A 72,089-nucleotide genomic window follows, 5' to 3' on the forward strand; every position below is an offset into this window, starting at 1 on the left:
CAAATTGGGGATTCCTGTTGGCATTGATTTGGTGCCTAAGACTGTTGGTTGACCCTTATCAAAACAAATAAACTTTAGAATCAAATTGTTTCACATGTTTTCCAAAATTTCAAATCCATCTCTCAGTTACCTATTGAGTAGGTATGGCATCCATTTTTTTTTTTTTTTTTGTAGTTCATACACCAAACATAAAGGAAGTGAGTAAAAATAAGACCAAGATTGCTGCCTTAATAAATAGATCTTTATCATTATTGAACAGACTGGAATTACTGGTATGTGTTAACTGAATTTTAAACTTTAATGGATTTCATGTTTATGTATTAAATGACTTTTTTTCCTGCTAGGTGGAGCATTTCAGGAAAGCAGGAACACATGTGTATACTCCAACTCAGTCCCAGGCACATAGTTCTTATCTATATTTAAAAAAATACTCTTAATTGAAGAATACAATTCTTATAATGGTATAAAATTTCACCTTTTTCTTGCATATTTTTGTTCCTATTTCAGAATTTTTTCTTTAGAATCTACATTTTATTTCTTTCATAAGTAAAATAAATCCTCAGTGTTAAGGAAGATTTAGAAAATATAGACAAGATAAAAGAAAAAATATCATCCACCATGTCACAGTTTAATGTTTTGCTTTATAAAGAAGAGTTGAAAATCAATTTTAGTTGGATGTAAGAAACTGCAGATGTTTCCCTGGGGATTTCTGAGTCTAACCACAGGGCTCTTCCCATTATAAGATATAAAACATAATAACAACACCATTTCTTTTTAAGACTCAGACAGATGTTCCAGGGAAAGATGGCAAAAACTTCACATTTTTTCAGTTTTGTTCTCATTTTCATAAAATTTATTTAAGAAGCCACTCCCCCATGACTCTTATAATTAATTGTTTTCATTTTGCCTATTGATTTTTCCACAGTGAAGAATATTTCTTATTAGTACATCTTTTAATATCTCTATTGTGTTTAGATTAATTTTGAATCATCTTTCAACTATCTGAAAACTTCAATTTCTTTTAAGGATGCTACATACATAAGTAGCTAATATTTTATCCCTAAACAGTGTAAAATTTGACTGAAAATATATTTTATTTACTTTTATACATGGAACAGAAATTTTTAAAAATATTAAATTATGGAATCATAGTTTTTTGTTTAAAGTTCCATCATGCCTTTCTTTCTCCTTCCTTCTTTCCTTCTTCTTCTTCTCTTTTCTTCTCTTCTCTTCTCTTCTCTTTCTCTTCTCTCTTTTCCTCTTTTCTTTCCCTATATTTATTTAGACCTAGGGACTTAAAATTGTTTAAAAAAATGTATGGCTCTGACTAGTATGGTTCATTTGGTTGGGAATCATCTCACAAAGTAAAAGTCTTCCAGTTCAATTCCTGCTCAGGGAACATGCCTGGGTTGCAGGCCTGGTTCCTGGACAGGGCACATGCAAAAGGCAACTGATTGATGTTTCTCTTACATATCTGTGTTTTTCTCCTTCTCTTTCTCCCTCACTTCCCCTCTCTCTAAGAATAAGTAAACAATTTTTTAAAAATAAAAATTATGATGCATTGAGTGCACTTATTATAAATAATTTTGTTTTGTATATTTTTTCAGCATAGAACTTTTTAGTTATATTTTTGATTACATCTTTTGACACACTTCAATGATTTTTACTTCTTTCTTATAACATATAAATATCTTTTAATGTTATTTTTTAAATAAAGTTGTACAAGTACATAATTAAAAAATCAAATAGAGCTAAAGATTTACATTAAAAATTAGTTTCTTGTTGCTCACTTTTCTTCATTCCTTTCTACACTCAATTCTACTCTTATTTAACTCTTTGAACTACAAATTCTGTTATGTACCTCTATGTGTTAAAGTAGTATTTTTATACTGCTCTTTATGGATGTTTTCATTTTAAATATGAACCATTTACTAATTGACTTTTAAGCTACTACCATTATTGCTGTCCTCTCTCTGTCTCCCAAAGTGCTCTTGTCTTAACTAGTGCTTTAGTTAAATCCAGAGTCAGTGTTTATATTATTTGTGATTACATAAGCATTAGTCATTACTGAACACCCAAGAAGTTCCCTTTTCCATGTCATGGTGACATGATGCAGAGAAAAGATCCTTACATCCAATTTCTGTGCAAGAGAGGAAAGGGGATACCAGGACTGTGCAGTAAGTAGACTTCACCTCACCTTATCTGCAAATTTCACACATCCTCCTGCTTTCCCACTGTGCCCTTTTACAAAGCCTAGAAGCTTTCAGAGAACAGATAACTGTTCTATCAGTTCAGGGATTGTAAGAATGATCCTCTTCCTACAGGCATGGGTTTAAAGAAAAAATATTGTATTTCTTCACTGCCATTTATCCCCCTTAAACCTCCCTACCCCCTACAATACACCACACTGTTGTTCATGTCCAGGCGTCCTTTATCTGTTTTTCCTCAATTTCTCCACTCCCTAACCAGACCTCTCCCAGCTGTCATCCTGCTCTCCATCTATGTGTCTGTCTCTATTTTTCTTGTTAGTTCAGTTTGTTCATTAATTACACATGTGAGTGAAATCATATGGCATTTGTCTTTCTCTGACTGGGTTATTTCACTTAACATAATGTTCTCCAGGTCCATCCATACTGTTGCAAATGTAAAATGTTCTTCTTTTTTGAGGCCAGGTGTGGGGGAGCTCCACCTACAGGGCCTCCCCAGCTACCACAGATGAGAGAATAAGTCTACCAAGATGTGATCTGCTTGGGGAGGAAAGATGGCTGATCTTTTAAAGGAGAAGGATCAGGAGCCTCTTCCTCAATGGGCTTTTATTGGGTTTAATTTGCATAGGAATACAGGCATATATATAAAGGCCATCAGTCATTGTTAGGCAGTAATGATCAAACAATAGATAACACTGAAAGAACTATGAGGGTTTTTTTTTTTTGAGCCACAGTCAGATAGCTAAAGGGCCATAAAATTTGGGAGAAACAAACTCATTTCATGCTTGGACCCTTATCATTTAAATTGAGGGTATTAGCAAAGTAGATTTCACAGAATTTTATGCATTCTTCTTAGGCCTGATTACCTGGGGAACCCACCCTTTCCAGAACAGGGCCACAACCCAACCCCAGCATTGTTTCAGGCTTAGGCATTGTTTCAGGCTTAGGTGGGAGCAGGGGAAGTCAGGCAGCCAAGACATTAGGAGACTTCTTGCAGATAGAATGAGGACTCAGGGTATGTCAAAGCCCAGGGGTGAGGGTCCATCACCCCCTTTTTCTATAGCCCCACCCCCAAGTCCTTCCCTGAGGGCCCCTTTATGACTGTGCCTGTCTTAGGTCTTCCCTCCTTTGAGGAATCTTACCCATCATTGGCTTAGAGGTCATTCACTCAGGGCCAAGCAGTATGAAATAAATGGGAGCAGAGGCAGCACCCCTGTCAGGGAGATAAGTTTTGTCTCCTTAGTGGCTTATGGTCCCAAGGTCTTTTTATTCAGCCTTAGCCATGAGGGGTTACAGTGTTCTGAAAACTGGCAGGGCAGTTCCCACCAGCAAGTAGTATTCCATTGTGTAAATGACCCATAGTTGTTTTATCCACTTATCTATTGTTGAACACTTGGGCTGCTTCCATGTATTGGTGATGTAAATAATGCGGCAATGAACAAATGGGTGCTTATGTTCTTTCAAATTAGGTTTTGGGGTTCTTTGGATAAATTCCCAGAGGTGGAATTGGTGGTTCATAATGGTAGTTCCATTTTTAATTAATGAAATCCATACTGCTTTCTACAGTGTCTGCACCAACCTGTATTTCCTCCCTAACTACAGAGCAGTTCACTACAAAGCAGAAGAATATACATACTTGTTCAAGTGTATCTGTAATGTTTTTTTAGGATAGACCATATGTTAGGATACAAAACAAGTCTCGATAAATTTAAGAAGTTTGAAAGCATATCAAGCATCTTCTCTGACCACAATGTTGTGAACTAGAAGCAATCATAAGAAGAACACTGAAAAAATACACAAAGACATGGAAGCTAAGTCACATGTTATTAAAATGAATGGGTCAACAATGAGACCAAAAAGGAAGTCAAAAGATACCTTTAGATAAATGGAAATGGGAACACAACAATCCAAGATCTCTGGGACACAGGGAAAGCAGCCCTAAGAGGGAACTTCACAGCATTATAAGCCTACCTCAAGAAACAAGAAAAAGCTGAAATAAATAATCTAACTTTACACTTACAGGAACTTAAAAAACAAGGAACAGGCCAAAGTGAGTAGAAGGAAGGAAATAATATAGATCAGAACAGAAATAAATGAAACAGAGTCTAAAAAAATGATACAAAACACCAATGAATCCAAGTGCTAGTTCTATGAAAAGATAAACAAGACTGATAAATCTTTAACCAAACCCATCAAGAAAAAAAAGAGCGAGGACCTAAAATAAATAAAATCAGAAATGAAAGAGGAGAAATAACAACTGATACCAAAGAAATACAAAGGATCATAAGAACATATTATCAACAACTATATGACAACAATTGGACACCTGGACATAACAAATAAATTTCTAGAAGCATACAATCTTCCAAAACTAAATCATGAAGAAAAGAGAATGTGAAAGACAAATTACAGCTAGTGAAATTGAGTAGTGATAAAAAATCCTCCCAACAAAAGCCCAAATCTGTGGCTTCACAGGTGAATTTACCAAACATTCTGAGAAGGATTAACACCTCTTCTTAAACTATTTAAAAAAATTCAAGGCACAGGATATTCCAACTGTTCTGTGTACAGTTTTCCAACTATCTGCCTTTTAAGAGCCCTTGTCTACCCAACTTCTTTGGTGCTTCCAAAGTTAATCTTTCAAAAACTTTGGGGACAGAGTGCCTCCTCACTTTACAGTTCACCTGAAGACACCTGGGTTGTTATTTTACCCAAGAAAACCAGTTATACCATCCTCTTTCTGCCCTCTACATATTTATTGAAATCTTTTGTTATAGTATATCCTCTTTTGTGTTATTGCACTTGTGGGTTAATAAAAAAAATTATTTTCTAGAATGTTATTTGTGAATTTTACTGCCAACACCTAACTCAGAGTGTGACAGGTGTTACCCATCCCCTCTTCTATTGTGTTTTCTTTTCAAAATATGTTTTATTTTCATAGAAATTGTGTTTACCATACATTCTAATCACATTTACAAAGCATTTAAAATGTCTTTGGCTCCTGATTTTCACAGGTGATCTCTAATTTTGGCTCATTAGTGTTAGGCTAAATATAATCACTTTCTCTTGTACAGAAGAATTGTTGAGAACCTTGTGTTGGTTCTTCTGTCTAATCTTAGTGCATTCTGTTTGGCTGGTGTTTGAAATCTCCCCTAAACTTTATAATATCAGGATTATTTTGCACAGTTCTCAAAAGCCTTGTCTGCTCAGCCCTTGTTGCTGAGCTGTGGTGAGATCTTCAGATACTTCTCACTATGAAGTGTTTGAACTCTATATAGAGGAAGTCCCTAAAGATATATTTCCAATGTTTTTCCCTGTGTTTTCCTCTTTTCTTCTCTCTATCTCTCTCTGTCCTCTCTCTGTCTCTCTCTTTTTCTTGGTTTTCTCCTGGGATCATCTACAGCATTGCCGGCTTTCTTACTACTTGGCCAATAGTTTTCTGGGATTTGCTGTTTCTTCGTGACCAGAATTGAAGCATTCCTTGGTGTGTTTGGATGTATTAGACTAATCCTGGAGGACAGTCAGCACTCACACAAAATCACAGATTTCTCATTTTTTCCAATTTTCAGCTTCGTACATCTCTTGCCTTTCTATGCACTCAGAGAGAAAAGAGAAAAGAAGAAGCTAGTTTCCACTTCCCCAGTGTTGAGCACAGCACTAGTGGACCAATGACTGCAGTTAAATGTATATAAACTTTATAGTTAGGGGAATTTCTAGTGACTGTTGGCAATTTTCTGCTTAATTTTTGATGTTATTTCAAATTTTGGCCATTGTTATGTCGTCCTAAATATTTTTAGGGGGAAATCAGGAGATCTTTTAAAGTCTTTTTCAAGACAGCATTTTAAATGGTAACTTTGTATATTTATTTAAATTTAAAACAGTAATGTTATATACAACATTTTATTTGATTCACCAAATATGGTAAGCTCTGCTTAATAAGAGTGAAATTAGATTTTTGAGATGGTTCTTAATACAAAAATAATTGGGTAGTTATTCCTTATTATGTTTCAAGAAGGACAAAAGTAATACTTCTTGATACTTCCGAATTGTTTTTTGTGTGTTTGTTTTTTATTGTATTTATTTGTTTATTTATTTATTTTTATTGTTGTTCTATTACAGTTGTCCCAACCTTCCCTCATTCGTCTTCCTGCCCCACCCTCCCATTTAATCTTGTCTTCCAAATTCTTAATGTCATGCATAACATGCAAATTTGGGACTCGATGCACACACAAGTTAACTTGGATTGGCACATACATTTCTTTATAAAACTGGAGAAATATACATTATACATGATTCTTGTTCCCTTAAAGAAGTAAGCATTTTTTTTAAACCTCAAGCAACACCAAAATAACACTACTCACTCACTTTGATTAACCTCATATGATTTTTTTTTGCATCGACCTTTTTAAGTTGCTTGAATGGCCTGGTATCCATGGCTGCTGATGATTACATTCTTAACTGAAGAATTGCTAGGCTTGGAGCTGAAATCTACACAGGGCAGGCTAATTTTTTTTAGGAGGAATAGAGGGGAGCATGGGGGTTCGTTTATGATAGCTTCAACATTCCAACAAATTTTAGTCCAATTTTTTCCCATCAAAAGTTATTGAATATAATCACCATTTACTTACTCAATAAGTATGTTTTAAGTACTACTATGTACAGTAGTAGCATGTAGCATGTATTTCATTTAAGTTTAATTTTCCTCTATCCCCATTTATAGCTTTTTTAAAAAAACTTATGAAAATTAGATAATTCTCCAATAGTTCTTAGGTTTAATTTCTAACCAAATGAACTTTTATTATCAATTAGTGCCAATATTAAAAAGCTAAATTGTGGAGAAATCACACAGAACAAACAACTTAATAATAGCCAGAGAGAAGCCATATAACTTTGGACAGACAGAAGAATCAGCTTCAACAATAATTGTCTGGTAAAGAGTGTGGTGGAGACTTGAGAAGGTTGTCTGGGTGCCCACAGGCAGCAATGCTAGAAAAATAATTAAGCAGCCAGTTGAATCCCCCTGAGAAGAATGGGGACTAAACTCTAAGCTGGGATCTCCAGCCTAGAACAACAGAGCCCAAAAAGTACACAGATAACAACTGGCGGTGAAAAGCATCAGGGTTGCTCTCCATCAGAGATGGACAGCTGAAGATGAAAAGAGCCATTTAAAGGGACAACGTACAAATTTTCATTTGCAGCCACATGCCCAGGGCTCCAGGAAAGGCAGGAGCAGAGTGGACTAGAGACACCTGAGGAAAGACTGGGCACAGAAGCTTTGGGGAAAGAACTGAGAGAATACATGCCAGCATCCCAGTGCTGAGTCATCACCCAAATGGCATCAGCCAACACTCTCAGGCAGACTACTCCCCTCCAAGCAGTAGCAGCCTGAGGGGAAACAACTTCCCTGACCCCAGGAGAGACACCTTCCTGGCTCTATGGTGCTTAGCCTGACTGCTGAGTGCAGAGTGACTAGATTAACAACTGAAGGAAACAGCACAGACAGTGGATCCCTGGCAAAGGGGTGGCAAAGTAGACTAGAGATGCTTGAGGAAAGACTGAGGACAGAGGCTTTAGGGAGAGAACTGAGAGAGGAGCCACTGGGATCCCAGTGCTAATTCATCACCCATATAGCAGCAGCCATCCTGCTCAGGCAGGCCACTCTCCTCTGAGTGGCAGCTGCCTGAGGAAAAACAATAGCCCCTACCCCAGGAGGGATTCTTCCCTACCCTAAGGGGCTTATGCCTGGTTCCATGCAGGGTGACTAGATTAACAACTGAAGGAGACAGAGACAGCCACAGAGTAGATCTGGGGCAGTGTCAGAGCAGGCTGCCTAATGTCAGATGGGGACTACATTTGACATCACCTGAGGCAGATCCAGAGAGAAAAAAAAGTGATAAATACTAGAGCCTACAGAGACAAAATCCACTGTGGTTTTCTCTATGATTAGCGGTATTTATTTTTTTCCTGCAGAGATTTTTAAAATTTCATTTCTTGTCCAGTATGTTTGTGCATATTAAGTCACTAGATTTTATACTATAGTTTATATCTCTCCTTTCTTATAATAGTCTTAATCTCTTTACATTCTTATTAACACTGGTTCATTTGCTGTTGTTACTGGAATTGTAGGGGGGGGATGCTTTTGAGGGTATGGGTTTGTTTCCTAGGCTTTGTGGTTTTGTTCTAGCAGCACCTATGCAACAACATATAAGATGTGGTGGGCAGAGTGACCCTCAGTCAACCAGCTGGAGAAAGGACCCACCAAAGAAAAACTCAACAACAATCAAAACCCAGTTACATCCAGAGAGCCAACATAAATGGCATAAAGGGCATCCCAAGAGCATCAAGTTCAGAAGATCAAGGAGACTGCACCTTTGAATCTCAGAGGTCTCTTACCACAGAAGTTCACACCAGAAACTCAGGGAGTTAAAACATAAATTTAAGAAGCAGAAGCCAATAAGAAGAGTATCACAAATACTGGGAAGGCAAAAAAAACAACCTCTGATCCAAAGGAAAGGAGGAATCCTCAGAAAGAATGCTACATAAAACAGAGGTAAGTCAACTATCAGATACTGAGTTCAAAACAATGGTTATAGGGAAGCTCAATGAGCTCAGTGGGAATTATCAAAACTACAGGGAAGCTACAAGGAACACACGGGAAATTATGCCAGCATGAAAAAGGACATAGAAACTATCAACAAAAGCCAAGAGGAAATGAAAAAATACAATTTCTAAATTGAAGAACACAGTAGAAGTAATAAAAAACAGGCTAGATGAAGAAGAGGATAGAACCAGTGAGTTGAAAGACAAGGTAGGAAAAAACTCCCAGAAAGAGTAAGAAAAGGAAGAAAGACTCAAAAAGAATGAAGAGGGATTAAGGGAACTGCAGGACAACATGGAACATAATAATATCCGTATAATAGGGATACCAGAAGGAGAAGAAGAGCAAGGGATAGAAAACCCATTTGAAAAAGTAATGATGGAAAACTTCTCTAATTTGATGAGAGAAAAGTTACACAGTCCAGGAAGCAGGGAGGATCCCTATCAAGAGGAACCACAAGAGGCCCATTGCAAGACACATCATAATTAAAATGGCGAACTCCAAAGACAAAGAGAGAATTTAAAATCAGCAAGGGAGAAACAGCAAGTAATACGCAAGGGAGCCCTGATAAGGCTAGAAGCTGACTTCTCAATGGAAAGACTATAAGCCAGAGGGGAGTGGCAAGAAATACACCAAATATTGAAAAGCAAGGGCCTGCAATCAAGACTACTCTATGCAGAAAGTCTCTCAATTAAAATGGAAGGTGATTCCCCGTCCAACTCATCACAAAAAAAAAATGTAGATAAAAGTGGTGAACACCAGGATACCTACTGGAAGAGGAAACCCAACAACAAAGGAACCACTAACAGATAACAACAGAAGAAGATGAAGTAGAGAGTGGAAGCCACACAAACCTCAATCCAGGACCTATCTGGAAATACAACTAAATAGTGAAGACACTACCCAGTACAAACAACTGAACAAAAGCAAGAGAATGCTCAAAACCTTGTACACACAGAAGAACCAGCTTCAACACAACCTGCCCTCACCAGCACAACAAAATACAAGAGGTGGTGGACAGAGTAACCCAGAATTAACCAGCTTGTGGGAAGGACCCTTGTTTGTTTTTGTTTGTTTGTTTTTTGAGGTTCTGGCTTGTTTTATTGTCATTTAAAAACAGCTTTTAAAACACAATTATCTCTAAAAAACCAAACAAACGAGGAAATGGGACTGATTGACAGTTCTGTGGAAAGTGTCTCTGCCGCTCCCTGAGGCTGTGGCTGAGTCTGAGGCACCAACCTCAGGCTAACACAAACCTCCTGGGCACACCGGGTGGGGTTGCGGCCTCCCTGTCAGGTTCCTTCCTTAACACTTGTGGCATTTACTCCATGGAAAGAAACAGGCAGCAAGAAATTGTCACTGATTAAGTGCACCTTTCATTCCGGTGTATGGAGAGCAACTATAAAATGCCTGTTCAGGGCAAATCAAGGTCTGAAGTGGTGACATGAGGGGGCATCAGAAGGGACGCTTGCACACTTGAGCCCTTCCTGTCCTCCTTCTCTCTCTGGCCAGCTACCCCTTTGCCATTTCTTCTCTTGGTTTAAATACCTCTTTGGGAGTCTGAGGGAGGGGCAGAGTCCTGAGGACTTACTCCACCATCCAGGTTTTACATAACATCTGGCTTTAGTGGGAACCCAAGTATTGGTGGGAGCAGCAGTGTGATGGGCTGGAGGCCCCATGGAGCGGAGAGAGGGCTAGGGCTGCATGGCAGCTCATCAAGATTCCCACCAGGTGAGTGTTGGGATGGGGGAGAAAGAAAAACACAACAATAATCAAAACCCAAAGACAAACACAGAGCCAACTTCAATGATAGCCCAAGACCAGTGAGGTTGGGAGATCAAGGAAACTGCAGTACTGAATCTCACAGGTATTCTACCACAGAAATTCACACCATAAACCCAGGGAACCAGAAGAGATCAATTTAAGAAGCTGAGGCTAACAAGAATAGTCTCACAAACAATGGAAAGACAAAGAAACAATCACCAAGTGAAAGGAAAGGAGGAAGCCTCAGAAAGAATGCTAAATGAAATAGAGGCAACTCAACTATCAGATATTGAGTTCAAAGCAATGATTATCAGGAAGCTCAATGAGCTCACAATGACCTACCAGAAAATACAGGGAAACTACAATGAACTCACTGCAAACTATATCAACATGAAAAGGGAAATAGAAACTATCAAAAAGAGCCAAGAAAGAATGAAGAATACAGTTTCTGAACTGAAGAACACAGTAGAAGGAATCAAAACCAGGATTGATGAAGTAGATCAGATCAGTAAGCTAGAAGAAAAAGTAGGAAAAAAAAAAAAACAAACAAACCCCAGAAAGAGCAAAAGGAAAAGAGGCTCAGAAAGAATGAAGAGGGATTAAGAGAAATGGAAGACAATATGAAACATAATAATATCTGTATAATAGGGATACCAGAAGGAGAAGAAGAAGAGCAAAGGATAGAAAACCTATTTGAAAAAGTAATGATGGAAAATTCCCTAATTTTTGAGAGAAAAAGTCACACAAATCCAGGAAACACAGAGTCCCAATCAAGAGGAACCTGAAGAGGCCCATTAAACACATATCATAATTAAAATGGCAAAATACCAAGACAAAGAGAGAATGTTAAAGGCAGCAAGGGAGAAACAGGAATCAACATACAAGGGAACCCCAATAAGGCTAGCAGCTGACTTCTCAATGGAAACATTCCAAGCTAGAAGAGAATGGCAAGGAATATTCCAAGTAATGAGAACCAGAGGCCTGCCACCAAGGCTACTTTACACAGCAAGGCTCTCAATCAAGATAGAAGGCAAAATCAGGGGCTTCCCAAAGAAAAGAAGTCTAAAAGAATACATCTCCACCTGCAAGAGATGCTAAAGGGACTGCTTTAAGGAAAGGAAGGAAAAGAGAGAAAGAGAGGAACACAGACACGAAAATGGCAATGAAAAAGTACCTCTCAGTAATAACCTTAAATGTAAATGGATTAAATGCTGCAATCAAAAGATGTAGAATAGCTGAAAGGATAAGAGAGCATGATCCACACATATGCTGCCTGCAAGAGACCCACCTCAGGATAAAAGACCTGCACAGACTGAAATTGAAGGGCTGAAACAAATTTTCCAATTAGATGGACAGGAAAAAAAAGCTGGGGTAGCAATACTCATATCAGACAAAATAGACTTCAAAAAAGGGGCTATAAAGAAAGACCCAGAAGGTCACTACATAATACTCAAGGGAAGAATACACCAAGAAGACGTAAACATTTTAAATATATATGTACCCAACATAGGAGCGCTCAAATACATAAAGAAAATCTTAGAGGACTTCAAGAAAGATATCGACAGCAACACAATTATACTAGAGAATTTAATCACCCCACTGTCAAAAATGGACAGATCTTCCAAAAATAATAACAACAAAGATATTGTGGCATTGAACAATGCTCTAGATGAAATGGACTTAACTGATATGTATAGGGTCCTCCATCCCAAAGAAGCTAAACACACATTCTTTACAAATGCACATGGAATATTTTCAAAGGTAGACCACATGATAGGACACAAAACAAGCCTCAAGAAATTCAAGAAAATTGAAATCATACCAAGAACTTTCTCAAACCACAAGGGACTGAAACTAGAAACCAACTCCAAGGGAAAACCCAAAACACTCAAGATCATGGAGATGAATAGCATGCTATTACAATGAAAGAGTCAAGAATGAAATTAGGGAAGAAATAAAAAAGTTCCTGGAAACAAATGAAAATGAACTCACAACAACCCAAAATTTATGGGACACAGCCAAGACAGTCCTGACAGGGAAGTTCATAGTGATGCAGACTTAATTTAAAAAGATAGAAACACTTCAAACAAACAACCTAAACTTACACCTACAAGAACTTGAGGAACAACAACAAAGACAGCCCAGAGCAAGTAGAAGGAAAGAAATAACCAATCAGAGCAGAATTAAATGACATAGAGACTAAAAGCACAATTCTAAAAATCAATGAATTTAGGAGCTGGTTCTTTGAAAAGATAAACATAATAGACAAGCCTTTAAGCAGGCTCATCAAGAGAAAAAGAGAGAAGACCCAAATAAACACAATCAGAAGTGAAAGTGGAGAGGTTACAACTGTTGCCACAGAAATGCAAAGGATTGTAAGAAATTACTATGAAGAACTATATGCCAAGAAATTTGAAAATCTAAGTGAAATGGACAAATTTCTAGAAAAATACAATCTTCTAAAACTCAGTGAAGAAGAAGCAGAAAGCCTGAACAGATCAATAACAGCACCTGAAGTTGAAGCAGTAATCAAAAACCTCATGATACACAAAAGCCCTGGACCAGATGGTTTCACAGGAGAATTCTACAAAGCATTTAAGGAAGAGCTAACCCCTATCCTTCAGACTATTCCAAAAAATCCCAAAAGATGGGAGACTCCCAAACTCTTTTTATGAGGCCAACATCATCCTAATTCCAAAACCAGAGAAAGACACAACAAAGAAAGAAAACTTCAAGCCAATATTGTGAATGAACATAGACGCTAAAATTCTCAACACAATATTGGCAAATTGCATCCAGCAATAAATTAAAGTGATCAGACACTGTGATCATGTGGTATTCATCCCAGGGATGCAAGAATGGTACAATATTCACAATGAAATAAACACAATTCATCACATAAACAAAAGGGAACACAAAATTCATAGATCATACCAATAGATGTAAAAAAGCATTTGATATGGTACAGCATGCATTTATGATAAAAACACTCAGTAAAGTATGAGTAGACCAAGCATACCTCAACATAATAAAGGCCGTGTATGACAAAACTACAGCCAACATTATACGTATTGGGCAAAACTAAAGTTTTTCCACTAAGATCATGAACAATACAAGATGTCTGCTTTCACCGCTTCTATTCAACTTAGTATTGGAAGTCCTGGCCATGACAATCAGACAAGAAAAAGAAAAAAAAAAGGCATTCTATTTGGAAAGGATGAAATAAAACTGTCATTGTTTGCAGATGACATGATAGTGTACATAGAAAACCCCATAGACTCCACCAAAAAACTACTCAATCTAATAAATGAATCTGGCAAAACAGCAGGATACAAAGTCAATATTCAGAAATAGAAGGCATTTTTTTGTATACTGACAATGAAACATCAGAAACAGAAATCAGGAAAAAATCCTGTTTTATATAGCAAGTAGAAAAAAATGGGATAACTGTAAAAGCATAATCAATAAAATATATAAAAAATAATGGGACTTCATCAAAATAAAAAGAATCTGTATGGCTAAAGAAAACATCAGCTAAATGAAAAGGGAACTGATTGTGTGGGAAAATATATTTGACAATGATATCTTGGACAAGAGTTTGATCTCCAAAATATATAAAGAACTCACACAACGCCACTCCAGGAAGGCAAACAAAACAGTTAAAAAGTAGGCAAAGGGCCTGAACAGGCACTTCTCCAAGGAAGACATACAGTGGGCCTAGAGACATATGAAAGGATGCTCAGCATCACTAGCCATCAGAGAGATGCAAATTAAAACCACAATGAGACACCACTTCACACTGGTCAGAATGGCCATCATAAACAAAGCAACAATCAACAAGTGCTGGCGAGATTGTGGAGAAAAGGGATCCCTAGTGCGCTGTTGGTGGGAATGCAGACTAGTGAAGCCACTGTGGAAAACAGTATGGAATTTCCTCAGAAAACTAAAAATGGATCTACCTTTTGACCCAGCAATTACAATGCTGGTGTTATACCCTAAGAACTCTGAAACACCAATTCAAAAGAACTTATGCAACCTTATATTCATAGCAGCACAATTTACAATAGCTACAGCATGGATGGATCTGGAGAGTATTATGCTAAGTGCAGTAAGCCAGGCAGTGAAAGACAAATACCATATGATCTCACCTATAAGTGGAACCTTATCAATAAAACAAATAAGTAAGCAAAATATAATCAGAGACATTGAAATTAAGAACAAACTGACAGTGACCAGAGGGAGGTGGGAGGGGACAATGTGGAGAAAAGGGGGAAGAGTTTTCAAGGAATGTGTATGAAGGACACATGGTATGTGTCAACTCTTCAAGGTCGGGCATGTCCATGGTATCTGCACAGACAGACTAATATTCATGGAGCAGTTGGGATGTCTGGTATGCCTTTATTCACAGGTAGGTGAGCCATGCACACTGCAAGCTGTGTGTCTATCTGCATATCTCTGCATAGCATATGTCATGGCTCTCGTCTTCAGTGTGGCACCCATCATGGCACCCATCATGGCACCTGTCCCCTTGTGTGTTTCTCTTCATCACACCCGGCAGGGAGTCCCTACCTGTTTAAGTACTAGAGGGGAACAAAGCTGGAAAACTGCCAGAACATTACATAACATAACATAATTCTATGCATGAGAGCCCACTTCATATTATGGGAACAGTTTATTGGACCCTTTCTCAAGGTTATGAGAACACTGGTTATCAGGCCCTTCTAAGTATACTGTTTCCCTTAGTTACCCAGACACCTGGGTGGGGAAGCCAGACTGCCTCCACTTAACCTGCAAATGGACTGATTTGTCAAAATGGACCCCTTTTTATTTAAAGAGGGTAGGATTGAGGGTGGGAGGTGGGGATGGCTGGGTTGGGGGGAATGGTGAGGGGAAAATGGAAACAACTGTATTTGAACAACAATAAAAAATGAGAGAGAAATGTGAAAAAAATTTTTAAAAGTACATCATGGTATGCTCCTTAATATTTGACCTTTGATAAATATCAAGCATCTGCTCTTCTGATCTCTAAATGGACTGAGGGGAATCCACTACTTAAAAGAAAATAGAGCTCTCTTTTTTCTTTTGAATGTTTATTAGACTGTGCTATGTAGAAAGACAGCTATTCCTTTGATATTTTGATACAAGACAAAAGGAAATTGTATATCTTACCCTGCAGATAGTAAAGAAACATTTTATAGGTTTTTAGGGGAGGTTGTGGTGGGGAGGGTGTTCAGATAGTGGATGGGGAACTGAACCTTCCTTGTCCTATTTGGCTTTATTGCCTCTTTTGTGTTTAGCAGTTTATAGATAATAATGACAGATAAGGTTTTGAGACTCTCTCCTAAATTTGACCCTACTGTCAAGATGTTCATAAAATCCACAGCACAGTGTCTCCCAGGCATGGCATTGAGGTTGGAATTTGAATCTCTTTTTTCTGGAATATTTCAGCTGGAGGGTAAAGAACAATTCTGTTCTCCTCTGTGACAGCTTTATGTGTTCTTTAGATGACATGGAGGAGTAGAATTGATTCTCCTTTCTTCATTTGTTCATATGCCAACTTTTAAAACTTTATGATTGAAATATGTGATTTGTCACATCCTAACATCTTCCTGTTGAACATGGGACATATCTAGTGGTTCCTTCTTAAATGGATTCTGACCTGAGAGATAAAACAGTCACTTTAAGTTCATCTTTTTTAAAGTTCATGTAAACTAGTTAGAATTCAGTCTTGCTGAGAATGTTTCAAATACATCAGTTGTAAACACCTATTTTCATTTATGGGGCAAATTTTGAAAACCACATGTTATGTTATAATATCTGTATATCTATCTATATCTATATCTATATCATCTATATCTATATCTATCTATACTATCTAGCTAGCTAGCTAGCTAGCTATCCATCCTTTCAAGCAATTTGTCAGTCGCAGATTAGCACTTTATAAGATCAAGGGCTAAAATTTGGGAAATGGCTAAAAAAAAAAAAAAAAAGAAAAATTACTCTGAGCCAGAATAGTAAGGAAGATTCGTAGAAAAGAGAGATTAAGAGCAAGTCCTTCAATAATAGAAATATTTATTCTAAAAAAGAGGGCACAAACCAAGTGTGGATGTAAGACTAATCAGACTATATTTCAGAAACCCTGAGAAGATTGGCCTAATTCTCAATTGCCTAGAAGCAGTGATTGAAAACGGGGCCTGTATCAAGTTCACCATTTTACTTCCCACACCTCTTGTAAAATGGGTTCTCAAGAGATATTCACTGAATGAATGAAAAGCCAGAGGTAAGGCTGGGTGAGTCAAGATTATTTTCTTACCTCCTTGGATAAATATTTGACTTTGTAAGGGATGTTTGTTAAGTTATTTCATCAAACTGACCACTTGCTCTTTCCTGCTTGACAGCCAGATGCACTAGTGACTTGATGTTCAATCTTCTTTTCATCTACAATCATACAGCCTTAAGCAGATAATGTCATTTTGCCATGATAAGAATTATGTACAAATGAGTGTTTTCTTTGATGGAACTTTTGAGTATGAGAGGTTAGTGATATCCAGAGCTTAGAGCAAAATCCAAAAAGCAGCTGAAAGAACATGAAAAAAAAAGTTCCCACAAAACAAGACATTTTCTATTGGTTTGTGCTTCACACATCTCAGAGCAAAGACGTGCTTAGAAGCCCAATTGTCACTTCATCAGGAGAGTTTCATTAGCTGGGAGAGCACTCAGGAAGGTCAATTGAAATATACTGTGAGCTGACTGATACTCTGACCCGTGCCTAGGTTTCATACTCAGGGCAAGTGTGAAAGCAGTTTTGAGATTCTCTGATTGAGCTAAAATGGTGAGAGCATGCTATACCTGCCTTAATCTTTGTCAAAGTTTAGCAACCCATCAGAGGAAGATTACCAGAATAGATTCTTAGCTGTCCCCTTCCTATATGCTTGATCTATTCCAGTTCTTTCCCCAGAGTGCTGTCAGATGAATGGTTGGAAAAGAGAAATCTGACCACATCGGCCCCCCTTGAAATCCTCCAATGCATCCCTGTAGCCTTTAACATAACATTCAAAGTTGTTAGAACAGAGTATAAAAATAATCAGGGCCCCCACATTTCTCTTCCCTGCTTCTCTATAATGAGTACTTATTGAGTACTTACTATGTGCCTGGAACTGGGCTCACTGCCAAGGATTGAATGATGAGTAAGGAATATAAACCTGCAGTGGCATCCCCACCCCCCTCTTCCTAGCCCTAAACTCAAGGAAATTTAAATGGGCCTTTTTATCTTTCCGCATAATAATCTTTGTGCCTTTCTCATCTCTGCATTTTTTGCTTGATTCTTACTCATTTTTAAAATCCACACAGGCCCTCCACTGCCCCTCTGCGGGACCTGAAGGCCAGATGCATATCCTCTGCATTTCCACAGCACATTGTTTTTCTTTCTAATAGCTCTTGTGTAACATACTTTTCTCTGAGAAGGAGCTAGTTTTTTATTTTCAGCAATTGGCGCAATGCCTATCATGAGGGAGGTACTTAATAAACATAAGCTTCCTTTTCTATTATTTTAGAGACCATCTCTTTTTTGACCAAATCTCATTTTTCAGATGACTGCTTTGATGATGTGGATTTTAGTTGTTCCCTCGGCAACCATTTCCTGAGAATCTGCTGTGTGTCAGTCATTACATAGGCACATTTCACTCTCGATTTCTTCAGCAATGATGGTGTTGAAGAAATGGAAGCTCATATGTGATATTGTCAGTCCTATAGTTCCTGTGTGGCGGATTGCTTCTCAAACTCAGATTTATGTGGCTCTAAAACCCATGCTCTCATTTTATGCCATGCTTTTTCCTCTGGGATAAAGCATTGTTTCCTGTACATTTTATATAGCCAGTAAGAACATATTTCCCTTTAAATTCTGTCCCTTTAAATTCTCTTTAAGAAAATTCACCTGTCACTCGATAATAATGAACATATGGTTAGAAATTCCTTTTACAGTCAGGATCTGAACATACGAAAACAGACACTGAGGGCTTTTTAGTTTTGTTTTTCTATGTGTTAATAAATTATCAGAAGGAAAAACAAAATGATTTTTTTTGTACTCAATGCAGGAAGGAAAAAGGTTCAATGCAAGCTGTACTCTTACTCAGTCTCTAAGCTTGTGGATTGAATGTACCAGTGCTGGAATGTTTAGAGAAGCTGTTTCAAGTTCCTCCCTTCAATCACTTCACTAATGGGGTCTATGGGGAAAGCATTTTTCCTGTTTCATCTTTCTGTCATAAATTTTATCTAAATGCAGGAGCTTGCTCAATCTGTTTATGTTGTGGAAACAAGGATGGATGAGTGGGGGCTGAGACAAAGAGAAAAAAATTAAGCTACAGCCGATTCTTACCAGTGTTTGTGCAGCAGATTAAAGATGGCTGTACATTCTTAGACCTTCTTATCATAGAGAAATGAGTTTTTTTTCCTCCTTCTTTTGAATTTCAGCAGACTCTGTGATAGCTTTGACTGATATAATATAGTGGAAGTGGTACAATGGTAATTTCCAGGCCCATTGATAGTTGCTATTGTTTCTTGCAACTCTCATTCTTAGAGACCTGGTCTATCATACCAGAATCCCAACCTGGTGACCATGTGAAGAGTGTGACTACCTAATGGTGGAAAGGGGACCATTGACCCACTGAGCCTAGTCTTCTAGATCTTTCTGCAAGGAGCCAGCCTTTGACTCCCATCCCCCACCACCAGACCAGCCACCAGCTGCATACCACTGAGTGATTGCAATTGATGCTACATTCTTCTGGGAGTGGAAGAATCTTCCAGATGATTCCTTTCTGAATTCTGAAACTATACTAATCCAGTAATGTGTGAGGTAATTTGTTGGCAATAATAGGTGATTGGAACAATTTGCCCCTAGTCATCGATTAACAATTACTTTAAGTGATTCTGTATCTGCTGCAGGGCTCATCGAGCCTACTTGGATCTATTGTGGTTTCCTTTTTCTTTGGTGGTCACCAGAATATTTGTGCTAGTTAAAGAAGAAGATGTGGGTTACTTATGTGTTTAAAAAATCTCTCTAATTACGATAATCATCCATGTATATTTACCCCATGAAATTTTCCAAGCCACACTTACATCTATTTCCTCTAAGTATTCTTACCATGTATCTAGTAAGGTCATTTTTCACCTTGGGCTTATGGAATTTTGTGCATAAGGTCTGTGAAGCTAAAGCACAGAGGTCTGTTTCCTTTCTACAGGCACATAACCAACATCCTCAGAACATATTGTATTTCTGTTTTTATAATTTTCAAACTGAATTGATTTTAAGATAATTACTTGTTTAATATCTGTTGCACCAACTAAACTTAAAGTTCAATGAACTTCTCTGTCTTATTCACCATTCTAGACTTAGAACTTAATTAACCCAGTGCCGATCAGGGAAAATACTCAGTTAGTTGAATGAATGAATTAATGAAGAATGGCAGAGTTCTGACTGATACCTACATTTCCCGATTCAGAAGTGCAGTCTTTTTCCATCCATGAGTGATGAGAGAGCATGAATCATTTAGGAATTTTAATCAGGGGGCAATAGCCAACAACCACACTTTCCCCTTCTCCGTCTCCCTTGGTCATCAAGGCATATCTTTGTGAAGGAAATATGTTTATTGAAAAATTTTCATAGTAACTAGGATACACCTCCTGCTGAGAACTAAGAAATGACACTATCATTTTTTTTAGCCGCATGTAGTTACATACAAAGGAAATGTTCTGAGAAAATACAATGATTTACACTAGAAAAGAAAACATCCAAATATGAAGGTTCTGTCTTCATACATAAGTAAATGGAAGTTGACAAAAATTAAGGCAGGTGTAACATTCTCTCATCATTCTACCTAAATCAGAGAATCTCAAAGCTGCTTCCACACTTGCCTTGAGTTAGCCAATCATCAATTACATGAGAAGACATTTAACTTTTAGGAATTTCAGTATTTCTAGCTAGTAGATACAGTAGCTCTCTTAAAGGTAATATGTAACTTGCTTCCACCAGTAAAAAGTTATTTTATAAACTGTAATGGATGTATAAAAGAGTGTGCTATGAACTTTTAGTTCCTCACCACCAAGGAACAGGTAGAAATACCTCCTGAGCTATGGCTAAGAAAGTAGTCATTGTTATAATCCACCCTGGATCCCTATTCTTCAAATTTTACTAACTGTCCTTGTTATTCTTCACATCATTTGTGAATCATGATGGTTTATGCTGCAATGTGTACTTTTATTTGAAAAATATATATTTTAAGATATATTTAGTCTTCAAATATTTTATAACAAAAGTTATTGATATCAATCTTTATTCAGTTATTAGTGTGTTTTCTTGTCTATATTTTGTAGGATACTGTCTATTGCTTTACATACCCTAGCAACACCTGCTCTATCCATTTAATGCTGCAGCTCCCCCACATTCCTCAGTGTTCTCTGATTGTTACCACTATATTTTCTTCTCAGTCAGCATTCCATCTGTACACCAAGGACAAAGTAGATGTTTCAGATATTTCGTGATAGGAGTCGTAATTTCCTCTTTATAATTTGAGATTCCAGATGATGGATGATGCTACTTGTGTAGACTAACGTTCTACTCCACTGTACCCTGTCCAGTCTGTAGCAGCTCAGTAAAGTGATACTATATGATTTTGTATGCAGTACCATTTCTTAAGGATTACTTTTTATTTTGAGTTTAATACTAATTACGGTCACATAACATTTTATTTATCCTCTTTCCACTTAATATTTGATTACTATACCCTAAACGTTTTTATATTTCCCATAAAGTTAGAATACACCAAAGGTATATTATACTAGCTTTTTTCATTCCTTATGAAATCAATAGAAGTCTATTAAAGCAAACTATAAAATAGAGGAAAGAAACAAAATGTTGCCACTCTTTCCTCTTTATGATACATACCATATACATACATCTTTGTAGTTTGCCATTTAATTTGCACCAGAAATTTTAGGTCTGTGAGTAAGTACCAGTAACATTTTTCTTATTACTGAAATATTTTTAAAGACAATTTTTTCTTGCAGAAAAGTTAATATCAGTGTATCATGGGTTTTAAAACATTGCAAAAGTAAAATGTATGGCAACTATTGCACCAATGCAAGGAAATGTGTCATTAAAAACCTGAAGTATAAGTCACAGAATTTTTTTTTGCTGTTAAAATTTCTGTAACAAATTTAAAACCATTAAATGTAAAAACCACTATAATTAAGTCTTTTTAAATTAAATAATTATTTTAATGATAAACTTATTTGCTTGGTGAACATCTTTTTAATAATCAAAATATTACATATGGTATTTGCCCACTGGTAGAGAGGAATATTGCTCAATTTTATGTCTTGTTTATTCAATAATTATTAAATTACAAAGCTTCATCTACTTCAAATGCATTTTTGGATGAGGTAAGGCATATAAATAAAGTATAGCTTATCCATATATGTATCAGATTACTGAAAGCAATAAGACAGGTTAATAGAAAAGATCATGATCACAAAGAATAGCAATTTCCTCAATGGCTTACAGTGAATTTTATAGCAATAAGTGTTACTTAAATTAGAAATGATTCTACTTACACATCAGTTAGTTTTATTAAAATAGAGATAAATGATAGAACATGCTAGCACCACATAGTCCTAAGGAACAATATGAAAAAGACATTTGTGTTTCAGATGAATTTCTTGATCTTGAATAGATGAGATGAATGTTTATTTTAACACTCAACCTAGTGTCCATGATATAGTGGTCAAACAATTAATTCAAAGTAAATGAGTGGATGTATGAACACCTGACAGAGTGAGGAAACATTTAAGTGAGTCATTGGTAGCAGTGCTTGACATGAGGGAGTACTGCTACGCTTTTTCTTTGATGGTTGTAAACCTACTATATCTCTCAATTTCTGAATAGTTACAAATAATGTAAAGGTCCTCAACCACATTTATTGCTGCCTTCATTCATATTTTATGTAGTAGCTGATATATATTTAGAAAATGGGGAATGAAAAGAAATACCCTTGTACCCATCATTTGACCTAAGAACCTGAGGGCAAAAACTTGACTTCTAATGTTGAAGCTACTTTTGTTTGTTGTTTATTAATTTTGTCCCTGTGCTACTCCTGTATGGGTAACCATTATATCTTTTTACCACATATTTTCCTATATATTTATGGTTTTATCACATACTTATATTTTTGTAAATGTTTTATTTTGATTTTTTGAGCTTTATGAAAATTCTATCATACTACAAGTAATATTGTTGACTTAAATTGTACCTGCACCTGATCATATTTACTTGTACTACAGTATAATATTTAAAAAGTGATTATCTATTTTTTTGGTTGTTTTCTTTCTTTCTTTCTTTCTTTCTTTCTTTCTTTCTTTCTTTCTTTCTTTCATTCTTTCTTTCTTTCATTCTTTCTCTTTCTCTTTCTCTTTCTCTTTCTCTTTCTCTTTCTCTTTCTCTTTCTCTCTTTCTTTCTTTCTCTCTTTCTCTTTCTTTCTTTCTTTCTTTTGTTTTTTCTTCTTTCTTTCTTCTTTTTTTTTCTTCTTTCTTTCCTTATTTGCTACTACAGTGCTGCTATACAAATGCTCATAAAGTGTAAACTCCATCCAGGCAGGGATATTTGTCTGCTGATTTTTTTTAACCTGGTTTTTAATGAGTGTCAACAAATGCTTGTCATTGTTGAGAAGGAAGAAAAAAGAACAAAACATACTGTATGTGATTCCTAAATGTACCCATATATACAGTAGTACCTTGGTACTTGTCGTTAGTTCATTCCAGAACTTGTGACAAGTGCCAGAACTCATGAGTAGCAAGGAATGATTGTATAAGCGATGTTTGAAATTTTGCTCACATATCCTACAATAGCATTTTGAACACTTGTGTGACTTTTCACACAGTTTTAAGGTGATATCTGATTTATTTTTTACCAGCTATTTAAGTGATTGCAAATGATGTTATTCCTGGTACATTTTGATATTGATACTGTAATGTCTGAAATAAGCCAGGCAGGGAAAGAAAAATGTCATATCATCTCACCTATAAGTGGAAACTAATCAACAAAAGAAACAAATGAGCAAAAAACCCCAAGAGACATGGAAATAAAGAACAAACTGACAGTGACCAGAGGGGGGAGTAATGGGGGGAAGAAGGGGAAAGGAACATGTGCAAATGACCCATGGTCAAGGACAATGGAGTGGGGATTGTTTTTGGGAGTGGGGGGTTGGATGGGTCGGGGGTGAACAATGTGGTGCGGGGAATGGGGACAACTGTAACTGAACAACAATTAAAAAAGTGGCCTGGAAAAAAAATAGATCCAATGGAATCCCCATTATGATTTTTTACCTACCATCATTTACTTATAAAATGCACATAAAAGGGTCTTACTGAAGCCAGAAATTTTACATTTGTTTTCTCCTGGGCTCATATCTATTTTACTACTCTTGCAGAATTTTATCCTAATGCAATATATATTTGCACTTAGATTCTTTTTACTTGTCACCTTATTACAATTGGCAGCAAAAAATTCCTGTCCCTTTAAGACTTTTGTGTTAAATATTTCTAGATTCAGTTATTATAACACTTATTATTAGTACACAGTTGGTTAAAGATATTTCAAAAATAATTATTAAATACAAATTAAAACTTTATTTGGATATTCATTTCTTTAGATGGATGAGACTATTTTTTTTTCTGGTGCTTGCATGACTACTACTGACTGCTGGAATGAGATAGGATTCAAGGAAATTCACAATAAAGGAAATTATTAAGCCACCAGTAAGTGCAAGGTTTACATGAAGTGTTGCAATGATCATTGCTAAGTATGCATTGTGTATAGTATAATCAACTAGTCTACTTTCTGTTACTGTAGGAAGTAATCAACAAGTAGAGTAGTTGCCAACTGCCAGAAATAGTATCTATTACAAGTAAGAAACAAACACTATTTTTAAGTGCCCATTGATTTTTTTGTAAAATGCAGAGAAATGTTTATGAATACAAAATGCCCAAGGAAATGCAAAAACACTTTTTACTTCCAATATATGTTCCGTTTTCTCAAACATGTAATGTTGTGATGTCAAAAATAGCAAACATTCTTTGAAATCATGTAAAATATCCAAGTGAGACATAATCTGAGACAGAGTTAGAACATGAGATTTGGAATGTATTGTTTTATCTCTAGGGTGCTTTTTAAAATATTCTGAATATTTTAATTATATGGCAGAGTGATAAGATATTAGTCTCATCTCATGCTTATTGCTGTTTTACCCTCAGTCTTTTTAGCTTTCCTCTTGTGAACAGGATGTCTCCCTCAGGTACAATGCTGTTTCCCACAATTACAAGGCATGGAAAATGTGGCTTTTAAAGGAAACTTGTTATTACTCACATAATCCCACTCTACAGTATATATGTATTCACTGCATGGTATTTGTTGGGTTATATCTATTGCCCACTTTGTCCTTAATAGAAACACATTCATAAATAAGACTGGGAAAGATATGAAGTCATATGATCAGCAAAATTATCATTTGTGTTACTGAATCATAAAGGAGAATTCGCCCTGGCTGGTATGGCTCAGTGGATTGAGTGCTGGCCTGTAAACCAAAGGATTGTTGTTTTGATTCCCAGTCAGGGCACATGCCTGGGTTGCAGGTCAGGTCCCCAGTAGGGAGCACTCAAGAGGCAACCACACATTGATGTTTCTCTCTCTTTCTTTTTCCCTTCCTTCCCCACTCTCTAAAAATAAATAAATAAAATATTTTAAAAAATAAAGGAGAATTCTCTTGTCACCAATATTTTGAGTGGTTTCTGTTATTTGACTTACTTAAGTTTTTACTGTTTTGGATAATGCATCACTATGAAACTGAAGATTGGTGAGAGACACTTGTTTTTTAAAGGAAAAAGATGATTTTGTAAGGGGAGAGAAGGGAAATAATGATCATGTTATATCTATCCTCAACACATTCTCAGACATGTACAGAATATGTACATAATTCAGAATATGTACATCATGTATAGGAGCTGGAATTTTAGCAATTTATTCCCTTAAATTTATCTGTGCCTGTAAGAAACTTCTCAGATACAGTAGGGTTACACATGTTTAATTTGAAGACTTCTGGTATATGCCTGGAAGTAGATTACTCAGTCATAAGATATGCCTCTTTCTGCTTTACAAGATAACTGCCAAATTGTTTATCAAAATAGGTGTTCAGATTAACACTCCAACCGGTGGGCACGAGACTTCTCATTTTCTCTACGTTTTGCCAATACTTATCGCCAGATTTATTAATTTTAGGTAATGTAGTAAAGTGATATTATATTTGCTGTTAAATAACATTTTGTGGTTAGTAATTTATTAAGGTGATTAAACATCTTACTTTATGTTTATTTGCCATTCATCATTACTTTTCTGTGTAATAACAATGCATACATTTTTGCCCATTTCTACCAGATTTTTTGTTTTTTTGGTGATTGTTTTATAGAGTTTATATAGTTTGGATTTTAATAATCTACTTGTTAAATATGTTGCAAATATATTCTAGATTTTGTTTAATTTTCTCACTTTTTTATGGAAACTTTTGATGAACAGTTTTCAATTAAATGTGGTTTAACTGATCATTTTTTTCTTTTATTATTAGAACTTTCTGTATCCAGTTGAAAAATTATTTTCTACCCCATTTATAAAGAAATTTTTCACCTATACTTTTTCTAAAAGTTTTAAAGTTTCTTGTTTTATCAAGTCTTTAATCCATCTGAAATTATTTTTTGAGTGATTTTAAGTAGAGATCTAATTTCAGTTTTCGCACCATTATTCAGGACTGTTTACTGTTTATAGTGTATTCCTTGCCTGGTGATTGGCAATGTCATCTCTACTCTATATTCAAGATTCATGTATGTACAGGTTTGTTTCTGGGTTGTTTTCCTCTCCTTTATTCACTTTCTCTATGCTTGTGTTAACACACATTTTCTTTACTAGTATAGTTTAATTTTATTTTAATATATTTAATTTTATTTTTAATAGTTCCTTTTTTAATAGTATTTTTCAATTACCATTTATCTCCTTATACCTTTTTCCACCTCTGCTGCTCATCCCCACAATGAGCACACTGTTGTTCATGTCTGTAAGTTATTTTTTTCTTTTTTGCTCTATTCCTCCATCCACCTCCACAAACCTCCCCAAGAGCTGTCAGGCTGCACTCTACCTATGAATTTTTCTCTGTTTTGCTTGTTATTCAGTTTGTTCATTAGATTCCACATAAGAGTAAAATCATACAGTACTTATCTTTCCCTGACTGACTTATTTCATTAAGCATAATGTTCTCCAGGTCCAACCAGGCTGTCACAAAGGGTACAATTTTCTTCTTTTTTATGGCTGAGCAGTATTTCTTTGTGTAAATGTACCATAGCTGTTTTATCTTCTCATCTACTGATGGACACTTGGGCTGCTTCCAAATCTTGGCTATTGTAAATAACACTTCAATGAACATAGGGGTGCATATATCCTTTGAATTAGTGTTTCAGTTTTCTTTTTTAAAAATTGTTTTAAAAAATTTTTAAAGAGATTTTATTTATTTATTTATTTATTTTTAGAGAGGGAAGGGAGGGAAAAAGAGAGAAAGAGAGAAACATCAATGTGTGGTTGCTGGGGGCCGTGGCCTGAAACCCAAACATGTGCCCTGACTGGGAATTGAACCTGCCATGCTTCGGTTCGCAGCCCGCACTCAATCCACTGAGCTACACTAGCCAGGGCTGTTTCAGGTTTCTTTAGATAAATTCTCAGGAGTGAAATCACTGGGTTGTAAAATAGTTTTATTTTTAATTTTTTGAGTTAACTCTATACTGTTTTCCACTCTGACTACACCAGTCTGCATTCCCACCTACATTGACTGCATGAAGGTTTCTCTTTCTTCATATCCTCACCCACACTTGTTGTTTCTTGAATTATTGATGATGGCCATTCTAACAGATGTGAGATGATATCTCACTGTGGTTTTAATTTGCATTTCTCTGATGATTAGTGAAGTTGAGCATCTTTTCATATGCCTATTTATTGTTCATTTGTATGTTCTCTTTGGAGGTGTCTAATCAGGTCCTTTGCCCATTTTTAAATTGGATTGTTTGTGTTTTTTTGGTGATGAGTTTTATAAGTTCTTTATAAACTTTGGATATTAACCCCTTATCAGATGTATAGGTGAATATGTTCTCCAATTCAGTGGGTCATCTTTTCATTTTGTTGACAGTTTCCTTTGTTGTGCAGAGATTTTTTAGTTTAATGTAGTCCCAGTAGTTTATTTTTTCTTTTGTTTCCAAGATATATCAGTAAAAGATATATCAGTAAAAATATTGCATAAGCAATGTCTGAGATTTGACTGCCTATATTTTCTTTTAGGATTTTTATGGTTTTAAGTTTAACATTTAAAACTTTAATCTATTTTGTATTTATTCTTGTGTGTGGTATAAGAAGGTGGACTAGTTTAATTTTTCTGTACATCTGTCCAATTTTCCCAACACTATTTATTGAATAAACTATCTTATAGTCCATTGTATGTGCTTGCTTTCTGTGCCAAATATTATTTGGCTCTAAAGTTGTGGGTTTGTTTCCAGGCTCTCTATTCTGTTCCATTGCTCTATGTGTCTGCTTTTATGCTAGTACCATGCTATTTTGATGACTACAACTTTATACTATAGTTTGATATTAGGTAGTGTGATTTTTCCAACTTAGTTTTTCTTTCTCAACATTGCCAAGGCTATCCAGGGTCTTTGGTGGTTCCATAAATTTTTGGAATATTTGTTCTAGTTGTATGAAATATATCATTGGTATAAAAATTGCATTGAATCTATAAATTGCTTTGGGTAGCATGGAGATTTTAATAATGTTAACTTTCCTATCTACGAACACAGTATATGCTTCCCTTATTTGTATCTTCTTTGATTTCCTTTTTCAGTGTCTTATAAGTTTCTGAGCACAAGTCTTTTACATTCCTGGTTAATTTTATTTCTAGGTATTGTATTCTTTTGGAAGCAATTATAAATCGGATTGTTTTTACATTTTCCTAATGGTTCATTATTGGCTTATAAAAATGCAACTGATTTCTGTATGTTAATTCTGTATTCTTCTACTTTACTGAAATCATCAGTTATGGTAGTTTCTTGTTGGAATCTTTAGGTTTCTCTCTATATAATATCATTTCAACTGCAAATAATGAGAATTTTACTTTTTCCTTTTCCATTTTGATGTTTTTTTTAAATATCTTCTTATCTGATTGCAATGTCTACAATTTCCAGTACTATATTAAATAAGAGTATTGAAAGCAGACATCCTTGTCTTGCATCCGATCTTGAAGGAAACACTTATAGCTTTCTTCATTGTGATGCTAGCAGTGGGTTTGTTGTATATGGCTTTTATTATGTTTAGGTATGTACCCTCTATTCTCCCTTTGCTGAGAGGTTTTATCATAAATGGATGCTCATTTCATATGTTCATCAGGAATATAGGCCTATAATTTTCTTTCTTTGTATTGTCTCTATGTGGTTTTATTTTTTATTTATTTTTTAATTTAAATTATGTTGTTGTTGTTGTTTAATTATAGTTTCCATATTTCCTCCCCACCCATTCTTTCCACCCCCTCCAAACCCACTCTATGGTTTTAGAATTAAGATAATGCTGGCCTCATAAAATAAGCTTGGATATCTTCCATTCTCTTAAAATTTTTGGGATAGTTTGAGGAGAGGTGTTAGTTTTTCTTGGAAGGATTGGTAAAATTTACCTACCTGGTGAAGCTATCTGGTCCAAGGCATTTTTTTTTGCAGTTTGGAGTTTATTGTTATTATTATTATTATTATTATTATTATTGCTTCAATTTCATTAGCTGTAATCTGTATTCACATACCATGATTTCTCCTGATTTAGTATTGGAAGTTTGTATGTTTCTCATAATTTATCATTTTGTCCAGGTTGTCAAATTTGTTGGAATATAGTTGTTTGTAATATTTTCTTACAATCATTTGTATTTCATTGGTGTAAGCTGTTACTTCTCTTTCATTTCTGATTTTACTTATTTTGTTTCTCCCTCTTTTTTTCTTGATATGTCTGGTGACAGGTTTGTCAATCTTGTTTATCTTTTTGAAGAACTAATTCTTGGAAAAAAGTCTTTTTTATTGTTTTTTTAGACTCTAATCATTTATTTATGCTCTGATTAATATGATTTCCTTCCTTCTACTAATGTGCTTTATTTGTTGTTCTTTTTAAAATTCTTTAAGTATAAAGTTACATTGTTCATTTGAGCTTTTTGTTTCTTGAGTTAGGCCTTTAATGCTATGAATTTCCATCTTATGTCTTCTTTCCCTATGTCCGACACATTTTGGTTTGTTAGGTTCTTAATTTAATTTCTTTCAAGTTACCTTTTGATTTCTTCTGAATTCATTGTTAACTCACTCACTGTTTAATAATATATTATTTAGCTTTCATGTCTTTGTGTTTTTTCTGTTTTTTTTTCTTGTGATTGATTTCTAGTTTCATAGCATTGTAGTCAGAATAGATGCCTGATACAATTTCAGTCTTTTAAATTTATTGAGTTTTGTTTTGTGTCCTAACATGCAGTCTATCCTAGAAAATTTTGTGTGAGGTTGAAAAGAATGTATATTCTGCTATTTTGTGGTGAAATGCTCTGTCGGTAAAAATTAAATCCATTTGATCCAGTTTGTCATTTAAGGCAGCCATCTTCTTGTTGATTTTCTGTCTAAAAGGTCCATTCACTGAAGTAAATGGGGTGTTAAAATCCCCTACTGTGACTCTTTTTCTCTCAATCTCTCCCTTTATGTCTATCAGATTTGATTTACATGTTTAGGTGTTCCTATGTTAGGTGCCTAAATGTTTACTAGGGTTATATCCTTTTACTGGATGGTTCCCTTTATCACTACATAGTGTCCTTCTTTGTCTCTTACTGTAGTCTTTGGTTTAAAGACTATTTTGTTGGGATAATGAACTCCTTTAGTTTTACCTTTTCTGGGAAGTACTTTATCTACGCTTCAATTTTAAATGATAACTTTGCTGGATAGAGTAATCAAGGTTGTAGTTCCTTGCTATTCATCACTTTGAAGACTTCTTTTCAGCCCCTTCTTGCTTGCCAGTTTTTTTTTGAGAAATCAACTGATAGTCTTATGGGAACTCCTTTGTAGGTAACTCTCTCCTTTTCTCTTTCTGCTTTGAAGATTCTCTCCTTATCTTTAACCTTTGGCATTTTAATTATGATGTGTCTTGATATGGCCCCTTTGGGTCAATCTTGTTTGGGATTCTCTGTCCTTCCTGGATTTGTATGTCTATTTCCTTCACCAAATTTGTGAAGTTTTCAATAACTTGCTCTTCCTTTTCTGGCACCCTTATGCTTCAGATGTTGGTATGTTTGGAGGTGCCCCAGAGACTCCTTATTCTAATCTTGTTTTTTTAAAATTATTTTTACTTCTTTCTCTTCTGATTAAATGCTTAATTCTTTCTTATGTTCCAAATTGTTAATTTGCATCTTGGCTTCATAACTTCCACTGTTGGTTCCTTCTGGATTTTTCTTTATTTTGCTTAATGCAACCTTCCTTTCTACCTGTATCCTTTTCAATGTTACTGTAGTACCAATGATGTCTTTAAAGAGCTTCCTGATAACCAGTGTTTTGAACTCTGTATCTGGTAGGTTGCTTACCTCCATTTCATTTACTTCCTTTCCTGGAGACGTTTTTCCTGTTCTTTCAGAAAAGAACAGAAAATTTGAGCCATATTTCTTTGTATCCTAAATTTGGGACTCTCCCTTTGTTTCTGTGTATTAGGCAACCTGCTTTGACTCCCTGTCTTAGTAGCATGGCCTGTAGTAGAAAAGCCATTATTATATTAAATGTTAAAAGGAACTACATAAGAACAAAAAGATCAAAACTATAAACATGAAAATGACAGTAAATGCACAACTATCCGCAACTGAATCTAAAAAACAAACAATCAGTATGGGACCAGAATAATAGATATGGAGATCATTTGGAGGATTGTTAGCTGGGAAGAGGAAGGGGGGAAATGGGGGGAAAGTTTCAGGGATTAAGAAGTACAAATTGGGGACTTCTGGCCAACATGGAAGCATAGGTAGATATACTGTACTTCCTTGCACAACCAAAAGAAGGACAACAACAATTTAAAAATAAAAAACAACCAGAACTGACAGAAAATCAAACTGTATAAAAGTCCGACAACCAAGAAGTTAAAGAAGACATATTCATCTAGACTGGTAGAAGCGGCAGACATGGGCAGCCAGGAGGAGAGGACTTGAAGCAAGGCAGTAAAATGACCAGGGTGGGCAAGGCTACAGCTGACGAACCCAGCAACTTAGTGGCTGGTGGAGTGGGTGGCCCCACATTCATGTGCAGATAAACTGGGAGGAACAGCTGGGGAGTGAGACAGACTGCACAACCCAGGGCTCCAGCACGAGGAAATAAATCCTCAAACCACTGACTGAAAACACCTGTGGGGGACGAGGCAGCAGCAGGAGAAACTCCCAGCCTCACAGGAGAGTTTGTTGGAGAGACCCATGGGTCCTACAATGAACACAAACCCACCCACACAGGAATCAGTATCATAAGGGCCCACTTTGCTTGTGGGAAGCTGGGGAAGTGACTGAAATCTGGCAGAGAGCAAAACAAGTAACATTGTTCCCTCTTGGACCCCTCCCCCACATACAGCATCACAACAGGGACGTCGGTTGCCCCACTCTAGTGAACATCTAAGGCTCCACCCTTTACTACATAGCAGGTGTGTCAAGACAAAAAAAAATGGCCCAAGTGAAAGAACAGATCAAAGCTCCAGAAAAAATATAGCTAAGCAACGAAGAGATAGCCAACCTATCAGATGCACAGTTCAAAGCACTGGTGATCAGGATACTCACAGAATTGGTTGAATTTGGTCGCAAATTAGGTGAAAAAATGAAGGCTATGCTAAGTGAAATAAAAGAAAATGTACAGGGAACCAATAGTGATGGGAAAGAAATTGGGACTCAAACCAATGGAGTGGACCAGAAAGAAAAAAAAAAAACATCCACTCAGGAAAGAATGAAGAAATAAGAATTCAAAAAAAATGAGGAGAGGTTTAGGAACCTCCAGGACATCTTTAAATGTTCCAACATCTGAATTATAGGGGTATCAGAAGGAGAAGAGGAAGAGCAAGTGGAAAAGGTATTTGAACAAATAATAAAGGAGAACTTCCCCAATCTGGCAAAGGAAATGGACTTTCAGGAAGTCCAGGAAGCTCAGAGAGCCCCAAAGAATTTGGACCCAAGGAAGAAAACACCAAGGCACATCATAATTACATTACCCAAGATTAAAAGGAAGGAGAGAATCCTAGAAGCAGCAAGAGAAAAGGAGGCAGTTACCTACAAAGGAGTTCCCATAAGACTGTCAGCTGATATCTCAAAAGAAGCCTTACAGGCAAGAAGAGGCTGGAAAGAAGTAGTCATGAAAGGCAAGGACTTACATCCCAGATTTCTCTATCCAGCAAAGCTTTCATTTAGAATGGAAGGGCAGATAAAGTGCTTCTCAGATAGGGTCAAGTTGAAGGAGTTCATCATCACTAACCTTTTATTATATGAAATGTTAAAGAGACTTATCTAGCAAAAAGAAGATAAAAAACTTGTACAGTAAAATGACAGAAAACTCACAATTATCAACAACCACACCTAACAAAAGCAAAGCAAACTAAGCAAACAACTAGAACAGGAATAGAACCACATAAATGGAGATCACATGGAGGGTTATGAACAGGGGAGTGGGAGGGGAAGAGAGAGGAAAAAGGTACAGAGAATAAGTAGCATAGTGGTAGACAGAAAATAGGCAGGGGAGGGTAAGAATAGTATGGGAAATGTAGAAGCCAAAGAACTTATATATGTGACACTTGCACATGAACTAAAGGGGGGAAATGTGTGTGAGAGGTGATGTACAGGGTGGAGAGGAATAAAGGGGGAAAATGGGACAACTGTAATAGCATAATCAATAAAATATATTTAAAAAAGAAGTGCTAATTGGTAGATACAAAATATATAGTGGGATGATAAGAACAGTATAGGAAACAGAGTAGCCAAAGATCTTACATTCATGACTTATGGTCATGAAGTGAAGGAGGTGATTACTAGAGGGAATGGGGGTACCAGCTGGAGTGAGTCAAAAGGCGGGAAACTGGGAAAACTGTAATAGCGTAATTAATAAAATATATTAAAAAATAAGGTAAAAAGTAGAGTGAAAAAAATAAAGACTTTTGTTTGGTATAAGTATTGGTATCCCAGCTTTCAATTTGCATTAAATATCTTTGTCTATACCTTTACTTTTAGTCAGTGTGTGTCTTTCATTCTGATGTGTCTCCTGAAGACAGTATATATATGGGTCTTTTTTTCTTATCCATTCAGATACCCTGTGTCATTTGATTGGAGCATTTAAGCCATTTGCATTTAAAGTGATTATTGATAGATACATATATATTAACATTTGTCCCTATGTCCCTCCTATTGTATTTATTCCTCCTAGTGCATTATTTATTTCTGATATTGTATTCCTGAATTCTCTTTGATCCTTTTTTGTTGTTCTTAATTTTTTTATTTTTAACTATGCCCCTCTTTTCTTTCTTTCTCCTTCCTTCCTTCCTTCCTTCCTTCCTTCCTTCCTTCCTTCCTTCCTTCCTCCCTCCCTCCCTCCCTCCCTCCCTCCCTTCCTTCCTTCCTTCCTTCCTTCCTTCCTTCCTTCCTTCCTTCCTTCCTCTCTGTCTCTCTCTCTCATCTTTCTTCCCATCTCCTCCTTCATTGTCTTCTCAAAGCAAGCCCTTTAATATCTGTTATAATGCTGAGTTGGTGGGAACAAATTCCTTTTCTTTTTTCTTGTCTGGGAATCTCTTTATTTCTCCCTCAATTTAAAATGATAGCCTTGCTGGTTAAAGTGTCATTGGTTGTAGAACCTTACTTTTCTTCACCTTGAGTACTTCATGCCAATCCTTTCTTGTCTGAAATGTTTCTGTTGAGAATTCAGATGACTGTCTTATACATGCTCCTTTGTAGTAAATATCTGGTTCTCTTTTGTGGCTTTTAAGGTACTCTCCTTGTTTTTACATTTTTCCATTTTAATTATGATGTGTCTTGGTGTAGGCCTCTTTGGGTTCCATCTTGTTTGGGACTCTCGGCACTTCTTGGACTTGTGTGTCTTTTTCCTTCACTAGGTAAGTTTTAGGTCATTATTTCTTCAAATAGGTTTTTGAACCATCACTCTCTCTCTTCTTCTCATATCCCTATGATATGAATGTCATCACTGTTTATGTTGTCCCAAAGGTCCTTTAAACTATCATCATTTTTTAAAAATTCTTTTTGCTTTTTGCTGCTCTGATTACGTGTTTTTTTTTCTATCTTGTTTTCCAAATCACTGATTAGATCCTCTGCTTCATCCTATCTACTGTGTATTTCTCTTAGTGTATTATTTATTTCTGATATTGCATTCCTTAATTCTCTTTGATCCTTTTTTATGGTTTCTATGTTTTTTTCATGCTATTGAACATCCTTATAATCATTATTTTGAATTCAATATTTGAAAAATAGCTTGCCTTCATTTTATTTAGCTCTTTTTCTAGAGAATTCTCTTGTTCTTTCATTTGGGTCCTATTTTTTTGTCTTCCAACTTTGGCTGCCTCTTTGTGTTTATTTCTATCTATAGGTAGATCTGCAAAGACTCTGTAGTAGGCTTATGCCAGACATTGCCTGGAACTGGTCCTGGGTAACCTGTTTGGAGCTATCAGCAATCCACATCTTTGGGTCCTTCTTTTGGGTCTGGATGTATGATGAAGGGTGTAATGTCTGCACCAAGGCCAGTTTTCATCAGCACTGGGCCCAGTGGATGGTCAGCTAAAATCTCAAGGCATCTAGATGTTGCCTTTGCCTTCAGGCTGCCTGTTAGGCTTAGTCACTTGGAGAGCCACTGGCTGTACTCCTTAGGAGGGCTTAAGCTCTGTAGGGTGGGGCATGACAGTTTTCTGTGATTGAGGCTATTGCTTTCCCCGAAGACTGATCCCATGTGGAGGGGAATGCTCTCCCCCAGATAGATGGTTTCTGTAATATGGGAAATGTTGAACAAAGGGATCCTCCTGGTTGACCCTTCAGGTCTCTCATCAGAGCTGCTGTCCCCAGACTCTCCTCACATGGCTCTAGTCCATTCTCTTCTCCCTCTGCCAGAGCCCAGGGTAAGTGATCGCAAACAAAATTTTATGTGTTGGCTCTATAAAAGCAAAACCCAAAAATCTCTAGCTATCTCTCCCCTGGTGGACAGAACACCTGCTGCTTTTCATAGCTGCATATTATTTGGGCTCCTTCCTTGGTTCTGGTGCTCTAGCCTAGGGAGATTGGCTTAGGGTTTAGACCCTATACTTCTCAGGGACAACCACCCTGGTTGCTGAAATATTCCTCTTAAACTTTAACTACTATCTGTGGTAGCCTAGCCAGCCCACTCATGCCTCTGCACTACCTACCAATCTCAATGTGTTGATGTGCTCTCTTCTGTTAATCCTTGGTTATAAGGCTTTTCTCCAGTTGGTGTTCAGCTGCATCTTCAAAATGATTTTTCTATAATTTAGTTGTAATTCCAGTTTGGTCCTGAGAGGTGGTGAGTGCAGCTTGCATCTACTCTGCCACCATCTTGGATCTTCTTGTATAGTTTTTTCAGATTAAATTTATTGGGGTGACAATGGTTGATAAAATTATATAGGTTTCAAGTATTTAATTTTATGATATATCATGTGTATATTACATTATGTACCCACCACCCAAAGTCAAATATTCTTCCCTCATCATATATTTGACCCCCTTCACTCTTTACTACCTCCTATCCCCTTCCCTGTGGTAATCACCATACTGTTGTTTATGTCTATGAGTTTTTTTGTTTTGTTTGTTAATTTGTTGCTTTTAGTTTTATATCCCACATATGTGTGAAGTCATATGGCTCTTGACATTTTCTGTCTGACTTATTTTAGTTAGCATGACAGCCTCAAGATCTATCTATGTTGTCCTAAATGGCAGTATTTCATCTTTTCTTATGGATGAGTAATATTCCATTGTATATATGTATATATTCTTTACCAAATCATCTATGGAAAGACACATCTGTTGTTTCCATGTCTTGGCCACTGTGAATAATGCTGCAGTGAGTGTAAGGGTTTATATATCTTTGCAAATAAAGATTTCATTTAATTGTTGGGTTATATGGTAACTCTATCCAGTGGTCAAAGCAATCATAGGGCAGAACAATTTTTAGTGGAACAGAACAATCTTTACTGTCTTATGGGAAATATATATTAAAAAAATGCTGCCCTCTGATTTCTGTGATGACTGGAATATGGCTCCAGAACTAGAATTTCAAATATCTGGTAGTTTGCAGAGTGGTTGAAGGGATTGCTGTGCTACCCTTGAAAGAAAAATGCCCAACTGCCCATCTGGAGATGCCAGATGGTAAAACTTTATGACTGCATGGAAAGGGAGAGAGAACAGCTAAATCCACTCTGGTGGCTATTCCTGCCAAGGTCCCAGGCATTTGAGTGAAGCTGTTTTTTGACCCTCCAGACAAATTAGCATCCAGCCAAGTACCACTGAATGATCCAAAGCACACCACAGGAAGATGGAAAAATCAAAATAACCTAGCTGGCATGGCTTTCTGATAGATCAACTTTAATGGGCTACAATCCTCTTTTATTCAATCAAGCACTAATCTAGGTGTTGCTGTGCAGGGATTTTACAGATACAATTAAAGCTCCTAATGAGTTGATTTTAAGTAAGAGCAATTTTCCTGGTGGGCTTAACTTAATTTGTTGGATAGCCTTAAAAGCAAGCCTGAATGTTTCACAAGGAGAGAAGAAATTTCACCTCAAACAGCACCTTCTGCCTATGCCCATGGAATTCAATCCTACAAAATCTTCCCTTCCTAATTTTTTGTTGTTTTTGTTGGCCATACAGACTTACTTAGCCAGCTACCAAAATAATGTAGGCTAATTTCTTCAAATAAAGAAATATTTGTAAGAAATCCTACTGGTTTTCCTTCCTTGATTCAACTTTTACTGATAATCTAGGATAGATTGCTCCAAAACGATAAAAAAACACACCAATTTTTAAAAGGATGGTATCACAATTTGTTTAGTACCCTAGTAGTTTTGGTCTTTGTTGTTATAGTTTCTTTACAAAATTTATTAGTATCATACTGGGAACTGAATTAAAGTGTGTCTATATACCAATTTCAAGAGCATGACATTGTTATGATATTGAAGTTTTCTATCCATCTATTTAAGGTTTAAAAAAATGTTTTAAAATCTCCTTCAAAAGGTATTATTTATTTTGCCATATTTTCTAGATACTTTATATTTATAATATTGTTATATGTATTTTATTAAAATGAAAATTTCTATTTGTTACCACGGACAGAAAATTGTTTTTTTTTTTAAGATTTTATTTATTTATTTTTAGAGAGGGAAGAGAGAGAGAGAGAGAGAGAGGGGGGGGGGAGAGAGAGGGAGAAAGATATCAATGTGTGGTTGCTGGGGGCCATGGCCTGAAACCTAGGCATGTGCCCTGACTGGGAATCAAACCTGCGATGTCTGATTGGCAGCCCACACTCAATCCACTGAGCTATGCCAGCCAGGGCAGAAAATTGTTTTTATATACTGATTTTATATTTATCCAATCACTTTTAGTTCTCTTGCTAATTTTAATACTTTGCCTGAAGAATCTTTTACATTTCATTTTCTACCTGTTTTTCCTCTTTTCTTCACCCATGTTTTCCTGTAAGAAACTCTAAAAAGAAGGTGGGTGGAGGCCAAAAACTGGTTTTGAGTTTAACCATGGCCTAATTTGTAGATATTGCAGTTTATGTCATGTGTACTTTAAAAAAATGATGTATGTTTTTGACAGGGCTTTTGCAGTCTAATCATGTGCATGAGAAAAATTAGAGTTGAAAAGAGTATGTATGGAACAGGTATAATATTCTTAGAGGTTAAGATTTTAGCTTTGCTACTAATGAGCTATATGATCTTGGATGAATTACTTAATCCTTTTAGATATGCATTTACCTATAAGGTGGAGATGAAGATAAACCTATATCATGGAGTTAAGGACAAAATTAATGAACATATGCATGCAAAATTCTTACTTTGGTAACATTCAATTAATAGTTGTTATTGTGATTAGAGACAAGTAACTGTATTTAATTAAAGGTGTTTAATAAGTACTTATATATAATTTTTCAATGACTTAAGTCATATTTTATTGTATGATTTTAACATTTTAATAGTGTATTCTTATCTACATGCTTAGGGAGTGCTGGCAAAAAAAAAGAAAGGTTAGGTTGCTCTTTCATATTACTCTTCCCTCTTTAGATATCCTGTACTCCCTTTCAGTCATTTCCATTTTATACATTCGATGGTCTCATGTAGGCACAATTTTAAGGGAAATGAAATTCATAAAATTGATATAAGGAATGTATGGTTTATGTGATGACTGTGGCATATTGTTTCTTCAAAGATTGCTGTGTGTGTGTGTGTGTGTGTGTGTGTGTTAATTTTAATACAAATTATCCTGGCACTGTTCTTTCTTTCAAATTGTACTGACCCTCAGACAATAGAGAACCATCATAATATGCCTGCATGACTCTTTCTAAAGCCAATTCTTAAAAGGAGACATAGAAGAAAAAATTATTCTTAATTTGGATTTGTCTCTTTCCACAATTATGCACTTGTCTTTTAATCAGACCAATGTCTCCTGTGGTTTTACTTCATGAATAAGAATGCACAAATGATTATATGTGGATTTTATGTTAGAGAAAGGGTTATCACCTTGGAGTAAAACTCTAATAGCCTTACTCTAATAACATAAAGTTAGGCTTACAATCCAAAAATAATTATTTGAATGCTATTTTACATGTTTTCTTTCTTGATTATTTTATAGGATTAAAAGCCCAAAGCCGCCATCTCTGTTCCAATAATAAAGCTCAGCCAAAGGTGAGAAAGAAAATAAGACCCAAGCACAGAGTTAAGAGCAGATACCAGTGGCACAGTTAGTGAAAATATTCAAATTTTATCTTGCGTATAAATGTATTAAATGATTCCCCTGGATTTTCTACTGAATGTCAGAAAAGCATATAATTAAGAGCAATAGTTTATAATTATAGAGCACCCTATCATAACTTAATAGTCTTCTTATGCTGTTTATGTTATGCTGTTTAAAATATTTCATTCTGTGGAAAAGGGTCATGTTCCCTTTCAAAGATGGTTAAGGACAGGTTTCAAAATTATAGAGGTTGGTTTTATGTAGATGCTATAAATTAGTAAATAACTATTAGTTGGTTATCTAATAAAAACAGAGTAGATTACAATAATTTATTCAACTGAGGAAAAGGAAAACTGTTGAGGAAACAAAATAAAACAAATTTTTTATTTGCAGCTATGAATATCTTTCTGTCTGTATTTGCCCTAAAAAGTCGCCATAAAAAGATTTTAATAGAAAGACAAGAGTATGTCTGTTATGAACTGAATCCATATGTTGAAGCCCCAACTCCCAATATAACTGTATTGGAGATAAAGCCTTTAAGAAGATAATTAAGATTAAATGAGTTAATAAGAGTGGGACCTTAATCCAATAGGATAGTTGTCCTTACAAGAAGGAAAGAGACACCAGAAGTTTGTGCACATAAAGGAAAGACCATCTGAGGACATAGTGAAAACACAGGCCAGGAAAAGCACTTTCACCAGAAACCAACCAGCCCAGCACTTTGATCCTACACTTTCAGCCTTCAGAACTGGGAGAAAATACATATCTATTATTGAAGGCATCCAGTCTGTGGGATTCTTTTAGCCAGCCCAAGCTAACTAATACAAAAACTGAGTAGGGCCTAGCCCCAGGAGGTTTAATCTACTGTGTAAGTTAGTGTAAAGAAACTTGCCTCAGCTAGACATAGCCACCCTTGCTTTACTTTTACATTTTTAAGTATTACAGTTGATCCTTGAACAATAGGAATTTGAACTGCACAGGTCCACTGTGTGCAGATTTCCTAGTGGAATTAGAACCTGCTAAGTTCAAACAAGTGTTCATGGGTCAGTTCCCAATGGGTTGGGAATTCACCTATTCAGAGAGCCAACTTCAGTTATACATGAATTTTAGACTGTACAGCAGTCAGCCCCTCTAATCCTCATTCATTTCTCAACAGTCAAGTGTATTATGTTACTTGAATATGTATAAACATTGATGGCTTGAGGGAAGGGGGGCAAAGTCTGGGTGGAAGTAGGTGAGGAGCTAAAAAATAGGGACATCTGTAATAGTATAAAAAAATAAAGTGCCATGGTTGGTGTGTCTCAGTGGATTACATGCCAGCCTGGGAACCGAAATGTTACTGGTTAGATTCCCAGTCAGGGCAAGTGCGTGTGTTGCAGATGAGATTCCCAGTAGGAGGCATGTGAGAAGCAACTGATCCCTGTATCTCTTGCATGTCAATATTTCTCTTCCTCTTTCTCCCTCCTTTCTTCTCTCTCTGAAAATAAATAAATAAGATAAACAAAGGGGAAAAAGGAGAAAGGTTATGGTTAAAAAATAAAGTACAGCATAGGAAACATTGTCAATAACATTGTTTAGCTACGCGTGATGCCAGTTGGACACAGGAAATGTCAGGGGGAACACTTTCTAAAATATACAATTGTCTAACCACTATGTTGTACACCTAAAACTAATACAAAATAATATTAAATGTAAATTGTAATTGAAAAAACATTTTAAAAAGTAAAAATAACATGTAAAACAATTAACTACAATAATTTCTAATTGTAAACTTGTAATCATTGTAATAATTTCCAATTGTAATAATTTCCCATTGTAAAATTTCTAATTGTAAAGTATTTTCACATTTATTAACTCATCTTATTATTAGGGAATGTGCTGTTCTTGAAAAGTCATATTCTGACCACCCTGCTTTGTTTATCTTAATGAAATCAGATGATCTATGGATAAAAAAGTAACATGTTAGCATTCAGCTTTGCAGCCAAATGAGACAATGGAAAGGAAAAATTTGTAAGATTAGAGCTTTATTTTCAAAGTGTGGTTCATATATGAGTAGCATTAGCATCACCTGGAAGTTGGGCAGAAAGGTAAAATCTCAGGCTCTGTTTCAGGCCTACCAAATTATGATTTAATGATATATCACCTCACATTGGTTTGAATGACTATTATCAAAAAGACAAGAAAACACAAGTGGTGAGGATGTGGAGAAAAGGGAGCCCTTGTACACTGTTGGTGGGAATATAAATTGGTACAGCCACTATGGAAAACAGTGTGGGAGTTCTTTAAAAATTAAAAATAGAAACATCATATGATCCAGGAATCCAATTTCTGAGTATATATCTGAAGGAAATAAAATAATAGCCAAGATATGGAAACAACCTAAATGTCAATGAATAAAGGAATGGATTAAGATGTTTTATATACATGGGGATGAACAAACATAGGCTAACAGTTGTAAGTAAAACACGTAGTTTAATTTTGTTATTTATTTATTTATTATGACATTATTATTATTAATCTATTTTGTACACCCTTGTACAAGTCTGTCCAGGGAAAGTTCTACCATTGTTAATATAAAAAGAACAGTTTGTGCAACATTGATGTAACCTGGCAGCCAAGGAGAGTGGACTGGATGTGCATGCATGAACAATGATGATTTCACTGTATTAGTCAGTGGGGGTTGTACACAACATTGAGCAAGCATGTGTACTGGGTCCCTCACATTCAAAATGAGTGAGTAGAACAATGAATCTGCATCAAATTTTGTGTTAAACTTGAATATTTCTCCATGAAAACTATTTGGATGATACAGAAGGCCACAGCTATGAGCAACTGTTGATTGGCTGTTGCGGGCCACCCTACCTGGTCTCAGGAAGCTGTAACCCCCTGTGACTTAGGCTGAGTGAAAGACCTCCGGACCAGGAACTACTGAAGGAGACAAAGCTTATTTCCCTGGCTTGAACAGCAGTCAATGACGGGTAACAATTCTCTTGGATAGAGAATGAACTTAAGACAGGCGTGTTCACGAAGGAATGACAGGGACAAGACTCGCAGGACTGTGGAAATGAAGGGGTGATCGACATCAACCCTTGCCCCCTTTGGCTTTGTCAAAACCTGAGTCCTTGTTCTTAGATGTGAGAAATCCAAGTATCCTGGCTTCCTTTGTCTTCTCTGTTAACTCAGGACAGCAGGGGCAGCCCAGACCAGAAATGGTGGACCCCCGGGGTAATCAGGCCTGGGACATAGAATATGCAAGATCCTGTGAGATCTATTTGCTGGAGGATGTTATTAACTTGGAATTTAAAAGCACAGACAGGAAACCAAAACTAGCCCTTTAAGCAATATGTTAAAAACCCCAAACCTTGCCGGGAATCTCAGCAGGAGTGCTGTCCCCACCTTTGTAAGTTGTTTACATCTTTTAATCTTTTCTGCCAGACTGTGAATCCACGAAATAAGTCTGTTTTCTCAGTAAAAATCTGCTTGGGTATGGACACGGTGCATTCTCCATGTGAGGAGTGGCCATTCTGTTCCTGTTCCCCCACAGGACCTGGTTGTCTCTGTGTATGTTTTTAGCATGTTTCAATGAACATCTGCAGCTGAGATGGGTACTGCTGGCCAGTATCCATTACAATTGGCAGCTTTATCATAACAACATGTCCCCTCATGCATCATACCCTGTGCAGAGGTTTTTGGTGAAACATCCAATCACCCAGGTGAGTCAGCCCCCACTAAAGCCCAGATTTGTCACCCTGAGACTTCTGGCTTTTCCCAACACTAAAATCATCTTTGAAAGGGAAGAGATTTCAGACCCTGAATGAGATTCAGGAAAATATGATGGGACAGCTGATGGCAACTGAGAGAACTGTGTGAGGTTCCAATGTGCCTACTTTGAAGGAGACTGAGGCATCACGGTCCTTTTTACAATGTTTCTTGAATCTCCTATCTTCTTCAATAAATCTCTCTATTTTTCACATTACTTGGCTGGATACTTTCCCAACAGACCACGTATGTGTGTGTGTACATATGTATATAATGGATATGACTATAATGGAATATTACTCCACTGTTAAAAAGAGGGAAATACTGCAATTTATGACAACATGAATGAACCTTAAGAGCATTATGCTAGTGAAATACATTAGAGAAAGAAAGATATTGTATGATAACACTTATATGGAATCTAAAAAAATAGCCAAACTCAGTAGAATGATGCTTGTAAGTGACTGGAAGATGATGGGGAAATGTTGATCAAATGGTTGAAAGTTTTATTTATAAGATTAATAAGTTCTGGGGATCTGTAATATAGCATATGACTATAGTTTACAATATAATACACTTGAAAATTGTTAAGAGAGTAGCTGTTAAAAATTCTCATAACTAAGTAGTCATTATGTGACATCAATATCTAATTTAGCTTCTTATGATAATCAATTTGCAATGTACTTGTGTATCAAATCATTATGTTGTATATACCTTAAACTTACACAATGTTATTTGTCAATTATAACTCAATAAATCAGGGGCAAACCCAAAAAAACTTGCTGCTGCAAACCTACTGTAATCAAGATAGTATGGCACTGGTCAAGGAGAGATATATAGATGACAAAATAGAATTAAAAGTCCAAAAGCAACCTTTACATTTATGATCAACTTGGACCAAGGTGGCAAGGCAATTCAATGAAGAGAAGAATTATTGTTTTAGCAGATGCCATTTGGATAACTACTAATCACATGCAAAAGAAAGAAGTTCAGTTTTTTCTTTATACCATATACAAATATCTCAAAATGGATCAAAGATGAATGTATTCGAGTTAGAACAATAAAACTCTTAGAAGAAAATACAATGTCTGTCCAGAAATTATCCAGCCACACACTATAAAAAATAAAGACATTTATTGAAGAAAAAAAAAAACAAGATACAGTGATGCCCCAGTCCCCTTCAATGTGGGCATCTTGGGACCTCACACAGTTCTCCCATCTTTGTTGATGGCAGCTCGTACATATTCAGCATTCTCAGGTTTCTGCTTGTTTCAGGCTTTTGAGAACATGGATCACTTTCAACAGATTCTTGACCATCTTTGAAATGTTTGTGCCACAGTTTTACTTGCACTGCATTCATTGCATCATCCCCCAGAACCTTCTGAATCATCTAAATAGTTTCCGTGTATGGATGTTCAAGCTTAATGCAAAATTTGATGCAGATTCATTGCTGTACTCACTCACTTATTTTTAATGTGAGGTCCACAGTACACATGCACACTCAATTGAGCCTACTGCTTCCACTGACTGGTACAATGAAGTCATCATTATTCATGCATGTGCATTCTGGTCTATTCTCCTTGGCTGCCAGGGTTACATCAATGTCACACAAACTATTCCTGGTAATATAACAATCGCTGGACTGTTTTCTGGACAGATTTTCATGTAGCAGTAAACTTTGTGACATTGGGTTAGGCAAATCTTTCTTATATATGACACTAAAAACAAAAGTGGCAAAATTAAAAAAAGAAAAAAATTTGACTTCATCAAATTTAAGAAATTCTGTGCATCAAAGGCTACCATGAAAAAAGTGAAAATACAATCTATGTAATTGAGGAAATATTTTAAAATAATATCTGAAAAATTATAAGTCTAGGATATATAATCTCTTATAACTTAATAATAGATAGAGAATTCATTTAAAAAATGGGCAAAAATCTGAATAGGCATTAATCCCAAAACAGGGATTTTTATTTCAGAGAAATGAAAATCAAAGCCACAATGAGATACTATGTCATGCACACTAGGATGGCTGTAATAAAGAAAACTCAGATAATAAGTGTTGACAAAGATGTAACTAGAAAAATTGGAACCCTCAAACACAGGAATATAAATGGTGCAGCCACTTGGGAAAACAACCTTCCATTTCCTAAACAGGTTAAACATAGATTTACCATACAGCATAGTAATTTCATGCCTATTGTATATACTCCAAAGAAATGAAAATCTATGTTCACTCAAAAACTGGACATAAACACTCATAGCAGTATTATTTATAATAGCCAAAAAGAATCCACATATCCATCACTGATGGATAGATAAAATGTGTTATATTCACACAATAAAAAAGAAATGGAGTACTTATGCATGCTTCAATATAGGTGAGTCTTGAAAACATTATGCTAAGTGAAAGAGTTTCCTCATAGAATATTGTGTACTGTATATGACATGTCCAACATAGGCAAATCTGTGGAGAGAGAAAGTAGAATCACTGTAGCATAGTATTGAGGGTTTGGAAGCAATGGGTAGTGACTGGTAAGTGGTAGAAGATTTCTTTTTGGAAGGACAAAAATGTTCTAAATTGATTGTGGTTATGGTTTTATAGTTCTGAATATACTAAAAGCATTGAATTATACAATTTGAATGGCTGAATTAATATACAATGTTAATTGTATTTCAATAAAGGGGTTATGTTAAAAAATTATCAGTGTTTTCTTCCTTCATCCCAGACTGACAAAAAATTGTATGCAGGTATTAAAGAGCAATAATTTTTCTCATTTTCACTACGTTTAATAACAAGCCTCTGAGGATAACTTTTCTTTTTTTGACTTTTATTGAGGCATAATTGACAAATAAAATTGTAAGGTATTTCAGGTGTACAGCATGATGATTTGATATATGTATATGTTGTGAAAGAACTTCCCCATTGGGTTAATTAACATATCCATCACTTCACAAATTTGCCTCTTTTTTACATTTTATTTTTTAATTACAATTTACATTCAATACTATTTCATTTTATCTTCTGGTGTACAACATAGCAATGATTTTTTAAACTGTGATTTCTCTAATATGTGTTTACTTCTGTTTTTTTTTCTTGGGCTGTAAAATGTTCAATTATGTGCTAAACATGAAACAATTTCTGACTTATTTGTGTCTGTTACTGATTATTTAAAGTATCACTGCTTTCGAAAAATTACATTAACTATTGGCTATGAAAAAGGTATATGAGTTAAAATGTTTTGTAGAACCATCATCAAAATTTAATTTGAAAGTAAAAAATGAGAAAACTATATTTGCCAATATTGGGGCAAAAATTTATAGGATCTAAAAATTTAGTCTAAGGAAAGAACAGAAGCATCTTGAAACTGAAAGAGCAACACTATATAATAAAACCACAGAATTTCATAGATAACTTTAGCTGTAATTTAAATACATTTATAAAGTATAAAATATCCATTTATATCTGCCAAGTAAACTGTCCTCCTGAAAGGAATCACAAAGAGGAGACCACTCAGAAGTGCAGGCATCCTGCTTTTCTCCATTTTAGGTAATGCCTTGTTATCCCTTGCGTATCATTGTATCTGAAGAATGCATTTCCTGCTCAATTATGGTAGACTGGATGATTTAGAACTGTAAATTCATCAATGCTATTTATTTCATTTTATTTTTAAAAATTTGTTTGGAGAAGGAAGATGGTGGCATGATAGGAAGGAGCAGATTCTATTTCACCCTACACATGGGAGGAAAACCTAGCCAATCTACAGAGGAACAGAGCAAACAGCCAACAGCACCACAGCATATATGAAAATAGATAAAAAATTATAGTGGACATTGAAAAACTAAATGATAAGGAGAGTGCTTCAGAACAATAAGGGCCCAGGGATCAGCAGGAAGACCAGGGAGGATGCAGCCCCAGGTCCGGGGCTCTCCTGGTCTCCCACAGGGCTCTCGGGAGAGAGCTGGGTTAACCACTCCCTCCTCAGCCAAACAAGGATTGAGCAGCACCAGGGGAGGCCTGGTTGCTTGAAGGTGAAGAGAGGGGAGTGAGGACTCAGAGACAATCACACAGGGGATGCAAGCACCCACGCATAGCCCTGGGAGGAGTGTGCGCCCGACTCCCCTGTGACTAAGGGAGGCCTGGCTGTGCACCCGCACCTGCAACCAGGGAAGAGTGTGCTTTGTGGAAGACCCGGAGCTCACAACCATAAACTCGGAGGAAGCGCACACTTCACAGGAGCCCCAGAGCCCGCAGCCGTGAACCTGGGGGAGGCATGTGCCCCACAGGAGACCCGAAGCCCACACCTGTAAAACCGAGGGAATCGCATGCTCCGTAGGAGCCCTGGAGCCCATGCCGGTAAACCTGAAGGAAACCTGCTTGGGAGGGCTGGGATCCCACACCTAGGGCTCTGCAGAGAGGCACCAGACTGGGCTTTAGGGAGAGTGAACGACTGCGTGCTGAACAATAAGGGAGAAAAGCGAAACCAATCACCCCTCAGCTTACTATAGCCAGCAAGACCAGAAAAAACAGTTTGGCCAGTTGGAAACCAATAAGAGTATTTATTTATTTATTTATTTATTAAAGTAACTTTTTATTGTTTAATTTTTATTATTTTGTATCTCTCAATTCCGTTTGCTTTGCTTTTCTTCTTTCTAGTTTTATTCCTTCTTCCTTTTTCCAATTTTATCTCTTCTTCCTTCCTTCTGCTTTTTTTTCCCCTTTTCTTTTTAAATACCCACAAGTGAGACAAAAAACAAAAACAGGAACTGTGCAAAGACCAGAGTTGGACCCAAAGAGGGGGCATCCCAACAGCTGAGACATCAAGTGAGACAAATTTCACTTTGCTGTTACAGAGAATCTGCAAGTTATAGCATATTTCTTTAATTATTTTTATTATTCTTACATCTTTTATTTTAATAGTATTTTTGTATTTCTCTTCTTTCTGTACAGTCTTCTTTGCTTGACTGGTTAAATTGTATCATTTGACAGGTTTCCCCTGTTATCTCATTCGTAGTGTATTGCTAAATTACTGTCCTTCACTTCATTTGTGTTCCATTAGTACACTAATCAAGGTTCTATAGTCCCTATTCTTGTTATCTAGATCTCATAGATTCTGTAATATGATTGTTGCCCTAATATTTACAATTCTGTGTAAATAGACATTCCACACAATTGTAAATACTACACAACACCCCCCTTAAGATATTAGCCCACTTCATGGTTTATTGAAATCTATTACTGTAGTGGTTAACTCTATTCTCTCACACACTACAACTATTTACTATCCTTTACTCTCACCTTACCTCAGAATCTGACATGCCACAACCTCACTGCTTTCTAGATCAAACTCATAAACCTTCCCTCCCCAACAAGAGTCTTATCTTCTTTCCGTCCTTTTTAAAAAGTGGTTAGTTGAGTGGAATATCACCGTTAACACTATACATAGCCAAAGGATATCCTATTTCCTCTCTACCAGCTGATACTGTAAATATTGTAGAATACTCTCTTGCTGTCTTAAACAATTTTTCCTACCCCCTTCAACTGAGCATGAAAAAAGAGTAGGTACAAGCTGTGAACACCAGGATACCCAAAGAAGACTGCACCACTGAATTTCACAGGAATTCCACCACAGAAGTTCAAACCATAAACCCAGGGAGCTAGAAGAGATAAATTTAAGAAACAAAAGCTAACGAGAAGAGTATCACAAACAATGGGAAGACAAAGAAACAATCCCCAAAGAAAGGCAAAGGAGGAAGCCTCAGAAAGAATGCTAAATGAAATAGAGACAACTCAACTATCAGATATTGAGTCCAAAGCAATGATTATCAGAAAACTCAAGCAGCTCACAATGAATTACTAGAAACTACAGGGAAACTACAATGAACTGCAAATTATATCAACATGAAAAAGGAAATAGAAACTATCAACAAGGGCCAAGAAGAAATAAAGAATACAGTTTCTGAACTGAAGAACACAGCAGAAGGAATCAAAAGCAGGATCAATGAAGCAGAAGGTCAGATCAGTGAGCTGGAGGACAAAGTAGAAAAAAACAACCAGAAAGAGCAAGAAAAGGAAAAAAGTCTCAGAAAGAATGAAGAGAGATTAAGAGAAGTGCAAGACAATATGAAATGTAATAATATCCATATAATAGGAATACCAAAGGAGAAGAAGAGCAAGGGATAGAAAGCCTATTTGAAAAAGTAATGACGGAGAATTTCCCTAATTTGATGAGAGAAAAAGTCACACAAATCCAGAAGACACAGAACCCCAATCAAGAGAAACCCAGAGAGGCCCACTTCAAGATGCATCATAATTAAAATGGCGAAATTTCAAGATAAAGAGAGAATCTTAAAGGCAGCAAGGGAAAAATAGGAAGTAACACACAAGGGAGCCCCAATAAGGCTAGCAGCTGACTTCTCAATGGAAATGCACCAAGCCAGAATAGAATGGCAAGAAATATTCCAAGTAATGAGAACCCGAGCCTGCAACCAAGGCTACTTTACCCAGCAAGGCTTTCAATCAAGATAGAAGGACAAATAAGGAGTTTCCCAGACAAAAGAAGTCTAAAAGAATATACCTTCACCAAACGAGCTCTGCAAGAGGTGCTAAATGGCCTGCTTTAAGGAAATGACAGAAAAGGAGAGAGAGAGAGAGAAAGAGAGAGAGAGAGAGAGGGAGAGGGAGGAAGACAGGTACATAAATGGCAATGAATAAGTACGTATCAATAATAATCTTAAATGTAAATGGATTAAATGCTGCAATCAAAAGACATAGAATAGCTGAATGGATAAGAAAGCATGACCCACACATATGCTGCTTACAAGAGACCCACCTCAGGATAAAAGACCTGCACAGACTGAAATTGAAGGGCTGAAACAAATTTTCCAATTAGATGGACAGGAAAAAAAAGCTGGGGTAGCAATACTGATATCAGACAAAATAGACTTCAAAAAAGGGGCTATAAAGAAAGACCCAGAAGGTCACTACATAATACTCAAGGGAAGAATACACCAAGAAGACATAAACATTTTAAATATATATGTACCCAACATAGGAGCACTCAAATACATAAAGAAAATCTTAGAGGACTTCAAGAAAGATATCGACAGCAACACAATTATACTAGAGAATTTAATCACCCCACTGTCAAAAATGGACAGATCTTCCAAAAATAATAACAACAAAGATATTGTGGCATTGAACAATGCCCTAGATGAAATGGACTTAACTGATATGTATAGGGCCCTCCATCCCAAAGAAGCTAAACACACATTCTTTACAAATGCACATGGAACATTTTCAAAGATAGACCATATGAGAGGACAAAAAACAAGCCTCAAGAAATTCAAGAAAATTGAAATCATACCAAGCATCTTCTTGGATCACAAGGGAATAAAACTAGAAACCAAACCCAAGGGAAAAAACCCAAAACACTAAAAATCATGGATATTGAATAGCATGCTATTAAACAATGAATGGATAAAGAATGAATTAGGGAAGAAATAAAAAAGTTCCTGGAAACAAATGAAAATGAACTCACAACAACCCAAAACTTATGGAACACAGCCAAGGCAGTCCTGAGAGGGAAGTTCATAGTGGTACAGGCCTACCTAAAAAAGATAGAAACTTCTCAAGCAAACAACCTAACCCTATGCTTACAAGAACTTGAGGAACAACAACAAAGCCCAGAGCAAGCAGAAAGAAGGAAATAACCAAGATCAGAGCAGAGTTAAATGACATAGAGACTAAAAGCACAATTCTAAGGATCAGTGAATCCAGGAGCTGGTTCTTTGAAAAGATAAACATAATTGACAAGCCTTTAAGCAGGCTCATCAAGGAAAAAAGAGAGAAGACCCAAATAAACACAATCAGAAGTGAAAGAGGAGAGAGTACAACTGACACCATAGAAATACAAAGGATTGTAAGAAATTACTATGAAGAACTGTATGCCAAGAAATTTGAAAATCTAAGTGAAATGGACAAATCTCTAGAAAAATGTAATCTTCCAAAATTCACTAAAGTAGAAGCAGAAAGCCTGAACAGACCAATAACGGCACATGAAATTGAAGCAGCAATCAAAAAACTCCGGACCCACAACTGCCCTGGACCAGATGATTTCACAGGAGAATTCTATAAAGCATTTAAGGCAGAGCTAACCCTATCCTTCACAGGCTATTCCAAAAAATCCAAAATGAAGAAACACTCCCAAACACTTTTTATGAAGCCAGCATCATCCTAATCCCAAAACCAGATAAAGACACAACAAAGAAAGAAAATTTCAGGCCAATGTCACTGATGAACATAGAGGCCAAAATCCTCAAAAAAATATTGGCAAACTGTATCCAACAATACATTAAAAAGATCTTTCACCATGACCAAGTGGGATTCATCCCAGGGATGCAAAGATGGTTCAATATTTGCAAATCAGTAAATGTAATACATCACATAAAAAAAAGCAAAGACAAAAATCAGATGATGATATCAATAGATGCAGAAAAAGCATTTGACAAGGTACAGCACCTATTTATGATAAGAACACTCTGCAAAGTGGGAATAGAAGGAGCATTCCTTAACATAATAAAGGCCATATATGAGAGACCTACAGCCAACATCATTCTCTATGGGCAAAAATTAAAATCTTTTCCACTAAGATCAGGAACAAGACAAGGTTGTCCACTCGCAGCATTTCTATTCAATATAGTATTGGAAGTTTTAGCCACAGCAATCAGATAAGAAAATAAAATAAAAGGCACCCAAATGGGAAAAGAGGAAACCAAACTGTCATTGTTTGCAGATGACATGATAGTGTATGTAGAAAATCCTATAGACTCGGTAAAAAAACTGCTGTACCTAATAAACGAATTTGGCAAAACAGCAGGATACAAAGTCAATATCCAGAGATGAAGGGCATTTTCACATACCAACAATGAAACAGCAGAAACAGAAATCAAGAAAAAATTCCCATTTGATATAGCAAAAAGAAAAACAAAATACCTAGGAATAAACCTAACTAAAGAGGTAAAAGACCTGTATTCAGAAAGCTACACAACACTGAAGAAAGAAATCAAGGAAGACAGAAACAAATTGAAAGATATACTCTTTTCATGGATTGGAAGTATTAACATCATCAAAATGTTCATATTACCCAAAGCAATTTACAGATTCAGTGAAATACCTATTAAAGTACCAATGGCATATTTCACAGACATAGAACAAACACTTCAAAAAATCATATGGAACCATAAATGACCCCAAATAGCTGCTGTGATTCTGAGAAAGAAGAGTAAAGTAGGAGGAATCATAATACCTGATACTAAACTGTGTTACAAGGCCTCTGCAATCAAAACAGCTTGGTACTGGCATAAAAACAGGCACATAGGCCAATGGAACAGAACACAGAGCCCAGAAATAAACCCAAGTCTCTATGGTCAATTAATATTTGACAGAGGGGGCAGCAACATAAAATAGAGTAACAATAGCTTCTTGAACACATGATGTTGGGAGAACTGGACAGCTACGTGCAAAAGAATGAAATTCAAGTACCAACTTACACCATACACAAAAATAAATTCAAGGTGGATGGAAGATTTAAATATAAATCATGACACCATTAAAGTCCTAGAGGAGAACGTAGGCAGGAAAATCTCAGATATTTCACACAGCAACATTTTTACTGATATGTCTCCTAGAGCAAGAGACATAAAGGAAAGAATAAACAAATGTTATCTCATCAAAATAAAAAGCTTCTGCACAACTAAAGAAAACAGTACTAAAATAAAGAGAACCAACTGTATGGGAAAACATATTTGCCAATGATACCTCGGACAAGGGTTTAATCTCCAAAGTATATAAAGAACTTGCACGACTCCACTGTAACAAGAGAAGCAACCCAAGTAAAAAATGGGCAAAGGACTTGAACAGACATTTCTCCAAGGAGGACACACAGAGGATCCAGAGACACATGAAAAGATGCTCAATATCGCTAGCCATCAGAGAGATGTAAATTAAAACCACAATGAGATACCACTTTACACCCATCAGAATGGCCATCATAAACAAAGCAACAAACAGCAAGTGTTGGAGAGGTTGTGTAGAAAAGGGGACTCTAGTGCACTGTTGGTGGGATTGCAGACTGGTACAACCACTATGGAAAACACTATGGAATTTTCTCAGAAAACTAAAAATGGATCTGGCCTTTTGACCCAGCAATTCTACTGCTAGGATTATATCCTAACAACCCTGAAACACCAATCCCAAAGAACCTATGCACTCCAATGTTCATAGCAGCACAATTTACAATAGCCAAGTGTTGGAAGCAACCTAGGTGCCCATTAGTAAATGAATGGATCAAAGAACTATAGTATATTTACACAATGGAATTCTATGCAGCAGAAAGAAAGAAGGAGCTCCTATCCTTTGCAACAGCATGGATTGAGCTGGAAGGCATTGTGCTAAGTGAGATAAGCCAGGCAGTGAAAGACAAATACCATATGACCTCACCTTTAACAGGAACCTAATCAACAAAACAAAGAAACAAGCAAAATATAACCTAAGACACTGAAACAGAACTGGCTGATAGTGACCAGGGGGGAGAGGGGAGGGAATTTCAGGGGAAAAAGGGAAGGGTGTACAGGAATAAGTATAAATGACACATGGACAAAAACTAGGGGTGGTGGAAATGGGAGGGAGGAGGGGAGAGCTGGGGCAGTTGTCTGGGACGGGAGTAAAAGACAGAAAACTGTACTTGAACAACAATTAAAATAAAATAAAACAAAGATAAGCTAAAAATAATTTGTTTTATTTTTTTTCATTACCTTTTAACCCCATTAGACTCCCTTCCCCATGCAATCACCACTCTGTTTTCTGTGTTCTTGAATCCTATTCCCTTTTCAGTCCCTATTTAATTTTACAATATTCTCTTTGAAATTTAAAAATGAGAATATGCCGTTTGAATAGTAGAGCTCAAATATTATGTTTCATATTTTTCAGTGTGTTGGACTTATTCACAACCCAAAGCAGTACACTAAAATTGAGACTTTAGCCATTTTCATAGTTCTAGAAGGAAGAAATAACTTGTATTTGAAGAAAGGAATACAGTTAGCAATAATACATAAATAAGTCAACAAACCAATAAATAAATCACACAGTGCTAGTTAACATACCACCTTTGTCCACAATGCCAGAGCTTCAGTAGCCTGAATGTGTCATATTCCTTTTATAGGATACTATATTTTTTCAGCATGAAACTCTGACACTGTGATAAATTGTTGAGTGATCACTAATTTTCCCAAATGGGATGGAAAGAGCATCATGTGACTGATAATCTGTATCCCTGGATGCCATCATTCCATTGCTTCACAGTATTCTTGTCTTGTTGATTTGGGCTATCTAGCTAGCTACTGGATTCATTTTCTGTTGCTATCATGTAGCAAATTTTAGGAATACAGTTTGTGTCTCTGTCTGCATCAATGTTTAAATTCTAATTACCCTTAGCTTTATGAAAACAGAGGTTTCAAATTGAGATTTTAATTGATCTGGAGAGAACTGAAAATTATAAAGCAGTATTTGAACACTTGTTGTTCCTTTATCCTAGGATGACCAAGATACTCTCTAGGTTTTATTATCTCTGTTTCTCTTCAAGTAGATTTCTATGCAGGCAGATCTTTGTTGCTAGCATGATAATATCCTTCAATGAAGGCAGTAAGTGTTATATCTGAAAGAGGTGAATAATAAAGTTTATCATTTATCAGCTTATTTTATATTGTCTGTAGAAAAAGTAATTTTATCTTACTGAGGGTAAGAGTATTTTATAAGGACCATGAATTTTTAAAAAATGAAATAATAGCAGCCAATGACACCTACTAACTTATATGGTTAATCAAATATTAGACCTGAAATAGATTAGGAAAGGAGATAGGGAAACATGGAAGTTTGGTTCCATGGTTAATCCTTATTGCTATTTCTTTTCATTCATGTCTGGAAGAGGCTTTGAAATTTGTGTCATTAAGATAAGTTTGTGAAAACAAGGATATTTAATATGACATACACTTGTTTTTGAAGTCCAGCTCTGTCTTTGACTGTTTCTCTTGGAAATTTCTTATGTGAGCCCCACAATATGTGGGCTCTACAGTGAATTCCAAGGGTAAGCTAAGGGCCTGATTTTATAAATAATAAGAGGGTAGCCCCCATTTGCTGACAGGGGCTCCTCACACACTGTGTACTGGGAGGAACCTCAGCCTGAACGCTTTCTCAGCTTCCCCCACAATGCTTTTATTATTCACCCTATGGGATTCAACCACCTCAGAGAAAACTTAGTCTTGTCTTTTCTATCAATAGAGTAAGACCTTCCCCATACAATCAGAACTGTACAATTTGGATACTTTATTTACATAAAATGGACCTAATTGGGAATTCAGGAGGGAAGTCTCACTATAAATGGTGGCCTCCCCTGTGTTTCAGTGGAAAACTATTTAGGTTGCTGCTACCTGAACTGTCTCCTGGGCTGCAGCTCCTTTTTGCTCAAATAGTTGCTCTTTACTTTTTATTATAGTCTAAAATTAATTTGGTATACACATATAACCTCTCTAAACTCAATTTGCTCATCAATCCTAATTACCACACAGTATGATAGTGAGCATGAAATGAAATAACCCAGGTTTAACACATAACAAATGAAAAACATGCTCCATAACATTTCATTCCCTCTGTGTTTTTGTAGAATCTACAAGACATCCTATAACTTCACTTTTTTCTCAATAGTCATAAAGATCAGGACAGGAGCAGGATTTTACCATTGCTATAGGGGAGAAGGTCCAGAGCAATGTCTTCAAAGCAAATGTGGGTTCTCTGCAGGAAGATCACTCTCCTTCCTGGCTCCTAGGAGCAGTAATTTCTTTTTACTCTTCTCTATGTAAAGTTCCATGAGTCATGGTGAGTTATAACTCTTATACAACAGATATTTGTATTAGAGGTAGAGGGATTGGTGGCTGACATACTGGATTCTAAGATATTCTGGTTAGTAAGTAAAGAGCACAACATGTTTTGTGCTGTTTGTCTCATTTTCTGTCTCTGCTTTTTTAAAAAAGTATATTTTGTTGATTGTACAGTTGTCCCATTTTTTTCTCCCCTTTATCCCCCATCCACTGTGCACCTTCCCACCCTCCAGCATCTGCCCCCTCTTAGTTCAAGTTCATGGGTTGTACATATAATTCTTTGGATTCCTATTTCCTATACTATTCTTAACCTCCCCCTGTCTATTTTATGCCTACTAATTATGATTCTTATTCCACGAACCTTCCTCCCATTCTATACCTTCCCTTCCGCACTAATAACCCTTCATGTGATCTCCATTTCTGTGATTCTGTTCGTTTTAGTTGTCTGCTTAGTTTTTTTATTTTTTATGTTCAGTTGTTGATAGTTGTGAGTTTGTAGTCATTTTACTGTTCATAGTTTTTATCTTCTTTTTTTTCTTACTTAAGTCCCTTTAGCATTTCATAAGGGTTTGATAATGATGAAGTCCTTAACTTGACCTTATCTGGGAAGCACTTTATCCGCCCTTACGTTCTAAATGAAAGCTTTGCTGGATAGAGCAATCTTGAATGTAGGTCCTTGCCTTTCATGACTTGGAATACTTCTTTCCAGATCCTTCTTGCTTGCAAGGTTTCTTTTGAGAAATCAGCAGATAGTCTAATAGGAACTGTTTTGTAGGTAACTGTCTCCTTTTCTCTTGCTGCTTTTAAGATTCTGTCTTTATGCCTGGTGTAGCTCAGATTCTGTCTTTATGCCTTTATGCCTGGTGTAGCTCAGTGGATTGAGTGTGGGCCTGCAAACCAAAGGGTCACTGGTTTGATTCCCAGTCAGGGCACATGCCTGGGTTGAGGTACAGGTCCTGAGTAAGGGATGTATGAGAGACAGTCACACAATGATGTTTCTTTCTCTCTCTTTCTTCCTTCCTTCATCTCTCTAAAAATAAATGAATAACATCTTTTAAAAAAGACTTTCTCTTCATAATCTCAGGTAACTTAATTATGATGTGCATTGGTGTGTTTCTCTTTGGTTCCAATTTCTAGGCTTCCTGGACTTCCTGGATGTCTATTTCCTTTGCCAGATTGGGGAAGTTTCCCTTAATTATTTGTTCAAATAAATTTGCAATTTCTTGCTCTTATTCTTCTCCACCTGGCACCCCTATGATTATGGTGTTGGAGCACTTAAAGTTATCCCACAGGTTCCCAAGACTCTCCTCATTTGTTTGAATTCTAGTTCCTTCATTCTGTTCTGGTTGGATGTTTATGTCTTCCTTTTTTTCCCCAAATTGTTGATTTGAGCCCTGGTTTCCTTTCCCTCACTGTTGGTTCCCTGTATGTTTACTTTTATTTCACTTTGTATATCCTTCATTTCTTCCTTACTTTTGCAACAGAACTCAATCATTTCTGTGAGCATCCTGATTATCCGTGTTTTGAATTCTGCATCTGACAGGTTGACAATCTTCTCATTACTTAGTTCTTTTTCCAGGGTTTTGATCTGTTCTTTCAGTTTGGCACACCTGTTATCTCGTAAGGGGTATTTACCAGGGTGGTGTAACACTCTTTGTTGCATTATGGCACTGTCTGTGGGGGAGGGGTCAAAGGGGGAACAATGCTGCTTGCTCGGCCCTTGCCCACTTTTCATCACTTGTCTCACTTCCTACAAATAGATTGTGCCCTTTCAGGTGCTGATTCCCAGATGAGTGAGTTTGTGTTATGTTCTAGGATCATGTGGGCCTCTCCTACAAACGCCCCTGTGAGACTGGGAGTTTCTCCCATCTTCACAACCCCCACAGAATTTTACAGCCAGAGGATCTGAGTCTTTAGTTTCCTGATCTGGCAGCCCCCACCTCGCCTGCATGGTCACTGCCTTGCAGCAAGTCCTCTCAGCCCAGCAGCCCATCTCTGCTCCTTCTACTGGTCTGGATGAATGTTTCTTTAACTGATTGGTTGTCAGAGTTCCATGCAGTTTGATTTTCTGGCAGTTCTGTTTGTTTATTGTTTTTAAATTGGTTGTTATCCTTCTTTTGGTTGGGAAAAGAAGCAAAGCATTTCTGCCTATGCTTCCATCTTAGTCAGAAATCTGTATCTGCTTTTTTCCAGGAATGCAAGATAATATGTGTACATACACAAAATATATTTATATACATATATTTGTCATTTTATTTTAAATAATCACATAAGTGACATAAGCTACCATAAATTACTATGATTATACATACCTTTTTGTCTCCATCAGAGGCCAACTTGAACCAACTTAAAATTTTCTGAAGCTTTTATCCCCATTACTAACCATTCTCCACTGCCATTTACCTAATCCCTTCTTCATGGTTGCCCTATGGACTCATGAAAAACTGAACACTGTAGCCCCCTGCCCCTCTGACATCTTTGTAAAACTTCCTGGCTTTTTCTATTCTTGGTCCCTGGCTGTAGACATCCTGTTACAAAGTTTTAGCCTACTGTTGTTCTCTTTCATATCATCATACCCCACATTTGATTCTTACTTTAAATTCCTAGGATTTTAATCCTTCCTAGGATTAAAAGTTTGGTACCTGAAGTTTTAAGTCTAAAATACCATATTCACTTCTCCATGAACTCAGTATTAGTTATTATCTGCACCACTCTTTCAGAGTTTTTAACACTATCTAATATTGTTATACTTTTACATACCTATTCTTTCAAACTGGATGCTAAACTCTTAAATGGCATTATTTATTACCTAATGCACCACAGTTCCTCAAATCTGGTGATGCTCTGTATCCAGAACAGGACAATTTACTGCTACTTCTCACACATAAGTGATAACTGTGGCACTTTTTTTTTTTTACATTTTTGAGTTGGGCTAGTCTCAAGTGTAATTAATTAAATAACACATCTCATAGGTGCTATGTGATCTGGTGACTAAATTCAGTGCTGCTGCTACTTTATTTACATGTTTTGTATATTTTATATTCTAATTAATTTTACATATTTTATATATTACATGTTAATAGGCTAATTACATTGAATATCTTACCTAATTTATCATGTCCATTATATCTGGTTTATCCTTTTAACAGGCCTAACAGAGAAATGGGCTTGTACCTTGATATAAAAGTGTTAAAGAAATATTCTGCTAGCTAACCTGTTGGTTTGGTCAATGGGTTTTTGCTTGTATTCCCAAGGAGCATGGGAAGTTAATATAACTTGCTTCTTTTTTTTATCATTAGCATTTTTCTCAATGCCTGATATATGAGAACTCAAAGTTTGTTGAATAAATGAGTAAATGAATAAGAAATTTAAATTCAATTCAAATATTCAGACTAAGTATAACCAAACCAATGTTCTTCAACAAATTACTTCAACAACATGGTAATTTTAGTGGTCATGGGTGAGTTCCTAGAGTTTAATTCAATCAGAAAAATAGAAGTTACACATACTTGAGAATAAATTAACCTTTCTCATATATATTAGTATGGACTTTCACTGTATTTAGTTTCACAAAAACATCCATGGACAATTTTAATGTTCTTACTCTTTTAAGGGTTGTACTCTCTTCATATCATTGGCCATCTGGATCAACTACAAAAGCTGTAAGTGGTTGGTATTATGTTACCTTTTAAGGCAATAACAGTCTTCTTTGTGGAGGAATTATCTTCTAATCTACAATGGTGTTCCCTACTATTATTAATTCCAAAGCTGAGAATTAAACCAGGCTTAATCATGAGCCACTGGTCATACTTAATTGTCCAACTGAATTGCAAAGTAGATCTTGATCAGTACAGCAATTATTTCAAGTGGTACTTGTGTCTGTAGATTTCATTTTGTACATATCCCCAGTACATTACATGTGTCAATTCAAATCTCACACATTCATATCTGCATTAGTCACACTTGTCTTCTCGTCCCAATTTATTAAATGCCTATCTTTAACCATTAAACACAAGTGAGAATAAATGAGATATAATTTTATATATAACTATGTAATTAGTTTTATCTCCTTTTATCTTCAAGTTTTGTTACCTTCCTTCCCCACACTGGAGTGGATTTATGTTGTTTTTACTTTATTTTCATTTTTATCTATTATATACAATCTTGTAATTTTGTTCTGTTTTCATAAGTTTTTTCCTTTTTCAACTGAGGATATTTTCACAGGGGACTCCTTTTCTTCAGTAACCATGACTAATTTACATACACTCTCATTTATTTTTCTCATTTAGCCCTAGGTATCATTATCTAGCTTTATAAATGTGTATAAACAAGGCTCAGGAAAGCTCTATAGCTTGTCTTAAGTAAAGCAGCAAGATCCTCCCTGAATCTGATTCTAAACTGTCCTGCTCTTTATCCTTTTCTGGCATTTCATAGATGCTTACAGATTTATGTAGTTCTTAAATGTTTGACAAGATTTCTTGCTGTTTAATAATTTTTACTTACTGCTGCTATAAAGATTTTTGAAATATTAACTTCCTTTAGTTGCTTTAATCATTTGATGTGTCTTACCATGTCATTGAATTATGGTAGTCACCGTCTCTGAGTAGCTGGTCATGCAGAATGCTGGGAAATGAGCAGAATCAACAATCATACTGACATTCATGAATCCAGATTACAGGAAGTGGCACTATTGTTGTATAAAGTAAGGCCAACATTTATCAGTTATGGTTTTCAGCATGAGTTAGCCAATGGACAGGACACCTTGTTATTGGATCCTCTTAAAAGATAGCATTGATAGAATCTGTGCAAATGTAATCTTGGAGAATTATAGGTGCTCTATAGACTATAGATATATCATATTGAAAAAGACCTTTGAAGTTCATACATGTCATCCCTATCTTCTAAAATTAAGTGGTACGTATAAAATAGACAGGGGGTGGTTAAGAATAGTATAGGAAATGGAGAAGCCAAATAACCCGCATGTAGTACTCATGGACATGAACTAAGGGGGAGGATGCTAGTGGGAGCAGGGTGCAAAGCAGAGGAATTAAGGGCAGAAAAGAATGAGACAACTATAATAGCACAATCAATAAAATATACATTAAAAATAAAATAAATTTACACACCTTATCATGGATATAAAATGAGAATTTTGTCTCCTAAACTTATTTAGCATGTTTTTGGGAGGAGAAAATTCTGCTAGATGAGTAAGCAAATTCTTGGTACTATGTTCTGGTTATAAATGTCCAAGTACTATTTGTTTTCTTGACCAAAAAATACAGATAACACATACAATTTGTTTCCTTGACCAAAACAATATGGAAGTCACATATAATTGTCATAGTACAAGGAAAGACTCTCATTATTTACAGGATGTTTTGTCCTATCAGGATTTTTGGAAGATTCTATTGCATGTGAGAAAAGGTGTGAATTGATTCTGTATTAAATATTGTTAGTGTATAAATATCAAATGATTATTTTTATACAAAATAAAGTTGACTTGTAATATGCATTCATAAGTCTCTCAAACAATAAGAATGTTTCTAACTCTCATACTCTTGACTGGAAGCTCAGTTTGAATTCTTGAGATTTCTTTTCAGACTTAGCAAGCTGATAATACCTTATGCTTCTATGAATGAAAATGACAAGACGGATGAACTTTTAAGAAGATCGTCATAGCATAAAGATATGTTTGTATATATACATGGTATATAGGTATACACATGTATGGATGCATAATGTGTTCTTTCTTCTTTAAAAATGGCTGGTAAGTATTAGTAATTTTTTAGCACATGTCAAAAGCCCCCTCCCCCCAAAAAAAATTCACAGTGAAACAGAATAGTTTTCTTTTTTCAGAATGTTAAGGCAAGTGTACAAATAAAGGACCTATAATAGAATTGCTTTCTCCAACAGAATTACAGCATAATTACTGAAGGACCATAATGTATTTTTTACTTGTCTGTTAGAATTTTCTACTATTTTTTATTCCTTAGAAAATCTTACTACACTAAACTCAGGATAGAGGTCACAGTTCACATTTTGACAAATAAGTAAGTACAAAAGTAATAACATGACACAGAAAATCTTGTATCCATATTTTACAGCTAATGCAGAACTAACCTTAACCCTTACTTTAGTCATACTAATTAATTATATAAACTACTTCAAGATTAAGCTGAATAAAGAATTCACCAATGCACAGTATAAAACTAACTATTCTCATAAGTCTTTATTGTAGTTATAAATTCAAAGAATCTTCTGGGTCTTAATGTTCTTTAATCTTTTCAATGGAAGCAAAGTGAATAAATATGCCTATGCAAGCTTAGTATTTTTAGTTGAAGAGAAACATGCCTAGTCTTAAAATACAATTAATTGCAACAAAATATATCAAAGAGCCATTAGCCATCCAAGAGGAAAAATGCCACTATAAAGACTTGATTATATCCTCATTAACTATTTAATAAATAGAGACGCTGCTCATCTATATTCTCACATCTATTGTTCAACTACATTGTTTTTATAATTTTATGGAGTAAGGAGAAGGGTAAAATATTTTCTAGGTATATGTAAAATATACACAAGTTCTACCATTCTAACACAGCTTGATAACTATTATACCTTCTAATTTATCCATATAATTGTGTATTCTGATACTATTATTGTGAAATATATGTATGAATACACATAGCATATGTTATCAATTTATAAATGGTAATTAATAAAACCCAGGGTCCCACTACTCACCTTCAAAATCAGTGTGACCATTGCTGATGCCTGACCTTTCATTCTAAAATACATCAGTATGCTCAAGTTTTTGGATATCCTTCCCTTATAATTAATTCTTTATCATTTTATTTACCTGGATGTATTAGGTACTTACAAATTTGGAAAACTCATGTTTCTTAATCAATCGATCAATTAATTAATTAATTAATTTTAGAGAAGGGAAGGGAGGGAGAGAAATATCACTGTGTGGTTGCCTCTCATGCTTCTCCTACTAAGGAACTGGCCCACAACCCATGCATGTGCCCTAGCCTGGGAATTGAACTGGCGTACCTTTGTTTTGCAGGTTGGCATCTATTCCATTAAGCCACACCATCCAAGGCAGAAAAAGCTTGTATTTCTTTTAGTGACCCTCTTTATTCCTAGATATGAATTTTTGTCCTAAAACTCACCTTTAAAGTTTTTATGTAATTTAGGCTTGCTCTAAGCATTTTTCCTGAGTGTCCCACCTTTTCGTAAGTTTTCTTTGCCCTTATTTCAAGTATACACTTGTGTATGTTATGTGACTGAATTTTATTTTAATAAAGCCTGTCTGAAATTATTTTAAATAAAAAATTTTAGTTTATTTACTTTGATTATTGATACATTTGGATTTGTTCTGCTATCCTGCTTTTATTTTTTTAATTTTGTTCAGCTTTTACCATATCTATTATCCCTTTATTGTCCTGCCTTCTTTTGTATTAGTTTTTGAATTATATTTTATTTTTATTTTTTTGTTCCTCTAATGCTTTGGAGGTTAAATACTTGATTTCTATTTTGTTAGTGGTTATCCTTGAAATTTCAGCAGAGCTACTTAACTTAGTTTTAGAAATAGTTAATCTATATTTATAAAATAAGTTACTCAAAGTAAGGTTTAGAATCAAAAGATATGAGTTTTTCATGCTTTAAAAAATATACTGCTAAGTTGTCATCCAAAAAGGTTGTATCACTTTTTACTGCAACTGGCCATCTATAGTTGAGTATTATGATTATTTATATACTTATCTTTTATGCTAAATCAGTTGTGAGTAGTTGTTCTTTATTTTTGATATTTTAATATATTGCTTAAGTAATATTATCTTGTGTGAGAGTTTCTTTGGGGGCAATTTAGCTATTTAATTACCAAATTTTATGTGCTCATTATAAAATAAATCATTTATTTGAGGCTAGTATTTTTCAGTGTCTATGTAAGGTTTTGCTTATTGATTAATTTACCTTGAAAATGTTCTTTGTTACCTCGATCACACTTTTATTATAGAATTAAATATTTAACCAAACATTTGTATGTCTTTCTCTTTCTAGGCTGGATATTATATTTAAATCTTTACTTATGTTGCCTAACAGGATGTTCATGAGGGTAATTCTAAATGCCAGAGATAGATGTCTTTTCTTCAGCTACCAACACTTTCTTTAGGTATTATACATCGTGCTAGATTATTATTATTTTTATTGATGGCCTCCAAAGGGAACAGAAGTGGATGTATTCAGTTAGTTTCCTGTATTTAACCAGAGATGAGTAATTTTTAATTGTTTTCTTTCTTTTGTATATTGCTTTATTGAATGAACTAGAGTGAGGATGGAGGGACATTTTTCAGGTCCTTCCCAGCCCTTAAATTTTTTTTGTGATTTGGTAAATGCTTCTCAAACATTCATTTCCATTAAGTGCAATCATTTATACAAAAAAGCTCATGCCAAATTGCAACTACTATACTAAGTGTTATGAACGAAAATTTTATTAACATATGGTCTTATAGCTATCCATATTTTCTTGTAGTTGATTCTGAAAGTGTCTATTTCATTTAGTCAATTCATTGATTTATTGAGATATGACTATATAACATTACTGGGGTGGGTCCATTTTGATATTTATTTATTTATTAAATAGTTATTTTTAATAATGTAACAATTGCCCATGAAATCTTCACTTCAAATAAAAACTAAGATATTGACCATAATCTACATCTAGCCAGTTTTGCTGTCTCATCAACTCATATCTTGTCTCCGTTGATTGGAATTAACCACCACCCTAAATCCTCTGTTATATGATCCTTGTTTAAATTTTGTTTCCCCTAGGAGTATCCCCCACACCATCCCACTGGTATTTGTGGAAGAAATGCATCACAGCTGCTTTAACTCTTTTCTTTTTAGATACTTCCTATGGAACATCTACCTAGTTTTACCTGAGGAGAAAGACACTTCCACTGAGAATGAGGAACTCTGTATTCTGCAGGTTCTAGATTGTAAGTTTTCCCAGTGGTACTATACATCATGTATTCCTAGTGATTAGTTTTCAATGTACTATTGTACAACTTGATGACATTTATGTTGTCTGTTTACAAAGGCATAGTCACTTCGAAGGAGCTTAATTTTAATTGGTTTACTAACCAATTTCCTGATGAAAATGCTAACAAATATCACAATTTGTAAAAATATTATAAAAGATAACTGTGTTTGGTGTTTCAGTGTAAATATGGAATATGAGTTTTTATGGGCCAGGCCAAGTAAATCTATAAACATAACATGAAAAGAAAGTGGACATAGGAAAACTTCATGCATAACTGAAAACTAAAATTTATTGGGCACATGATCTTTTTGTTCTTATACATCAGTGCATTGTCTAATATAAAATGCTGTGAACTAGTAGCAGGTCTTTTTAAAATATAGGACAGTACCTCTGGAAAAAACAATCAAGTTTTTCAAGAATAAAGGAAATTATTATACACAAAAGTGAGAGAAAATTATAATAATACAAAAACATCATTCCATAAAAGTCCTAGAGGAGAACATAGGCAGGAGTATTTCAGATATCCCACACAGCAATATTTTCATCGATACATCCCCTGGGGAAAAGGGGAAAAGAAAGAGTAAACAAATGGGACTATATCAAATTAAAAAGTTTCTGCATGCCTAAAGAAAACACCAGCAAAATGAAAAGAGAAGCAATCGTATGGGAAAACATATTTGCCAATGATACCTAGGATAGGGTTTGAAGTCTGAAATATATAAAGAATTCACATGACTCCACACCAGGAAGACAAACGATCCAATTAAAAAATGGGCAAAGGACTTCAACAGACACTTCTCTCAGGTGGACAGAGGGACAATAGACAAATGAGAGAAAAATGCTCAACATCACTAGCCATTAGAAAGATGCAAATTAAAACCACAATAAGACATCACTTCAAACTGGTCAGAATGGCCATCATTAACAAATCAACAACAAGCGCTGGTGAAGTTGTGGAGAAAAGGCAACCCTAGTGCACTGTTGGTGGGAATGCAGACTGGTGCAGCCACTGTGGAAAACATTATGAAATTTCCTCATAAAACTGAAGATGGAACTACCTTTTGATCCAGTGATCCCACTGATGGGATTATGCTGTAAGAACCCTGAATCACCAGTTCAAAAAACCTATGCATCACAATGTTCATAGCAGCATTATTTGTTATTTATAATAGGCAGATGCTGGAAACAGCCTGCATCAGTAAATGAATGGGTCAAAAAAATGTGGCTCATTTACACAATGGAATTCTACACAGCAGAAAGAAAGAAGGAATTCCTACCCTTTGAGACAGCATGGATGGAACTGGAGAACATTATTCTAAGTGAAATAAGCCATGTGGTGAAAGACAAATACCATATGATCTCACCTATATGTGGAACCTAATGAATAAAACAAACAAGCAAGCAAAATAGAACCAGATACATGGAAATAAAGAACAAACTGACAGTGACCAGAGGGGAGGGGAAGGGGCAAGTCAAGAAACATGAATAGAGGATTCATAGGCATGGACAATGGGGTGGGAATTGACTGTGGGAGCATTTGAGGGGGTGGGGCAGGGGAGAGCAATGGGGGGAAAGGCAGGACAACTGTAATTGAACAACAATAAAAAAATAAAATAAAAACATTTAATAAAAAGCATCATTCTTAGATGTCTTACTTCAGGGAAAAAATTGTCACAAGTAATGTAACAGTTGAGAATGTTAAAGTGGAATGCACAGTTAACATTATGATAAAAATAAATCATTTATAAGGTGATAGTGTTATAAATTACATAATATAAATACATAATATAAAATAAAATTAATGGCTATCATACATTTTATTTAAATTTGAATAAAACTATTGATTTACAGAGACTAAACCAGTGTATATGTATTTGCAAGAGTGAGAAATGTTGTACACTTTTTCTTCTGTTTATCATCAAAAACTTGTAATACAGTAGAGGAATTTTTCTTTTAATGTATCCATTTATTGATTTCATTAGCCATTAGATGGACTACTGCAATGATATCAGACTGATAGAGCATCAGCTATATATTCAGCAAAGATGGGGACTGATGGTAATTTTTTGAAAGATTAGAACTAACTGACATTCAATTATTTATGGAGAAAGCTTATAGTTATCAATAAATCATGGTTCAGGGTTGAAGGGCATAGTAAAAAATGTGCATACCTTCCCATCACAGCTATTTTAGTGTGCACATTTTCAATTGTGCTGTTTGATTCAACTCTGCATGAACAGGTGACCAAGATCTGGTAATTCAGACCAACTAATTACAAGGCAGTAGCAATTTATTAAAATGTGAACATGTGATTAAAGATTTGCTTGGAACTACTAGGAAGAAACAGATCCCCCCCCCACCTATACATCTTCTTTCTGATGGATTTTTGAGAGGAGAGTTTGGCTTGAAAATGGAGTGAAAAATGAAGAAAACAGGTCTGAGAAGGCTTGATCAAGTCACAAGGACATTGATTAAGCATTTATTTGTGATTGAAGTTGCACTTTTTATGAATTTTTAGTAATTTTTTTCTTTAGCCATCTGGAATGTAGTATTTAGTCACTTGAAAGGGAAAGAATCATTAAGTACAAAGTATATTGTGGTGATTAAGAACCTAGATTCTGCCCTAGCTAGTGTAGCTTAGTGGATTGAGCACAGGCTTATGAGCCAAAGCCTCACGGTCTTGATTCCCAGTCAGGGCACATGCCTGGGTTGCAGGTCATATCCCCAGTATGGGATGTGCTAGAGGCAACATATGTACATTGATGTTTCACTCCCTCTCTTTCTCCCTTCCCCATCTCTCTAAAAATAAATAAATAAAATCTTAAAAAAAAAGAACCTAGATTCTGAAATCAGGCTGAAATGTTTAAATCCTAGCCCCACCACTTGCTGATTACATGGCCTAGTACAAGTTTCTTAACTTCTTTGTGCCTCAGTTTCATCAGCTATGAAAAAAGAAGACAATGGGACTTACCTTAAAGACAATAGTACTTGCTTTGATGGTTAAAAAGGATAATATAAGTAAATTATATTATCTGTAAATTAAATATATATAAAACAACTCAGTGTTTCTGGCATATGTTAAGGACTCAGTGTTAATTTTTTATTATTTTTACCTTTATTATCATTTATAGATGGATTGTTACCCATGAAAAACTTCATCTAAATCTACAAAAGTACCCACAAACACAAAAGCACCTTTTGGAATTGAATAAAACCAAATAATAGAATGGAAATCCATTCACTACAATCACAATGGAAATTAAAAAAAAATTCAAGTTTTGAGTAGTTCAAGTGATTTGCTTTTAATGCTCCTCAACTATGTATTCCTAATTCAATGTCTGTCTAGGAAGGAAATATTGACCTAGCAAGTTGTTCAAAGTAGAGTGGGCTGCCAAAATGAGTAGTTTATTATGACAGTTTACAGGAGATACCTTTAATTTATTTTCTTTCTCAGGCATGCAAAAGAGGCTGAAGCCTTCCATGAGAAATCTCTTCATAATTTTTACATGTGCATTTAATTGAAATGTCCAGAATTCAGGGGTGCCAAACAGTTGCTTCCACTTAATGAATAATTGTAAAATAGATTTTTAAAATTTAGAAAAGGAATTAATATGAAACTGATGAGATACAGAATCTGATGATTCAAACTGTGTTTTATATACTCAAATAGAAGTAGTTTGTTGATCCTAATGAACATTTATCTTATATTGTAGTAAAATAATCACTTGAAATAATTGAAATATTCTGTTTTATTTATTAAAAGAATGGTTTTCTAAAGGTGGCAAATTTCTATAGGGGTCAAGAGATAGAGAAACACTGATTTATGGGGACTGAGCCTATAGCTCTACAATTTTGTAGATGGACCCTTTATAGTCCAGGGAAGATTCAGAAATCTCATCTGTAAACATAGGCATGTAAGCTCTAAGGACATTTAGGAAATTATATATCCATTCATTATGTATTAAAATTATAAGCATTCATAAAAATTAATTTGATTCCAATTTGGATGCCTTTTATTTCTTTGTTGTCTGATTGCTGTAGCTGGGACTTCCAATACTATGTTGAGAAAGGGGAAAGGGTTTTCAGGAAAAACTATAAAGGACACATGGACAAAACCAAGGGGGGGTGCAAGCAGGGAAGGGTGGTGGGGATGGCTGGGATTAGGGGGAGTAGTGTGGGGTAAATGCAGACAACTGTACTTGAACAAAAATAAAATAGTTTAAAGAAAAAATTGATTCTTTGAGGTAACTTTATAATGTAGATATTTGTATCCCCACTTTACAAATGAGAAAACTAAGGCAAAAAGAAGTGTACTGACTTGCTTAAGATCGTAGAGCAGGCAAGCGGCAGAGCCAGGATGACCAAAAAGGGGATATGGTCTGCACACTTAACTAATACAGTCTTCTGCTCTCATGATTACAAATCACTTGACCAAGGAATCAAGGCTGGCTCTAAATTACCTCCTGTTTGTATTTTTTTAAGTCTCATTTTCCTGTGTATATCTCATCACATTTCAGGGCAATGTTGCTCTGGGTAGATAAAGTGTGCTTATCAAACTTAATATAATTTGCATGTTAATTTAAATAGTTTTACTATATTCTTTTTTATTGTTATCCTATTACAGTTTTTCCAATTTTTCTCCCTTTGCCCCTCTCCATTCAGCCTCACTACCCACTTCCACAGTCAATTGCTGCAGTGTTGTCCATGCCCATGGGTCATTTGTATATGTGAAACATTTTCACTATTCTTCTCTAAAAACTCCTACATCTAGTTTCTCTTTCAAATGTATACTCAAACTTAGACAAGGCAGCCAGGCTTTTATTTAAAAAATAGTTTTGCAATATTCATCTCCAAAGTGAATTGTCCAGCAACATGTGTACTAATATATTATTGAAAAATATTTTCACATTTAAAAAGTAGGTCCCAAATGCCTTAAGAATAGAGGTACAACATTAGTTTATAAATTAGATGGGAAATAGTATCAACTAGTTTGTTCAAATATATGTGTTTATTTTTTCAAACCCAAAATCAAATTTTAAACTTCTACATGATGAGTCCTTTCTATTTAATTCCACTCATGCTAATTACATTTATTCTCTCTCCAATGCCAACTTAAAAAGAAATTGTTATTGACTTAACAAGTAGTTCAAAGTGGCAAAATACCAGAAAAGAGCAGATTTTTCAGAATGTACATAAACAATTCTCTCTTTAATTTGTTTGTTTGTTGACCCAGGGGACTGTGGAATCCCGAGGTAAACTTGTGGGACTTTTTGGATTCCTGTTTCCTTGTCTTAAGACTCTTGCAGGTAAAATATCCTTTATCCCAGAATAATTTAAACCACAGGTTATCAAAACTGGAGATGGATAAAACTAATATGATGTTATGTGCCAACTATATAACTCAATATAAAAATATATATTTATAAATAAAAGCACACATCAATAAAACAGAATGAAGCATTTCAGTATACAAAAAAAAATGAAGGAGGATATGAAAATTTTTCTATAGATTTAGAAACCAAAACATAGGGAGAAGAAGAATCTCCCTTAATATAGAAATAAATGTGAGTTATATAGATACATTTAAGAAAGATTAATTTAAAAAGCAAGAGAATTATTTTCCAACTCATTTATCCTATGTGGCTGTATCCTCTCTTGCAGCTCAGGGTGTGAGGAGCCACAAATCCACAGCAGAGCACATTCACACACACACACTCACATATAGTGACAATTCAGAAATACCAAACCACCTAATGTGCACAGCTTCGGGATGGTGAGGACACCTTAGATCCCAGAGAAAACCTGCAGACATGAGGAGAATGTGCAAACTCCACACAGACAGTGACTCAGGGCTGCCAGGAATCAGTTTTTTTCTCAGCAATGTTGAATGGAATGACATTCTTTGAGAACCTTCTGTACAATGTTGTACATCAATTTTACATCAATTTGAAAAAAAAACCACTATGATACTCATTTCACAATGTATACTATATGTATCAACCCATTATGGTCTACACAATAGTGTACACAATATTATTTGTCAAATTATACCTTAATAAAACTAAAAAAAATAAGTGAATAAACAATATAAAATGAAGAAGAAAGAGCCAATGGATTCAGGAAACACAGCTCATCTAGAAATGTTCTAGGGAAAGAAATGAACGAGAGCCCTGGAAAGGTTTATAATTCAACTAGGGATTTAAAGTAGTATTTCTTTTTTAAAATATATTTTACTGATTGTGCTATTACAGTTGCCCCATTTTTTTTCTCCCCTTTATCCTCCTACATCCAGTACCCCAATTCCCTCCAGCATTCCCCTCTCCTTAGTTCATGTCCATGAGTCATACATAAAAGTTTTTTGGCTTCTCCATTTCCTATACTATTCTTAACCATCCCCTGTGTATTTAAAAAAAAATTAAAAAGTTTTTTAAATTGTTATTCAAGTTGTTTTCTGCCTCTTCCTCCCACTCTTCCCTACCACCCCAGCCCTCTTTACCTCCCTCCCCTGTTTTAACGCCCCTTGTTATTGTATATGAGTCCTTTATATTTGTTCCTGAAAACCCTTCACCCTTTTCCCCTATAATCCCCTTCCCTCTGGTCACCATCAGTCTGCTCTCAATTTCAGTGTCTTTGGTTATATTTTGCTTGCTTGTTTGTTATGTTGATTAGGTTCCTG

Source organism: Phyllostomus discolor, chromosome 2 (assembly GCF_004126475.2).
Source record: "Phyllostomus discolor isolate MPI-MPIP mPhyDis1 chromosome 2, mPhyDis1.pri.v3, whole genome shotgun sequence".
Taxonomy (NCBI): Eukaryota; Metazoa; Chordata; class Mammalia; order Chiroptera; family Phyllostomidae; genus Phyllostomus; species Phyllostomus discolor.